The sequence below is a fragment of the Polypterus senegalus genome, chromosome 14 (assembly GCF_016835505.1).
Source record: "Polypterus senegalus isolate Bchr_013 chromosome 14, ASM1683550v1, whole genome shotgun sequence".
NCBI classification, from domain to species: domain Eukaryota; kingdom Metazoa; phylum Chordata; class Cladistia; order Polypteriformes; family Polypteridae; genus Polypterus; species Polypterus senegalus.
In genome coordinates, this window is record NC_053167.1 from 52,824,557 (window position 1) to 52,896,645 (window position 72,089).

The 72,089-nt window shown below is 38.8% G+C and overlaps 1 protein-coding gene and 1 long non-coding RNA gene across 4 annotated transcripts in view; one reads left to right on the plus strand and one right to left on the minus strand.

Moving 5' to 3' along the window:
* Positions 1–13,658: 13,658 nt before the first annotated feature.
* Positions 13,659–50,355, plus strand: LOC120515018 (tripartite motif-containing protein 54-like). 3 transcript variants are annotated; one of them, XM_039735710.1, is made up of 11 exons: positions 13,659–13,933; positions 17,867–18,030; positions 20,171–20,342; positions 21,364–21,459; positions 23,989–24,222; positions 30,269–30,291; positions 30,633–30,757; positions 34,123–34,313; positions 35,770–36,150; positions 41,714–41,845; positions 48,973–49,059. In XM_039735710.1, the coding sequence occupies exons 1-10, from the start codon at positions 13,769–13,771 to the stop codon at positions 41,816–41,818; spliced, it is 1,656 nt and encodes a 551-aa protein (XP_039591644.1). In that variant the 5' UTR covers positions 13,659–13,768; the 3' UTR covers positions 41,819–41,845; positions 48,973–49,059. The 3 variants fall into 3 exon arrangements, with proteins under 3 accessions (XP_039591644.1, XP_039591642.1, XP_039591643.1); XM_039735708.1 differs by lacking the exon at positions 41,714–41,845 and having other exon boundaries at positions 48,973–50,355; XM_039735709.1 differs by lacking the exon at positions 41,714–41,845 and having other exon boundaries at positions 17,882–18,030; positions 48,973–50,355.
* A 21,394-nt stretch (positions 50,356–71,749) lies between these two features.
* LOC120515201 overlaps positions 71,750–72,089 on the minus strand; it is a 3,465-nt gene continuing 3,125 nt past the window's right edge. The window contains exon 2 of the long non-coding RNA XR_005630615.1: positions 71,750–72,089. This exon is cut by the window's right edge and continues 36 nt beyond it. This is a non-coding gene — a long non-coding RNA (uncharacterized LOC120515201).

The following is a 72,089-nucleotide window of genomic DNA, read 5'->3' on the forward strand; positions in this document are numbered from 1 at the left end:
CTATTGAGAAAGAGTAGCTGAATCACTTGATTAATTTTTGGTGACTAGAACTTAATTAGATTGTAAAAACAAAGGGCAGTTAAACACAGAAAGAGACCATTTTGGAGCAGCAAATGCAAAGTTGGAACATAGACAAAGGCAGGGTAAATGAAAGGCTGCTCTTTGTTTAGAAAAGGTGACAAAGGTTCTGCCATCTGTCTTAACTGTACAGTTTTTTAGAGCCATTGTTAGTTGTAAAGCCCTTTTCCATTTTATTTTATACTGTATATATTTTTTTTTTGAAGGGTTGACCCAAAGTAAAAAAAAAGCACAGCAGTGAAATGTGCCAATGTTAAGTGTCCACTATACTTTAATTTCAGTTGCACTATAACATTTTATGTAAATTCCATATAATTGGATTCTTTTGTTTTTTGTTATTAGTAACTATTCCATCTTAGTAAATTGTAATGATAGATGAGGATGAAGATTTTTTTAATTTTTTTTATTTTAAATTTCTGTAAGAACTATTATAGCATGCTTACAGTAAGTAAATCTAATTATAAAAGCTTTGAATTGGACGAGAAGGCAGTATGCACAGTTTATATTTTGTAATGTTAGAAGAGCCCTTTTTTATGATGTAAACACATTTTGATTGATTTCATCTTTTTATTTTTTCTTAATATGATGACACAGTTATTTTAGTATTTTCTATGGGACCGAGACCTGTTTCGTGTCATGCATGGGTTATCCCTTTTTCATTTTATAGTAGCTTAAAATTGCGAGCACTCCCTCTACTATGTAATGTAAGATGTACACCTTACGTCCTTTGGACCTTTGTCTTCAACTAGGAACAATTAATACTTGAAAGTTATTACAAGTGCACAACTCCCTGAAAATATGGTTTCATTACTTTGATATAATTTTAGGTGTAAAAAATAATAAAACCACATTTCCAAAGTTTACTTAAAAATAAATTTTGCTTTTTTTAAGTGGAACATAGTGTGATGATTCTCATATAAACACTACTGTTTAAATTTAGATTCACTTTTCTCCACTGAAACACCGTATGTCTTTTTCACCATTGTTCTCTAACAACAAAATTCCTACTACCATAGGAAATACCTACTACAGAGAATGTCAGCTTACAGTTTTATAAAGTAATAGGTGAATTTGACTCTTATGTAGGTCAAAACAATTTTTTTTTGTTTGAAGTGGGAGCACAGTTCATATGTTGTTTATATTTATTTTTTAAATAAAATTTTGAGTTTACAGCATTGAGCAAAATAATGTGCTAATTAATATTGTTGTGCCAGTATGCTGATATATCGTATTATTTTTTTTTAATGCAGAAGCCATTCTGTAAAGATATCTGGAGCAGATCTTATGCATCAACATAATGAAATTAAAGTATAAATTCCAAAGCCTGCTAAATCTAATTATTTGGTTAAATAAACACCTAGTACAAGCAGCTTAGATATCATACTTTGCACAATTTACATTTTTTTGGTTAAAGTGTGTTCTGTCACATTTCTGTAATTTATAATTTGGGAATTCTAAACAACTGGGAGGGTGTTTTTTGGCTAGGTACATCACAGTGGAACTACAAGGATTTGTAACTAAGTTCTCTAGTTTTACTTGCAAGCCTGATAGTTTAAACGTTTGTGACTTTATTAAAAACTTAGGGTGCTTTGCCCCATGCTCGTTTTGCTCGTCAATCCCCTGACCTTCGCTATGCTCCAGCCACTTCGCGTCTCTGCTGCTCACGTATCTGGATTTCACTTTCACCAAACAACAAATCTTTTAATTCTCGCGGATACCCCTCTTCATTGGGAAGAAAGACTACTTTTCCCTGAATGCAACACGAATTAGACGATCTACAAGTCTCCGACTTAAAGTTTAAATCCAAACAATATCTACATACTTCTGTCATATCACCTATGTCCATATATTCAATCTGTTTTCGCTGTTCCGTTCTTTCACTGAGTAATAATTTCCGTTTGTTTGTGCTAATGTGATCTTTACTATCATTTTTTGAGACTTTCAAATTTTAGTACTTTAATTATTTTTATCCTGCTCTGCATGTGTGTCGCGCCAAAGTTTTTGAACCTCTTTATAACGTTCTACTTTGTCTTCTACTGTTTGTCTTTTATTTCTGGCCAGAGATAAGGCCTTCTTCTTTATCTCTTTTTTAACTTGTTTTGAAAACATAGATGAACATGAAAACTTTATGAGGCATTTTTAAAAAGTATTTTTTCCCAGATATAGTTCATATACTTGTTTATTAAACTCAAAAAAAGAATTAACTTTCTGTAAAAGTATTTGGGTAGAACGACAAGACCACATAGGCCACTCAACACTGGACGAATACAGCAACATAATTTCATTATACATTTCAGGTGCATTCCTTTATAGTTTATTTGTATTTCATATTTTACATAACAATCTACAGTAGTCTTACAGTTGGATTAGTCAGGGTGATTTGTTTCTCTGTTTTCCAGTGTTCCATCAAGGAGCTGAGCTATTAAGTAGTATAGGCCGAATCTTTTAAAATGGGACACAAAATTTTGTCAGAATTGGATTACTCTAATGTCCTGATTCAAATATAAAGAAACATGGGAGAAGAAAATAACATTTTTCACCACATTTATTCTTACCCAGTCATATTTTTCTGTACAGTTTATATCTACTAATTAGTAATTATGTCAAATGACATAAAAAAAATTTAAACTCAAAACTGATGATCTGTCCTAGGTGCTGAATAGTTGTGTTTTTGTATATTTTTTCTGTTAACGTCTTCCTTAACTATAATGGTTTTTTCTTATGTTTTAAAGAACAGAATAGTATTTAAAGTTTTCCTATTATTTGGACCTCGCTAATTTCTAATGATTATCTACATAAGAAAAGCAGTTACAAGTTCTGTGATTAGCAGATTTCTTCTTTTTTCTAATGCATAGATCTGCTTCAGATATGTCTTTTGCGAATAGTTTTGTGAACAACTACATACTGAAAGAAGGACTCAAGCTTTAAAAAGAAATCAGCCCTTCATGATAGATACTGTAGTTCAACATGTATATTTTATTTGTGAGTGTGCTTAATGTGAACATGATGCATTTAATGTACATTTCTTTGTTGCTTTAATTTATTTTTTCAGTACATTTTAATGTGCTGAATGTGTAGACAAGGAAGAATTCTGATTTTGATTTTGAAAAAAGCAGAATTATTTTTATAGCCATGTGTCATAATTCTGTAGATATATTTTTAAAAGTATTGACATATGTTAATTTGTTTTGGGTTTAATTTCTAGTTTACAATTGCAAACAGTTTACAGGTTAATTTAGTATTAGTGCTAAAAGTGAAGTAAGAGAATACAAGATCTTACACAAAGTCTCTCTCTGCGCAAAATGTTCTGCCTGCATTAAGCAAGTTGTAACCTATTGTTATTTACTAAGGCACAATTCTTTACAAGGCCTACCTGACACCAAATTTGAAAAATGAAAATAAACTCTTTTAAAATCCATTTTTAGCAAATAAATACTATAGTATAAGAAAGTGTGTGGTTTTATTAATTCGTAAAAGTAATTAGAATATTGCTGACAAACATTAACTAAACAACAAAAGGAGGAATTTCAAAATTAACTATATTTTAGCAAACATATTTTAAATTTTGTCATAGCAAGGAATCCAGAATTTGAATTTCGTCTGTATCTTCTTTTATCACTTTCCTTTTTCTAACTAACCTAACTAAACTTCACCCTGTTTATACTCAGAGGTCAGTGTAGGTTGATCTCAGTGACATGTGCCACATATTCTTGCTAAAATTTTTTGTTGCTGTGGATGATGATGGCGTGTGTATGCTGTCTACGTTAAAATTATTTATTAAATGTTTTTATTTTAAGTAAATGTTGGATTTTTAAGCTATCCAAATAATTAATAACAGTGATATTTATAAATCTCACTTTACAGAGGTAGAAAGAGATCCACAACAACATTGCTACAAAATTTTAATTACTTTTAGGTTTATGCAGATTTTTGCCACAAATGAACATTTGAATGTTGTATTTTATTATAGCACCTGCCACAGAGTTTAGCATTAACTTTTTGGAAATCCAAAATGTTATTATCTACAACCATTTTACCAGATGTGCTGTATATGTTTTAAAATTTCTCTTTAAAATGTTGGTACAGCATATCCATCCAAATCCAAATATTTGTCCTTTCCAAGATTTCCGAAAAATAGGAGAAATAGGATTTTGTCAAAGTAAAGAAGACCATAATGTTTTAATCCTTTGTTTTTCATACTTTAAAAGTACTAATGTGTTAAAGATGATAATTATCATTTTAATAAAAATGGATCAAATAAATAATGTGGGGACCACAATATCTGACTTACAGATAACCAAAAGAAGTGTCTGCTAATTTAGCAGGTAGAACTTCTGTCTATTTATAATATATGCAAGGTCCTTGCATGTTTATTTCTTTTGTGTTTATTTAAACCAATATATAGTATGTATAGTACACCATATGTGTATAACACGGTACAATGGTATATATGTATTTCACTTGTGTAAATAAGTGTACCTGTAGATCAATATACACTATTGTACAGTTACAAACAAGCCAGAAACACTACTGTAAAAAATTGCTGCAGAATATGCAGTCAAAAATGACACTTTTGCTCTATTTCAGTTAGCAAAAATGTTCATAAAATTTTGGTAACACTGTCCATATATCAGGTGTATTGACTGGAAAATATCCTTCATTATTAAAACTTTAGCTTATGCCGAAATTATTTATTTACAGCATAATAAAACAGTTCAGATTAGCTACAGATGCAACAGAGATTAATAGATTATTGAATAGGTTAGTTATCAATATCTGATACCTAATCATATTTCCAAATTTTCTTAAAACAGATCTTCTCTTTAAAGAGATTGCTGATAAGGCCGCATATTTCCAAAGTTCACGTCTAGCACTGCTTTCATTTTTTTTCATAATTTTTTACATTTTTTGCCAAGGAGACATTCATTATTTGCTGCCAAACATCACTTATTTCACTTAATTGTTTTAAATTGCTTAGTCTTTGTTTATTTACACATGTGATAATAGTGATACCGTGACCAGCATAATAAAAATAGTTGTAATATTATGTATCCATTTTAATTTGATATTAAATGTTTTGCAGTGTGGTAATGAAAAATGTTCTTCTTTATTTGGTGTGCATTTTACTCTAAAAAATTAAAATGTTTCACATTTTCTTTGTAAGGACATTGATACATGATAAAACACATACCCCTTTACCAGTTTTAGTTGCAAAATCAACACACCCATTGTATAATAAAATAAACATTGCATTGTAAATGCATTTTACTGTTTTGTTGAGTGTCCATTTTTCTCCAGCTATGACTAGCTAACATTTTAAATATTTCTAAATTCATTTATGAATACATTTCAATTCTGTATCAATTCATCATGAGGTGTATTTTGTCTTGACTCATTCTTTCCTCTGCTTCATTGAATTTTCCATATTATGTAAAATATATACCTTGTGTTATTCATAACTTGGTGTACAATTTACCTTTCAGTGTACTTTTCTTAGTGTAAAGCAGTATGTGGCTGTTTATTTTAAGAGCACTATGCAAAGTAAAATTGAATATTACCAAAACTTATCTTTATTGAAAAAATAAACATAGTTTCCATACCACCACTATTATTTTGAGATAACACATAAATACTAATCCAGATGTAAAAGTCATTGACCACAACTAGGAGTCTTTGTATTAAGTACTTGATTTACTTTATTGTGGAAATTATAGGAAAAAGATTTCACAAGTAAATTAAAAGGCCTTGTGTAGGACAAAATGTTATCCATCAAAGTGTCATATGGTGCTTATAGTTTAAATCTGTGGTGTGCATTTTGGAAAAACAATTTATTCGACAGAATGGATATTTTGCTTTTTATAAGAATATTACTACATGCACCTAAGACTTTAGAGTTTCAGATTAGGACAAATCAGTAAATATAGGAAACTCCAGTTAGGTTTTACCACATTAAGCACAGTTTTTACATATAAGAATTCATTTATTAAAGATATGTTCTTAAGTCCCCATCTTAAACATTCATATTTAAGACATTGCCTTTAGTTTTGTTTTTGGCTCTTAATCAGTATAAAAAACTGCTTTGTGCAAGTCAGTTAAGTAAACCAGTATGCTGTTTTGGTGACATAAGCATTGACTGTACAGTACGTTCCCCTGTTTTACTCATTTCTGTGTAAATTGTGGACATATACTTTCAAAGCATCCTGATCCTAACAAAATGCAATTACTTAATTTATGAGCTGTTGGAAAATGCAAATTGTATGGGTGAATGCACTGTGTATTGGAACTGTATTGGACTAATAAGAAATGTTCTTTTAACCTATACAATTGTTAGTGGATTCAATAGTGATATAATGTTATGAAGCATTAGATTTTATTTCTTCTTATTGTTTTTTCTTTCTTTTTTTTTTCATTATGTTTTGGATGGACCATAATTTAAATTGTATGTAAGTAAATGTGGCCACTACAGGATTAAATGATAATGGTTTCCTGTAAATCCACTGAGAATTAATTATATTATTACAGTTTTAGCATGGATATTTATGTACTGTATGTCAGAAAGAAATCATTGGTAATTTATCTGATTTGCCATTGTAAAATAAACGTGTTTCAGATGCTTAAATACTTTTTGGATTGTTTTTAACACAAGTGTTGTCTCATTGTTTCTGCTTTTTTAACTTATTCTGTTAATGTGGAAGCATTGTGGAATTGCTGTTAGCTATATTCTATTGTTGCACTCAGTTTTATTCCCTTTTGAAAAAAAACAGAAAACAAAACAAGTAGAAATTTGCAAACAGGTGTTGCTGGGTGATGTGATGTTAAATACAGATTAATCATTAACTTATAAATGTAAATGTAAAATGTACTTGAATCAGGGTGTGTAAATGTCTTTTCCATGTGCAGATAATACACCGGTTACATAACTGACTTTTTAAGTTGTGAAAAGATTTGATATCAGACATTGTTATATACAGAATAGTCACAGTAATATATTACCCTCAAAAAGGCAAACACACGAAATAATAGATAGAGTGCAGCAGATATACAATTGTTTATTTTGTATTTATATAATAAAATGTATTTATCCCTACATATAGTGTGTTTAGCAACCTTATGACCCCTGGATAGAAACTGTTCTTGAACCTATTTGTGTGACTGCCAATGGTCCTGTATCATTTGCCAGAAGAAAAGCAGCTGTGCAGGGTGGCTGAAGTCTTTAATAATACTAGTTGCATTTCTAAGATGATGAATGTTATATAACGTGTGTTCTGAACAAAAGGCAGCTCTATGCTAGTAATAATCTGTGTCACTTTCACCACCCTTTGCAGGGCTTTACTCGTGCAGATGCTACTACTAGAATGTGATGCAGCGAGTGAGGATGTACTCCACTCTGGACCTGTAGAAGTTAATGAGAAGGGATAGAAAGATAAGAGGTGTCCTCAGACATCTGAGGAACTAAAGGTGTTGGTGAGCCTTCTGGACAATAATATATTGTTCCCATCTTAGTTCATCATTAATAGTCACTTCAAAAAATTTAAAGCTGCTCACCCTCTCAAATTCATCTTCTTTGATGCAAATGGGAGTGTGGTCTACTTTCAGTCTGTGACCAGCTCTTTAGTTTTTCTGGCATTAAGAGTGACATTATTGTTCTGGTACCAGTGAGTTTGTAGACAAAATGTCTTCTCTGTAAGCTATCTGATCATTATTGGTGACCAGACACCGGGTGATGGTGTCATTAGCAAACTTGATGGTGAAGTTTAACTTGTGTCTGGCTGCATAAGCGAACAAAGAGTACAAAAAGGAGCTAACCACACTACTCTGTGCAGTGCCTGTGTTAAGGGTCAGAGACAAAGATGTGATGCTGCCAGTCTATACATGCTGAGATTGGCTGAGTAGGAAGTTGAAAATTCTGCTACAAATTGTGGCATTAAGTTCCAAGCTGAATAGTTTGGTGGTCAACTTTACTGGTGCAACAGTGTTAAATGCTAATTCTATGTACTTTTTATTAACCAGGTGTTCTGGGATGTCATGAAGGTCAAATGATGTGGTCCAGACTATCTGGAATATTGTGTTTAAAGTGTCCTTTCTAATCAAGCAGGTACCGGCAACACTAGTTTAAAAATCCTTTCATCATTCACGAAATGGATAAAAATTAAACCTGTGAAGCTTCATGTAATTTAATATTGAGCTGCTTGTTATCACAATCAAGTGGGCATTGACAAGAGACTGAGTATCCAAGAATTATTGTGAGCTGAAAGAAAGATAAGATGGGGATATGAGTGTGAGAGAGGAATTGTAGTCAGGAACAGGCAGAGCCAAAACTGGAGCAATCGACAGGAATCAAGCAAACGAAAATCAAGGGCAAAACCAAAAATCAAAGTTGAAATTGTTACAGAGCCTAGCAATTGGCCTAATTCAAAAGAGGGACTAACTATGGCAGGTTGTTTTATTTATCTGCCAATGGATAATGTGACCCAGAAGTGTTGCTGTATTTATATGTCACCACTGGTGACGATGTTAATATGCTGATTGTGGACACATAACATGTCTCCTGAGTTGTGTAAACAAAATACTAAAATTAAAATTAACTATATCAAAATAATAAAAAATCAATATTACAATAAAAAAATTCTTAAGAGTAAACGACCCATAAATCTGTCTAAAAACATTTATTGTGACACGCATTAAGGCATTAAATTAATCATGGAGAGGAAATGCAGACCCAAGTGGATTAGGCTTTACTTTTGTAACTGACAAGCATCTCTGAAACCTTTCAAAGTTTACAGGAGTTATTACTACTGCTACTCATCTCCGGCTCCAAACTAAATGGTAAGGGAGGCACCTGAAATACTGAGGTGGGGTGGGGCGAGGTTTGTTGGGATACATTCCAAAAATGCAACAAGTAATAGAATACACAACAGTATGGGTGGGGAGCTTAGCCCAGCTTTTCAAGTTTATCCTACCTCTAATATACAGCCACAGAATGCCAGAAAATGAGGCCAAGCCTCTAAAATCTAGTTTTTCCTCCTTACTCTTCAGAATAACTAGAGATTAATTTAGAGAGTGACATAGTGTAAAAACTTACAGTATGCCCTTTGAAAAATAATGAAGATTTAATATGGAGAAAAATGCAACACAAATATCAAAAAAGGGAAATAAAGGTATGACTAAAATGGCAACCCAGAAACACATTTGACAATCAAAAAATTAAAAGTGGAACATGAAAACATAAAAAATAGAAAAATCCACAAAATGCGTTACTTATAATTATTTTGCTACAAAACTTGAAGCTGATCTAAAGGACCTGACTCTATGCCTGAACTTATAAAGGGTGTCCTACCAGCTGAATATCATGGTGGCCCCGATACTCTCTTCACATGAATAAACATTAATACTACAAAAAATAAACAATAATATTAACAACATAATATACAAAATAATATTTAACAAAACATGAAATGTACATGAGTATGGAATAAAACTGGCTAAACCATCAATCTGGGTTTATATTTCACGCAATGTGATGTGTTCAGATGCTTCTGCTATGCAAGTGTGTACTGTTTATACTTGCATTTGTACTGGAAGATTCCACCAAGTGGCAGTGCAAATATCACAGTGAGAAAACATTCAGCTTTGCTGGGTTTTGATTTGAAGAAATTCTGAGGACACCTTGCCACAATATCTCTGAAAAGGATGGACGTTTAGTGATTGCATCCATCAATCCAGGGACGTGCCCAATCCAGAATGTATCGGGCGTGAGGCAGAAACAATCCCTGAACGGGGCATCAGCTAATCACAAGGTGAACACAAACACACACATATGTGGGTGTAATTTTAGCATCACCAAATCCCCAAACCAAAAGGTTTTTTGAAGGAAACTAGAAGACACTGTGGAAACTCACCAGGAAAACATGCAAACTCCAGGTAGTGAACACCAGGGACATGACTCCCTGTGAGGCAGCAGCTCTACCATTCTGTTATCATGCCGGCCTCACATGTGTAATTATTAACAGCATTCATTATTTAAATTAAGTTAACGATTTAACTGTAAAATGTAATATACTGTACATACTTTAATGTATTTCATCATGAAAGTGATATCAAGTATAAATCTAAGGATTCTAAATGTGCAGAGAGCTGGAATATCATAAATTTAATGTGTTCTGTGTGGCGATTGCTGCTTGCCATTGCTGTCAATGCAGGAGGAAGCCTCAGAAGCACATAGCAATTAACAGCTGGATTGGATTTAAGATGATGTTTACAATGTTCTACTTTAATGACAAAATAAACTACAAGATTAACGGGGAAAATTTGAGATTAGAGCTAAAACTTTCACTTTAATCACAAAATTGAACTTTTCGTTGTGTCCCTAATTTTTTTTCTCTGTGGCTCAAATACGCTGCCATACATTCTGATGCTGTTGTGAAGGTGCAAAAATAAAAAAAGGCACAGAAGATGGTAAGTTAAACCTTTAAAATGTATCGCATCATTATGTTGGGGAATATGCGATGCATGAAGACAAAAGCATCAAAAATACATTTGTATGTCAGCATTTTGCTTCACCACATTGAACCATTCATCAAATATCAAAGCACACATAGGATCTGCAAAACAGTTTTCTGTCACATGTAGATAGGAAAAAGAGACTCTGATGTCATTTTCCAACTTGAACACATTGCTCACCCTGATTTTTTGAAGGTACTGTAACTTGCGCACTGTTTCAGTTAATTTCTGAGGACATGCTCAGAGGATTCGTCAAAAGAATACTGGGAATGTGTGGCAGCCATGATGATGTGTGTGTATGCGTTCTAAGTGTGAAGTATAAACCAGCCTTAGAAGTACTGATGTTTAGCTACTCTAATTGTTCTTTTCTAAACTTGTACCTGAATTTCTTGTATGTTTTCATATTGCCATTTTGAAGCTTATTATGCTGTGGGCATTCGTTAAATTCCTGATGTCACCAGCGATCTATGGCTTCTTATTAGGAAATAAGTGGATTGTTTCCATAGGCACACCGTCATCTACATGTCATTTGATTAATCCCATTATGACATCTGTATACTCATACAGATCTAATGAGAAGTTTCTAAACATGTGACAGCTGACACAATCAAAGCAGTCCTGCACATTTTCCTTTGCCTCTTTAGCCTAGTGCTGATTTTTTTTTTGCAGACTTCTCATGCTTCGGGTTTGGCATATGATCTGACAGCAGAAGTATTGACAGGTGGATTATCTGATCTGGGAGTTTAGTAGTGAGCAGTAAGGGTCTTTTGTCAGTGATTCAGAGTATTAGCTGCCCTCCTGGGCCAAGAGACATGCTGTCAATATTTAGGGTTAACATTTTTTAAAATTTGCTTCAAATCAATGACACCAATAAATAAACCTTCAGTATGTAAATGTTTCTATTCTATAATAATATAGAGATATTTCAGTGCATTGTTTGTATTGGTTTGCAAAGCAATATAAACAGCAATGTGAAAACCACAGGAGAACTCACATTGGAAGATGAAGCAAACAACATTTGATCATTAAACTCCAGATAAGATGAGCAGTTTTTTTAATGATGATATTAACATGTGTTTGCCACACCTTATCCACCTTAATAAAGGGACAATTATCTGTGTGCGTGTCTGTGTCCATTTAGTTGCTAGGGTTAGGAAGAAAATTTTTTAAATAAGCAAGTCATGCAAAAGAATGGCTAAGGAAATCAAAAATGATAATGAAATTACCAAAAATTGTGGGCAATAAAATTGGTCTTACTGGCCTATTCTGTTGTCCGACATTATACTTTGGTAACAGTAGCGTGGTAGCAACTTTCTTGCAAATGAGGATTGTAGCTGTAATGCTGACTGATATCGTTATGTTAGCAGAAGAGGAGGAAAATTAAAAAGGGTTATTAGTTAAAGTCAAAGGTTGCAACCAAGCCCCAGCCTCACTGGGTCACATGTTCTGGGCCTGCACCAAATTAACATTATTCTGGACAAAAATTTTTAATTACCTCTCAGACAGCCTTGGACTCACAATCCCTCCTAACCCATTAACAGCTGTGTTTGGGGTTCTTCCAGAGGGCTTAAAGTGGAGAAGGACAAACAAATTGTGATTGCATTCACTACACTGTTGGCACGCAGACTTATTCTGATAAACTGGAAGAACCCAAACTCTCCTCTTTTAAGTTAGTGGGAAACTGATGTCTTATATTATTTAAAATTTAAAAAAAATCAAATACTCAGTTAGAGGATCTGTGCAGACTTTTTCAAAACATGGCAGGATCTAATCAGTAATATTTTAAAATAAGTTTATAAAGCACAGAGAATTTATTAATTTAGGTATGTTTACAAGCCTTAAATTTTACACCGTTTGGCTTGCTCTCTCTCTCAGGGGTGGGGATCGATCTGTTCTTAACATAATTCTTTTTTTTTGTAAAAACTTGATTGCTATGTATGGATTGTAATAAAATTAATAAAAAAAAAGTCAAAGGGGATAGTGAGAATTTAGGATGCCAACTTCCAAATGAATGGTGAAGATAATGGAGATGATGGATGACTTGCTTCTTGGTTCAAATATTAATCACAAGAACTGTAGCATTCAAAAGCTACACCAAAAGAAAGCATTGGAAGGGACAAAAATAAAAGAACTTTAGAAGATTTTGAAAGGTTACCATATTTCAATGAATACAAAATAAGAATTTTTAATGTCGATTCATTTTAGCATTGTACTTAATGGATGAGAAAGTTGGACAATGAAAAAGCAAAATAGCACGTTGAATAGACTCTTCTGAAATTTAGTGTTGGAGAACAATTCTCAGGATGCTGTGGGAAACTTTAAAATTCAACTTATGGTTCTTGGACTTAGTAAGTCCTCAATATTTTGTAAAAAGAAGAAATTATACGGCTTAAATTGTCATACTTTAATTGGGTACTTAATTTGATGGCAGAATTTATTAGTAAAGATGGTTATGCTTGGAGAAACTAGAACTAAAAAACAGACTCAATTAAAACAACCATGGAAATCTCTTTGGTTGACCTAAAAAATGAGTGTTGATGACTGGACAATCTGGAAATACAGTAGTCAGTCTATAATGGTTGCCAAAGCCTGTGTTTATTATAAAGATTTCGGCAAAGATTTAATTATAAATGGATTTATGAAGAAGAATTGAAGCTATATTTTGGTCTGTCTAGGAAAAGAATTAAAATAAAAGAGTCTGGTGTAACATCTTTAAAAAATATATTCAGTTTGTGGGCTGCACTCAAACGTTTCCTTGCTGAAAGAATTTCTAACATTTTGTTCAGCAGCCCAGAGTGAAATGCATCTTATGACTGTTTTATTTTCAACCTAAGGAAGAAACAGATGGTAATAGCTTTTTAAATTTCATCCCAAAGGGAACACTAATGTTGAATTTATAATAGTTGAATTCCCTGATGGCGTGACTGATGGTAACTTAAGAAAGAGCAATCCCTCCTTCATTAATCCCTCCTCATGTCATATATGGACAAAGCCCCAACCCTTTTGACTAAGTTGCACCTGTGCTTTGCATGTAAATCCAGCCCTGACAGCTGGGCCAGAGCTTTTTGGGAACCTTGTAGTTGAAGAGCTGTTCTGATCTTAGCCTGACAGCCTCAGCATAAAGAACTCCAAATAAATTAATCACTAAGAAGTAAGAGCAGCTTTCATTCCCCCAAAGTGAGGTCTTGCTATGTCCCTCTGGATGGAATACGGCTCCTTCCACAGAGACCAGACTATGGACAGCCTTGAGAGGCAGCTCATTTGCCCAATCTGTCTTGAAGTCTTCACCAAGCCAGTAGTAATACTTCCTTGCCAACATAATCTTTGTCGCAAGTGTGCAAATGACATTTTTCAGGTAAGCACAGTTCCTTTTTCTCCCATCTGGGGACAAATAAAGTTCTATCTATCTATCTATCTATCTATCTATCTATCTATCTATCTATCTATCTATCTATCTATCTATCTATCATATTATGACTTTTCTATCTATCTATCTATCTATCTATCTATCTATCTATCTATCTATCTATCTATCTATCTATCTATCTATGTTATTTTTAGCCTTATATGTGTTATGTTCTAGCAGTGTGAGTAGTATGTTTTTCTTTTACAGCTACCATTATTGTTTTTGTGCTATTTTAAAAGAAAGATGATAGATTGATTTCCATGTTACTTATCTAAGCATAGTAAGCTATTTTTTTATATCTTATTGCAACATTTTGCAAAATCTTACAATTATACAAGCAATTGTATTTCTAAAGATTCTCAAGCACATATAGAATCCTCAATAATGAGAGAAACAGCAATCACTTTCTATTATGTTTTTTGTCTTAAAATTGAAAGGCTATGCTTTTATCTCACATATTATCTATAAGGAGATAGAACTGGAGCAATGCAGATATACTATATAATAAATTTGCTTGCTTTATGTTTCTGATGGCTCATGATGGATAATCAATTGCAACATTTAAGTAGTAAAAAGTATGGTAATGTATTCAAATGAGGAGACACCAATTTCAATGAGGATTGGAACCACTGTGATGAAAAGTTAAGTTTTCAGACTATGATAGCTATACTTAAATGTAAAAACAAGTCAATGGGCAAATCAGCATGTGTCTGCCTGTTTAGAATCTAATGGGGTAGAAGTTGTGTTGGTGCAGTTACTCTGCTTTCAAATGTATTTCCATTATTGAACCCACTTAATCCGATTCAGAGCTATGGAGTTCTGGAGCCTATCCCTATACTTTTAGGAACAAGAAGAAATCAACCTCAGATGAGATAACAGTTCATCACAGGCCACACTACCACTCCACCATTTACTCCAAATCATTATGGGAGTCTTAAAACATGTTAGGGATATCAGAGAAAAGCCTGAGTTTGTGAAGAAACAGCCACATAGGAACAGGGAAAGTAGTAGGATTCCACGCAAGCCATAATCAGGCCTGGCCCGAAAACTCTAAATTGGGCACTGTAAGCTAACGCCAATGCTAACTGGTGCTCCACCAGCTACTAACACCTGAAGCTATTTCATCTCAGTCATAATTCTAGCTTTCATCTTCTTACCTTGCTTCCCTAAATTTGCACATCTCTATCAAGAACCTCTTTCAGGCCTGACTTACGCTTCAAATTGGGTATTTCACATGATCACCGGGTGACACTGCCGTCCAGCGATCTGTTGGAACATTGTCCCCAGTGCGCAAAGAGCCATGCCTCTGTGTATTCACAGTCTCGATTTTAGTTACTATGTATATAATGGTAAAAAATTACCCCTTCGAAGCACCCCCTCAAATCAAAGGCCAGATGCTTCTCCTCCACATTGTGTTATGGCAGCCTATCTTAAGAGGTACTTTGTATTCCAGGAAAAAAAAAAATATTTGTTGATGTGCTGGAATATAAACTTAATCATAATCTGAGTAGGCTAAATATTATTTGCCTTGGAGACAGAGGCTCAGCTACTGGATACTGCACACAGTCTTACTAATTTCCTTTGGGGTTTGAGAAAAACATCTGTGGCTGAACTGTGCAGTCAAACGCTATGTGTCATTCATTTGATCTTCTTGTTTACAGAATGAATTATAAATATAGCTTAGTTATATAGGGTAGCAAGGTGGTGCAGAGTTTAACACATCTTCCTCCGTGTTCTAGAAGACTGGCGCAAATTCCTTGCCTGGTTATTGTCTGGGGAGGGTTTGTCCATTCTCCTCATTTCTGTTTGCTTCTTGCTCCAGCTACTCTAGTTTTGTTTCCATATGTAGGTTAAGTTATTTGATCCAATATACAGTGGTGCTTGAAAGTTTGCGAATTTTCTGTATTTCTGCATTAATATGACCTAAAACATCATCAGATTTTCACACAAGTCCTAAAAGTAGATAAAGAGAAACCAGTTAAACAAATGAGATAAAAATATTATACTTGGTCATTTATTTATTGAGGAAAATGATCGAATATTACATATTTGTGAGTGGCAAAAGTATGTGAACCTTTGCTTTCAGTATCTGGTGTGACCCCCCTTTGCAGTAATAACTGCAACTAAACGTTTCCAGTAACTTTTGATTCCTGCAAACCGGCTTGGAGGAATTTTAGCCCGTTCCTCCGTACAGAACAGTTTCAACTCTGAGATGTTGGTGAGTTTCCTCACATTAACTGCTCACTTCAGGTCCTTCCACAACATTTTGATTGGATTAAGGTCAGGACTTTGACTTGGCCATTCCAAAACATTAACTTTATTCTTCTTTAACCATTCTTTGTGACTTGTGTACTTAGGGTCATTGTCTTGCTGCATGACCCACCTTCTCTTGAGATTCAGTTCATGGACAGATGTCCTGGCGTTTTCCTTTAGAATTCTCTGATATAATTCAGAATTCATTGTTCCATCAATGAAGGCAATCCGTCCTGGCCCTGATGCAGCAAAACAGGCCCAAACCATGATACTACCACCACCATGTTTCACAGATGGGATAAAGTTCTTATGCTGGAATGTAGTGTTTTCCTTTCTCCAAACATAACGCTTTTCATTTAAACCAAAAAGTTCTATTTTGGTCTCATCCTTCTACAAAACATTCATCCAATAGCCTTCTGGTTTGTCCACGTGATCTTCAGCAAACTGCAGACGAGCAGCAATGTTTTTTTAGAGAGCAGTGGCTTTCTCCTTGCAACCCTGCCATGCACACCATTGTTTAGTGTTCTCCTGATGGTGGACTCATGAACATGAACATTAGCCAATGTGAGAGAGGCCTTCAGTTGCTTAGAAGTTACCCTGGGGTCCTTTGTGACCTCGCCGACTATTACACACCTTGCTCTTGGAGTGATCTTTGTTGGTCGACCACTCCTGGGGAGGGTAACAAAGGTCTTAAATTTCCTCCATTTGTATACAGTCTGTCTGACTGTGGATTGGTGGAGTCCAACTCTTTAGAGATGGTTTTGTAACCTTTTCCAGCCTGATGAGCATCAACAACTCTTTTTTTGAGGTCCTCAGAAATCTCCTTTGTCTGTGCCATCATACACTTCCACAAACATGTGTTGTGAAGAGCAGACTTTGATCGATCCCTGTTCTTTAAATAACACAGGGTGCCCACTCACACCTGATTGTCATCCCATTGATTGAAAACACCTGACTCTAATTTAACTTTCAAACTAACTGCTAATCCTAGAGGTTCACATACTTTTGCCACTCACAAATATGTAATATTCGATCATTTTCCTCAATAAATAAATAACCAAGTATAATATTTGTGTCTTATTTATTTAACTGGTTTCTCTTTATCTACTTTTAGGACTTGAGTGAAAATCTGATGGTGTTTTAGGTCATATTTATGCAGAAATATAGAAAATTCAAAATGGTTCACAAACTTTCAAGCACCACTGTAAGTGGGTGTCCAGTCCATCCATCTTTGGTTCGTGGGTTATGTCCAGTGCTGCCACACACCTCACATTTGAAAGTGACTGCTGAATGTTAATGAATTTCTTCAGCAACAGCTAAATGAATCATATAGTGTTTCTTCAATTATCACCTCCTAAAATGAAAGGATGGATTACAAAATGTATGTATGCTATCAAAATTAAATAGCTGGCACATTTTTAAGATATCTGTCCTTGACTGGTTTTAGTTAGTGATTATTAAAGTTACAGTATAATGACCATGTTAAGTACTGTGTACATTGTATTACATTCTGTGTGCTCCAAATGAACCTGTACAAATAGTTTGTGTCTCAACCAGTGACTGCTGCTTATCTAAATAATACAGATCTATTATTGTCACAAATGAACAGCATAATAATTGAAAGAGTAGCCTTCTTTGTTTCAGGCCCGAGGGACTACGGTGGGAGCAGGAGGTCGATTCCGGTGTCCATCCTGCCGCCATGAGGTAGTTCTAGACAGACACGGGGTGTATGGCCTTCAGAGAAATTTACTGGTGGAGAATATCATCGATATTTACAAGCAGGAGTCATCAAGGTAATTTAATAAATATTCTGATCAGCTGGAAAATATCAGTTGGCGAATTCAGGAGAGGAAAAAAAAATCTCTTTGAGGGACATGCAAAGACGGATTCCATAATAACAGGCTGTTAAAGATAAAGGATTGATTATCAAATCTAAAAAGTTCAAAATTCAAACCTAAAGATCCTGAACATATCCAACAGTTTCTTTCCCTAACTACAGAACTTCTTCAGAGAGCAGGTCAGCAAAGGCGATTCAACAACAACAACAACAACATTTATTTATATAGCACATTTTCATACAAACAGTAGCTCAAAGTGCTTTACATATTAAAGAATAGAAAAATGAAAGACATAATTATAAAAAATAAATCAACATTAACATCGAATAAGAGTAAGGTTCAATGGCCAAGGGGGACAGAAAAAAAAAACTCCAGACGGCTGGAGAAAAAATAAAATCTGTAGGGATTCCAGACCATGATACCGCCCAGTCCCCAAACCACTGTGTTCACTGTGTTGCATGAACCTCAAATCATGTAAACAGCAACATTCATAGCGAAGGAAAATTATATGGTAGTGGGGATATAAAACTTCACAAAATGGTAACATCCAAAAAAAATCTGAATTCCAAAATGAATTATAAAAAATACAAAAATCAAAAACACATAACTAAATAATTTTAAAAGTGTTGAAATACATTCTAGAAATAATAAAGCTTTGATTCTCAACAATAAAGAAAAGTAACACCTACTGGAGAGTAATCCATGCTAAAGTGAGGCAGAATGAAGCAATAAAACATACAGTATCCTTACAGTTTTCTTTGAGTTTGGTGGTAAGTTAATTTTCAAAAAAAAAAACAGTAAAATTACAACATTATGCACAACTGGTCACAAAGTGAAGATGACTTTATATTAGCTGATGGTTTCTGATAAAATATGCCAGTGTCTAGATCTTTCCTAACATATAAGAGCCATACTAATACTAATGAGTGTATTCATTTTATAATTTAACCAAGCATACAAATAGATCAGGATAAGATAATAGGAAAGGACCAAAACTAAATCAAATCTACATACCAGACTGGCACAATGGGGAGCAAAAAGGAGGTCTAGACGCTTCAAATTATTCAATAATTAATGGCACTCTAAAAATATTTGTACTTTATCAGCGGTCAGAGAAATGCTACTGATCACCCACCAACAGTAACATGTCAACACAGCAGAAGTGGTTATTCCCACAGTTTATAAAAACTCTGTTCTGCATTGAGACACTTCAAGGAAGAAGAGAAACAGCAGCCTTTCTAGTTTTTGAGCAATATTTTGCATTAATTCTTTAAAGTTTGTGTGAGAATTGTTGGGTAGAGTGCATTACAGGAGATTTTATTTTCAGTTTGGGTATGTATTGTTTGTTTAGCAAGTGAACAGAGCTTTACGATTACTGTAGTTTTGGATATTTCTTGGATTGCATGTCCGTCATGCAATAACCTTTGTAAGTACGTTGTCTTGAGGATCTATAAATCTATTTATGATGAGACAGTCTCTGGGACTTCTTTACCTGTCTTGCACTTGTCTTGTGTTTGTGTGTATGTTGCACCACAGACCTGGCAAGTATTATTTTGTGCCACTGTATGCTGCAATACAGTGTGTGGATGATATGACATTAAAGCCTCTTGGCTTAACTATGATGCTACCACACAGACATATTGAAGAAAATTATACCTTTGAGGGAACCACAAAATATGTGGCCATGGAAATACACCAATTGATCTTGATCAGCACATGAAGTCTGACCTTAAAGCTGCTTTTAGATCCAGAACAGTTCATGACAAACATAGATTAATATAAAATTGTTAACAGTATTTTTCCTGTTGATATATGACTTGTAATTAATGACAGGTAGTTATGAGGCCTACAATTTAAACTTTTGTGACTTAAGTATATTCGAGTTAGTTTGAGTTGAGAGAATCACATTTGTTAATTGTCTCCAGCATGGCTGAAGCCGGCCCTCTTTTAAATCCATTTGCGATCTGTTAATATTGCAAGAAAAAAGAGAATTGCAGTTAACCAACCAAGAGATATCGAAGGCCAAACATCATGACAAAAATTGATGTTGTGTTTTTTTCCCTCTAATTTTCTTTAATAATGATGTGCGGTTCAGCACACGGCCACTACCAAAACCAGGCCAGCCCACTTGTGAAGAGCATGAGGACGAGAAGGTGAACATCTACTGCATTTCATGCGAAGTGCCAACTTGCTCACTCTGCAAAGTGTTTGGCTCCCACAAAGAATGTGAGGTTGCCCCTCTGCCAGATGTCTACAAAGAACAGAAGGTAAGACTTGTTTAGATGTCGGTATATGTCTGAAGAAATAGAGAAGTTTAAAAAAGTTATTTAGCCTGTATCTGCTCTTCTACTTGCTTCTACTTTGCCAGTATAAAGTTTCCAGATTAAGCTAATGTATACATCACTGGAGTGTGGGAGGAATCTCAAGTGCCCAGAGAAAGCACAAGGAGAACAAACACATGTGACAGACCGTGAAAATGCTTGTTTTGAACTCGGTGCTCTGGAGCTGTGATGCAGTGGCACTAACTTCTGTGCCACCATGCAGGCTTACATAATACAAGACATCCATGTGAAAATATAAAAGATTGTTGCCACAATAGACTTTATTTCAATATAACCCTAAATTGAATAAATAAGTAAAGAGAAAAGATGGAAAGCATAAAGAAACAAATCTCCTATACCATTAATATTATATCCATCAATCTGTTTTCTCAACCTGCTCTCTCCTTTTTCCATTTCAGTTGTTCAGTGAAATAGTCGCCATTACAACGTTTAGATTAAATTAGATTAGATAAACTTTATTAATCCCATGTGGAAATTCATATTCATGAGGCATGCAGCTGAAACACAAAAACAAGAATACAGACTCACAGGTCAGATAATACAGCCAACCAGTCAATCAATCAATTAGTTGATCGATCAGCCAATTGATAAGCAAATAAATTTTATTGTGAAGATTATAATTACCATTGCAGGAAGCAATGCTTCATACAGAAATGTGATTACTATACCGTTGTCTCAACACAAGACCCATCTAAAGCGGTATTTTGTCTCTTTTGCTCTTTCTTGGAAATGGTCTCCACACCTAATGGTGTCACCAAGCCCTTTTCTAACTTGAAGTTTCATAGCGGTAGTAATGATAGATCTCACAAGGAGATGACACATTGAAACATCATTGTTCTGATACTCCACACACCTCAAGCTGCTTTCCAGAAAAAAATATCTCTTAGTTTGAAGAGTTTCATGTTTTATATCTAAAAAGGCTAATTTGTCGGTTTTCTTTTCACAGTCGGAACTCAGCGATGGGATTGCTGCTCTCGTAGGTGCAAACGACAGAGTTCAAGCTTTTATACATCGCCTTGAGGGAACCAATAAAAATATAGAGGTATGACCACATTAAAATGGTCAGTACAGCTTTTTATCTTTTTGCACATCTAAATAGTCCATTGCATTATACTGTACTACGTACAGTATATGAGGTTTTATAACAAAAAGTTATACTGATAATGAAGTAATAAGGATTCAGCATATTTTGCTTAAGCGTTCTTAGATGGAGAAGTCAGACAGTATGCTAAGTCATTTATTGATGCTGTATGCTTTATGCCATATTTTTATCATGTGTTATGGAGAGAGTAGAGAAGCAGCATGTAACACTTGGGTGAAAAGTCTCCATTAGCTTAAGTTCTGTTAACAGATATGTATACTTTCAGTGAATGCACTCTAACACCACGTTTTTGACCGTTTCTTGGTTAGACCATGAGTTTGAAGTTTTAGAATTGAAATTGTTGTTAAACACCAGCAATGTGCCCAACCCAAATGGCAGTGATACTGGACTGAGTACTAGAGCAACATGGCACTCTGCACAGGTTGGGTTGGCTGAGCCTATCTTGTAATTTAAAACATACACACATATATAAATTTACTGGGCAGCTAAGTTCACAGCAAGGCCAAGGGTACTGGAGCCTATCCTGGTAGCAGCAATTCAGTTCATTTTGGCACTGTGCAGAGGCTCAGAGCGCTTGCACCAGTTTTCACCTATAATATGATGACAGAATAATTAAAGCATACATCAGTCGTATACATGACGCACAAATGAGATTGAACAGACAGATAAAACGGGGAAAATTTCAATCTGATTAATCTAAAATCATGACCAAGTAGTCCGGGGCTGATCACCCGCCTATGAAAGTAATGAAGCTTAAGATTCAGGGCTCCTAATCCCGGAAGGGCCCTATAAGTGACATTGCTTTAAAATTTTGAGTGTTTACTGTAAGAGAAGAGTTTTTAAAAAAATAATATTAATGATATAATGTAATTCAGTGTAAAGTAATAGTTAAAAGGTTAATTAAAGTACCTTGTAGGCTAGCTGCAAATGAAAAAAAAGTTTAAATTAAGGATGTTACATTCTAAATATATTTAATATAAAATAATTCTAAATAATTTAAAACACTATGACAGAAATGTAATTTTTTATTAAAATTATTGATTTTTGGCTAGCCATAATTGAAAAAATGAAAATATATTTCGTTGATTTCAACCCTTTTTATGGTGAATAAGTTGCTAGACAAATACAGAAAGAAGAGTTTTTTTGTAAAATGTGTCTCATGCAGCATACATTTTCATATGTGTCTAACATAAAAGTTTATATCGATTTGAAGGCAGTACTGCCTATGTTTTATTTTATCTTTCTATGATGCATCATCCATGTATGTAACATTCCCCTAATTTTCCTCCTCCCATAACTTCAAAACTATAAGGTATCAGAATTGTTTTATTCACACCAGTGATAATCCAGTACTGCAGTTTTAATCAAAATCTGTGATTAAATTTATTAAAAATATGTGGTGGTCTGTTGTGGATCAACCCCACTGAAGAAGATCACATTTGTTACTCAGCTCTTGTTGCTCGTTCAAGTCCAGCACTGCATGTAGTTAGAATGGTCTTATAACTGAGATATGGCTAGCTGATAACGGGGGAGAAGAATTCTAAAACCGCAGGCAGCAGCATTCCTGGAGAAATGAAACCTCTGAGGTTCCACTATTAATTATAACAGACAAAGTTACACACGTCACCAGACACAAGTCAATAACCAATCTGGAGTGGAGCACCACTCCGTTATAGTGAAATGTTCAAATTGCAGCACACTTCAAATTGTGTGTATACATATGAAGGATACACATCTGGACCTTGTCTTACAGGACGCTGGTCACCCGTTAAACCCAATGCACAGCTACAAAAAGGCTCTCTCAGATCACATGTACCCTGAGACACCTGGGCTTGCCTGGGGTCAAATTCCTTCCTGAGGAAGGGTCAGGCAGAAGAGAAGCTGGGAGAGTGGTGTGAAAATAAGTACCAATGTAAAATTAAAATAAAACATTGTTGTGCTCACAGGTTTGAAGTTTACGAAATAATAAACTGTGCATTTTGGCATCAAAACTACACTTTGTGTGGATGCTTGTTGACAGTAATGTAACTTACAAAGTTTGTAACTTTTCTCTACATATGTGAAGGATTAAATAAGTGTAGGAATCCCACTTACCATATTACTTTTTGATTTTCCCTCATAATATAATAAAATCGCATTCCCCTATATTTACTCAGGAAAGGCTAAAAAATGAATGTCCATGCTCAGTTTTACCAATTCTCAACTTCACACTTTGAGCTAAGTGTAGAACCAGAAAAATGAAAAAATCAAGAACTCTACATAAAACACAGAAATAGGAAAATCAGAAAGCTGAGCACTCCCAAGAAGTCTTTGGTCATTAGATAAAACATTAAAGATTTGAACAAGCTCAGCATGCTATACCCAGATCTACTGCATGACTTCAAGGTGATGTATTCTCCACCTACATTCTGCACCGGACTCAGAGTCTTTCTTGTAGATCACATCCGCTGTCATGATCTTCTACTACAGGAGAACTGCAAAAACCAAAAGCAGCTGCTGAGTGAGAAATTTGACCGAATGTATGCAATTCTGGAGGAGAGGAAGAAAATCATGATGCAGAGAATCACATATGAGCAGGAGGAGAAGACCAGCAAGACGCGTAGCTGGATGCAGTCCTATGCCACACATATTGCCGCCACTTCCAAGCTGGTGGAGACGGCCTTGCAGTCGATGGAAGAGCCGCAGATGGCTGTTTTCCTGCAGGTAGAGTTTTAGAGTATTTATCCTTGTAAGTTTAACACTGGAAAGGAATTTTAGGCAAACAACAATAGGAGCTTTTCATATGTTAAATGATGTGAGTATTTACAGAGTACAATTTTATGTCTTATATTTCTGAGGCAATTAAATTGTTGCCTGGGCACTGCTCATATTTAGTTTTAATGATCTCCACGGGCATATGCAAGATTTTTTTTGTTTGTTTCTTTTTGTTTTTCTTCCAACTCCTAAAGACAAGCGTGTTAACTTAACTGTGAGCTTTAAACTGGATTAGTGGGTGCTTTGTGTGAGTGAGACCTGTGAAAGAGAAGCAGCCCATCAATGCCTGGTTCCTGCCTTGTGCCCCTATTGTGTCAGAGAGAACACTGGCTCCTGCAATATTGGATTAAATAAGATGGTTAGGAAATGGATGGATGGAATTTTATTTAGCTGTTTCAACAATTGGTGACTTCTGTGCTATGTCCGTGAAGTCCAGCAGTATTATAAGCTAGATTATTAATAATGTTTTTATGTTTATTTTGGACACTCTTCATGTCTTACAGCGTATGGTTACATTTTATTTCAACTCAAAATAATGACTTGAGCTAAACTGACTTAAATGCAACCTACTGAACCGTTGAGATTTGCCTTTAGCCATTTTCAAGTGTTATGAAATTATGGGGTTTTCCATGTGTGGTTGTCATTTCTGGGCTCTTTTTATGGCTTTGATTATTTTTTCTTTGTTACTTTCCTTGTCCTTCTAGTCACCATTTTGGGCTCCATCATTTTGTGTGTTGCTGTGGTTAGCATTAAGCCCATTACTGACACGAATGGACTGGAGGTCAGGTCATGTGACATTAGTGGATTTCTGCTATTTAAATGAATACTCCTTCCAAAAAAAAATATATGTTAGCCCATATAGTTTTAATACTTTTAATCAAATGTTTTCATGCAGAATGGAGTGAAAAAAATGTTATAATAGAAGCCAATAATAACTAAAAAAAGTTCATGGAAAAAAGAAAAACAAAACCTCCTGTTACTCGTGTAACATAATACGCAAGTCTTCCAGCTGTATGGACAAAATGTGCAAAAAGCAGGCTTTTTTTGCTAAAAGAGTGTTAAGTATATACTTGCAGAATGATCAGCTGATATCATAAACAGGAAACTAAAGCCTCATGGGAGTCACTTTTTGAACTAAAGACAGGACTCTGCATGTGACTGGATATGTGACATGTTAGTTATTAGGTTTCATATTATTAGCAGTTGTATTGTTACATGCATAGAGTATAGGGAACTTCTTCCTTCCATGACCTACCAACAGGGGTGGATCTGCTATGAAAGTAATGAAGTTCAAGCCTCAGGGACTTTAATCCTGGAGGGGACCTGTGGTATAGCCGGTCCACAGCTCACGTCAAGAGGCCAGTTTTAAATAAATAATTGCCGCGCTTGCAGCTTAGCAAGAGGGGCATGCTGGTTGATTGGCTGAAGCAGTTCCAGGGGGATTCATGGTGCATAGGTGAGAAGCCGTCCACATCTGTAATTGTTCCCAGGAGTTGCTGATTACTACAGCTGCCATGTCCTCTTCATAAATAGAAGCACAAGGCGGTTTTGGGAAAAAGAAAAGAAAGACGGAGGTTGCTGTGTGAGGAAGAAAGCAGGAAGCAGTGTGGAGAGAGGCGGGGCGAGCGAGCGAGCGAAGGCTCGCAGGCAGGCAGCGAGAAGGGTGTTTGGCCGACACTCGGTGGGGCAGAAGGAAGCGGTCACTCCAGCTGAGCGATCAAGGAGCTGGAGTGACCAGAAATAGGGTAATAAAAAATAGGGCCGCGTAAGGCTGAGAAGGCAGCGGGAGTCGGGAGGCTTTGGCGGTGAATTCCCTGACGTGGGCGTCCTGGTCGCCAGGGAAGCCAAGTCTCGGTCTGGAGAGTGCGCGACCGAAGCCAGATATTGGGAGGCCTCCAGACCAGTGGAGCAGAAAGAAGGTCAGCTACTGGTAGGGCGACTCTCCTGTTGCAGGGCCCAGATGGGAGAAGCAGGGGAGCCGCCAGATAAAGAAGTCACCGAGCTTTGTGGATTATTTTTTAAACAGACTGCTTCCAGCATTGTTTTAACTTTGTTTTAAAGGATTTTTGTGTTTTCTATTTATTGGTTTTTACCTCCACATTTCAATTTTATGGGATTATTTATTTATTAAAAGGATTCTGAAAGCACTGCACTTTATTTATTTGGACACTTTGTTTTTGTTGATGTTTTTAATAAAAGCACTTGGCACTTTTTTACACCATCCCCTTGCTCAATTTGTTGTGCCTCACTGCCGTGCTCATCGGTAACATTACCGACGGTGTCGGGTTCTGGGCTTCTGTGAGGATGATGGGAGCATGCAGCGAACCCGCATCGTCACAGGACCCAGAAGTGACTTTAGTCCACATTGCTTAAAAAGTCTAGGTGTCTACTGTATGAGAAGGGTTTTTTTAATAAAAATATTATCAATATGTTGTGACAGGGGCTTGGAGTCCTTACCTAGCCGGGACGCCCCTGCACACTATATTCAGCGGGAACAGCCAAGGACGCTGCAATACCTCCACCTGATCGCTAGTTGGCCACCTCTCTGGGGTGAAACAGTTTATCGGGTTCCCGCAGGGCATCCTGGGAATTGGAGTTGGGTGCAGCTCTGTTGGGTCCAGCAGGTACCGCCAGGGGGTGCTGTATTTGGGACTCCTGAGTCCGTGTGGGCAGCCAATCTGTTACATCCGGAAGTGAAGCAGGAAATCAGCGATCAAGCACCTGGAGCACCTCAGGGTGAACTATAAAGGGAGCCAGTGACCACCATTCAGGGGCCAGAGTCGGGTGGAAGGAGGACGAAGCTTGGTGAGGAGTGGTGGAGTGAAAAGAAGAAAGTGTTTATTGTGTGCTTGGGACTGTGTTGGGCTAGTGAGACACGGGAAAGACGTGTCTCACAGCTGAAGAAAAATAAAAATGTATTTAATTTTATACGTGCCTCCTGTGTCTAATCTGTGTCTTGTCGGGCGCTATATAGCATCTTTCTTACAATGTTCTAATTCAATACAAAATAATAGTTAAAATAAAAATGAAAAGGCTAGCCGTATTTGAAAAAAACATTCATATTAAGGCTGTTTCATTCTAAATATATGGGGGAGAATGGACCCCACAACAGTTCAACCTTCAAGGCCCCAAAAATGTAGGTCTGTTACCGCTTACCAACATGCAACATGTCAGCTCCTTCTGGTGCCATTAATAAAACAATCTGTTAAAATACATAACATAGATGTCTACAAACTTTACTCTACTCTGTTGAGTGCTTCAGCAAAGGCCCTTAACCTAAAATTTGCTCCTTCAAAGGCTGAACCTGTGCTGCTGACCCCCAAAGGTCATGCCAAAAGACAATTACCCCTCGGGGATTAACACAGTATATTAAGTCAAAAATCAAACAGCCTGTTATAACTCATTAAAGTGTTCAGTAATGTTAAGATGGGGAGCCAAGCAAAGAAGATATCTTTGAAATGGCTTGGCACACTTGTCTTTATCTATACAAGTATTGTTACCTTAAATGTATGGTTTATTAAGTAAAGCAAAGAAAAGTTAACTTTGTAAGGTGGCATTTATTAATTAGCCAATTGGCTTAGTACATTGAGAACACTTGGGGAAAAAAGCTGGTCCAAATTAATTTATCTTTAGTTGAAGTCACTACAGAGATTGACGTCTCCTTACTGGAAACTCAGAGAATGCTAAGGGAGAAGCATTATTACAAAAAGTATTAAAATGGTAAGGGCAAACCCGCAAAAATATCCTTACAAATGAAATACTTAAAGAACACTCAGTCTCGTGTGATTGGCTTTCTGTTTGTGAACTACTGTTATTTTCTGGAATTATTTATTTGACCATATATTACTAAAAAGTATATGTGTTTCGCATGCTGTGATCATACCACTGGATGACTTAATGTGGATTATGCAACACGAGTAACATGAGATTTTTTTCAAGGGAGTTTTTCTGTGATTTGCTGTTGTCCAGCACTGGTTACCACTGAGTCTTGTTCTATCAGAAACTTTGTTATGTCGTTTCTTCTCAAAAACATGAGATTAAAATTTTTCACTACAAACTGCACGGGGTAAGTAAAGTATTGCACCAATCCCTTGACGATATTATTATAAATTAAAATAAATAATAAAGAGAACACACGGCCAACATTATTCTTCTACTGACCTCACACCCTACGGGCCTTACTATACACTCTGTAAGTGTAAAAAAAAATTTATGCTATACAGTATATTTGAGTTATAACAATGAAAATTAAATAACACCCAGTACAACAAATATGCCCTCCCCAATACTTGACATGTACGAAAGACCACATAATAAAACACACCATGAAAAAAACAAACAAGTCTGATCACTCCGATGATAAGTACAATTATTTGAAAAGCATTGACTGGAATGGCGAAAAATGTCTAGGCAGTGTGATGACATCCTTACTGATAGTAAAGAATTGAAAACAGTTTGCCCAACTGGTAGGGATTACGCGGGTGAAGCCCCATCCAAGAGATCCTAAAAATACTAGAACACTGCACCTTAGCCGTAGTAAGGTAGGCTGTCTTTTTTCATCTTCATCTGTCCTGGTGGAAGTCTATTCTATTCCAAAAAACTGCTTGGTTTTCTTTTGCTACCATTACCATTGTATTTATCACTTCTGTTTTATGCAGAGACTCCTACCCTTACTGGCAAAGTGTGTTCGATTGGTCTTTTTCCTGTTTTAATTACATAAATAATTCTTATGAATATAATAAACAAAAGCACAGAAATAAATGAACTAAAGCAAGAAAATAGTAAACATCAGAACACACAGAAGAAGTTCTAAAAGAGCAAGTAATGTAACCAAAATTTGAGACATTCAAAGCTAAAAAAAGAATTTTTACTAAAGGAAAGAACATAAAAGAAGCCAAAGAACACACAGCTAAGCTTGATAATAAGAACACAAGGCTTCTAGTGGCAGGCTGGGGTCTTTTTTAGAACTCTCAAGTAACTGCAGCCCTTATGATTGCAACAAATGTGAGTCCCGATCCTTAAGTAGGTCCATCCCTGAAGACCCTGAGCGCAATTTGAAGGTAAGGGACCAGGGTAAATAAAAAAAAAATGTGAACAAAATGGTGGTTAGGGAGGGATGAAAATGAGAAATGCAAAGAAAAACATAACAAGGGCAAGTCACAGCAGTAATGCTAACAGGCAGTGGCTTAGTACACTGAAAACAAAAAGAACCAATTCACTAAAACCAAATGATAACCTAATTCATGTTCTGAATTCCACAAGATGGTCATTATATTCTTAAGATGTCATTGCAATATGGTGGCAGACATGAAAGCAATTTACAAAATGGCTGAGCCCATTAAAAAGTAAAAACTGGTGGCTAGATAACAGCATGAACATAATAATAAAATGTAAGTTAATAATGATAAACGTAAAATGATAAACAAAACTCTGACACTTTGGCGGTGTTGACCTTCCAACTCCACATACGTCATGAAATCAGTGCCATTCTGCCACCACTCCTCCATACTTTAGGCCTCCTCAGTTCTCATGACTCAGCCAGAACACCTTATAATATAGACAAATAATATCTAACATTGTACGAGAAATAAACAGTATAAAACTACAAAATAAAACACTGAAATTGGCATATTGTGGAGTTCTACAATGAAAAATGGCAGAGCACTAGTTTTTTGTTAAAGGTGTCTGTCTGACTTTTACAACTGTGCGCTTGCTGAACCAGTAGAGAAGTATGCTGTGATCTGCATATGAGGACCCCAGTCCCCACAGACTCCATCAAGCAGCTGCAATGCATTGTATCTTTGTGAAGGACATTGTGTGGAAGAATTCTTACATCACTAACAAAACTCCCAGAGTTCTGTTTTAGAATTCTAACTTCACACTCTTGGCGGTGCCCAAGGATTTCTGCACAGCATACACCATCCGACACCTGTGGATTTTTCATGTTATCGTCTGGATGTGTATTTATTGTGATGATATTTCTGTTCTTTTTCAGAATGCAAGAAGTTTGATTCACAAGTAAGTAAGAGATGCATTTGTTGAATTTAGATTTTGTTGTGCTGCTTGGACAGCTGTTGTTTTTTCTTGCTGAGATATCAATATTGTATACACAGGAGATGTTGTTTTCTAATTTCTAGCAGATTTATGTGAAATCATGAAAAATGTCACATCCTGCAGATATTGTTTATCTTAATGACAGTCCAAGATCACTTTTCCACCTCCAGTTCATCTGCTTTGTCTGTGCTGTAAATACACACATTTGGATTATCTGCTGTTGCCGATTTTCCATCTCCCTTTAGCGCTGACTTTTAGCTGTTTACATCATATGTGAGTCATGCCGTGCTGTCTACTGTTCTCAGAATCGCTGAGGCCACACAAGACTTAACTGTGGAAGAGCTGGAGCAGGGCTTTGAAAACATGGATCACTACAAAGTGGACTTTAATGCTGAGGAGAGAATTCTGTATCAGCTTGATTTTGTAAAAAGTAAGTTAATGTGTCATGCATAATGAACATTTATTCAGAGTCTTCTCACCACTTATTACCATAAAACTGATCAGTCTGTGCTTCTTTATGAATGGAATAATATAAAATGAATAAAAACAAAATCACTCACTACACATGCTTAACAAGGGAATACTAAGGTTTGGTTCATGTCACAGTCCGGGATATAAACTAGATGTTTCCACTTCAGCCTTTAAATCTCTCAATACAAGTCTAAGATCTTATCCACTCTGCGTTTCGGTACGTACTGAGCTATCAACCTCCAACCAAGGAGGCTTAAACAGCAGTGCTGCCGTCTCAGCAAATGTGGAAGGGCCAGGGCATGGTGATTATACTTTTGGTTGGTCATGTTTCTTACTAGACATCATTGTAATCATGACAGATAAAGTACTATCTATCTATCTATCTATCTATCTATCTATCTATCTATCTATCTATCTATCTATCTATCTATCTATCTATCTACAGGGTGGGCCATTTATATGGATACACCTTAATAAAATGGGAATGGTTGGTGATATTAACTTCCTGTTTGTGGCACATTAGTATATGTGAGGGGGGGAACTTTTCAAGATGGGTGGTGACCATGGTGGCCATTTTGAAGTCGGCCATTTTGGATCCAACTTTTGTTTTTTCAATAGGAAGAGGGTCATGTGACACATCAAACTTATTGGGAATTTCACAAGAAAAACAATGGTGTGCTATCTATCTATCTATCTATCTATCTATCTATCTATCTATCTATCTATCTATCTATCCTTATTTCAGAGATAGGCCTTGACTCCTGGAATAGAACCCAATATGTAGATAGGGGAGGCCTTTGTGTGTGAATCCAAAGGAAAAGTACACAGGAGGTAGAGATTCAAGAAAGTAGGAAGCATGTTAAGGGAAATTTAGCAGAGGTGTGATTTCATTTCAATTTCATAGTATTTTTCACTTTTAGCAGTTGGCTACTTTGGGTACCTTCAGCTTTATTTGAAGAATACTGTATAAGTTAGTTAACCCTTTACGTTTACTTTACTCATACAGGGAGATTCTAATGAGCTGGGCCTTGAGTTATGATCTGTTACTCCCATAGTAATGAGGTGATAGAAATGAAATAAATACAGTGCATACCTTGACAGATGTGTAAACGATCTAATCACATTCGGCTTTGGAAATGGTCGTCTTCTTCTTGCAAACACAGATCGACACGACGCTCCATATTGGCAAAGGTATCCACAAGCATTGTAGGGGCGACGGCAGCAATTTCCTGCACAGTGTTTCACTGTAATTGTTCCAGTGATATGAGGCTTGTTCTTTTACACTTTTCCTTTCAGCGTTCCCCAAAGGAAGAAATCTAGAGGTGACAGTTCCGGGGAATGAGATGGTCACAGTCTCTTTGAAATGACCCGATTGCCAAAAAATGATTCAATTTGTGCCATGCTGTGAGCTGACGTGTGATAGGTTGCCCCATCTTGCTTGAAATAATCCTCACTGATCTCACAGTCATCCAGTTCATTCACAAATAAGTCAAAAATGTTCAGGCACACGTCAGTATTGACAGTGGTGGTGAAAAAAAATGGAGCCTATTATTAAGACAGTAATACCCCCGTCCATTAGAATCACCCGGTACTTTGGGTCAAAAAGGGGTTTAAAGTGGCATGAATGAATGCACATTTTAAACCTTCAGTTTTATTCTTTCATAGTTTCAAGGGTCAGTGTGATCAACAATTATTTAAATAAAGTGGGTATGAATTTATAGTGTTCACATCTTTCTTGGTTGTCTGGATGTTCTTGCCAAAATTATTCAAAACCCTTGAGACTAACTCTTCTTGTAATGAGGTTTTGTTTTAAATCCATTGTGTCCATTTTTAGGGTTCAACGATGAAATTATTCTCCACTTTATTTAAAAAGTTGATGTAAGTTTAATTTAATTTTTATGCATCCACTTTTACTTCAATTCTGTTGCACTCTTTTGCAAGGAATTGGGTTTTTCTTGGAGACTAAGTCTGCTTTGGGGATGCAGCTGGTTGGACTGTCTTCCATTTATGTTAGTTCTATAGCATTCTAGGGGGTTGTGGAAGGCATCAAACCACATCCTCAGTGAATACTGTTGCAATGTTGACTAGAATGCACATGTCTGCTGTCCAGATTAGGTCACAGAATACTCTCCTTATTGTTGTAACCATGCATTAATGGTGGTGTACTGTATGTTCCTGTTACTGTCTATACATAAAACTCCTCATTCACAGTCTCTGTCTGAGTTGGAAATTACAAGCAAATGTCAGGTGTTGGTTAAACAGTGGACAATAACTCCAACTCACTCTGTAGCACCTTGACCAGAATTCCATGCAGACAGAGAAAGAGACTTGAAGAGTTGGAGCCGAGCTTCCTTTAATTTTTTCCTAGATTTTCTTTGAGTGTGGTCTAAAACAAATTGTTTTATGGCTTTGCCTGTACCAGCGCTCAACCCGACACAGACAGATGCAAGAGGCACACTAATAAAACAAATAAATGTTTTATTTTCTTTTTCTTCAACTGTGGGCAATGTCTTCTCTGTTACCCACTGGTACAACACAGTCCCAAAGCACCAACACCACAATGCACAATTCCTTCTCTTTCTTTTTCTTTCTCCTCCACTCCTCTCCGGCAAGCTTTGTCTCCCTCCTCCCGGCTCTGGCTTCCGGAGTGGTGGCTGCTGGCTTCTTTTATAGCCCACCTGGAAGTGCTCTAGGTGTTTGACGGCCCACTTCCGGTTGCTCCTCTGGGTGTGGCGGAAGAGCCGCCCACACAGGCTCAGGAACCACTGCAGGGCCCCCCTAACGGCACCCCCGGAATCCAACAGGGTTGTAGAGAACTCCATCTCTCATGGAGCTCTGCGGAAATCTGAGGCACCACTGCCACCCAGGGGGGCTGCCATCTAGCGTCACAGGGCAGGTACTGTTCAGTCCCTGCTTGTTCCCCTGGACCATATAAAGAAAAGGCATCCCAGCCAGGCAAGGGCCACAGCCATCCGCCACACCTGGAAGAGGAGAACATTTAACTGCCCTAAAACATTTTCAGAACTTGTCACTTTAAGTTCATTATCTACAATTTAAGCCACAGGTCCCTTTAGCAGTCTGCACTTACTGTTTCTTCAATATGTCTGTGTCCAATTTTGCAGATTGCCCAAGTCTTTTGAATTAATGTATCCTTGCTGTTCTGAATTATTTTGCAGAGGACCTTACTCTTTGTGTCTCAAATAATTTTGTTGAACAGTACTTTGTGTGGATTACTCCTTGTGCTGTTACACGCATTCAGCATGTTGTTAGACAGTAGCTACTAAGTGCACATCAGAGCTGTTTTAGCTTCAAATTTCTTCCTAGATGATGATGACACTGAGGAAGTGACAGAAGAAGATCCGGATCATTGCATAATGGAGGAGACAGAGAGCTCAATGGTAAAGTTGTACCAGAGCGATGGCGCCAGTGAGGTCAAAGGCCAAACTGAAGAGCTGAGTGTGGTAAAGGGTCCGTATTCAGAGGCATCCAACATGTGTGGAGGTCTTGCACAGCAGGTTTGTCTTATAATGCTGTTTTTTTCTCCAGTTTTTCCACACTATGAAAGTCCTATATTCTCAATTTGTTTATAAGAATATTTTTGATGAGAAGGGGCCATCAAACTAACATACTGAAGGATGTCAATTCCCATTCACCTGTGTGTATAAAACATTCCTGTGTTCAGACTGGTATGATGCTAAGGCAAATACGTTCCTTTTGTCCTGGATAGTTGATGTCATGTATGTGTTAAAAATATTCAAACAATTGTGCTTTGTTTTGTCATCACCAAACTTTGACTGTCTCCCCAACTGTAATGAATAAAATATTAAATAACAGTTACAAGGAGATATGCTACAAGTGTTTCATATGTATAATGATATGCTGGTTCACTGACAGAAGTGCGATAGACAAATGAGCGCCGACAAATGAGCGCCGACAAATTCGCTAACTGGTTTTCGACAAATGCGCGCCAACAAAATCGCAAGAGAGGCCAAGAGAGTGGGACGCGTACATGCGCATTATGTACACATTATGTGCTAGTTTATAACTGTTATAACTGCTGATGGCATGCCGCGAACAAATAACTCAGTCGAGGGTTGGCATAACGCGTCGTATACAAAGCGGAATTACCAGCAGTCAGGCAGCCAGCAAGTCTAAATACGGTCAACTATCAAGACGTCTTGCTGCAGTTCTTCCTACATATGCAGGACGTGATCTTAAGGACTATCTGCGTGCCATGTCTCATAATATTGACTTCTAAAATAAACATTATTATATATGCTTTAAACTAGTAATTAATTTTTAATGAAACTTTCATGGTTTTGTCAGCGCGATTTTGTCTGTGCGATTGTGATGCCGCGTTTTAATGGCCGCTATTTTGTCGGCGCTCATATGTCTGTTGCGCAAATGTCGGTTCACTGATATGCCACCAAAGTACTGAGGTCAGGTTGCCACAAGGGTTTAAACTGCTGCCTCACACTTTGAGGAGACTGGATTTGAATTCTAGCCTGGTCGCTGCCTGAGTGTATTTTGCACATTCCTCCATGTTTGTATGGATTTTTTTTTACCAAGTATTCTGATTTTCCACCCACATTCCAAAAGTTAGTGGAGGTTCCTCAATGGCTCCTCATAAGTGAGTGTGGGTGTCTGTGTGGACAGCGCCCCATCAAGGATTAGTTCCTGCTTTGTGCTCCGCACAGAGGCTTCTATAGAGAAATTATGTGGTTTCGAAATGAATGGATGCTCTGAAACAAAATAAAAATTAATTTATTAACAACTCATATAATTTTTCAGAATTAATGGTGAAAATAAACATTATCCTAATGTAGTATGTCAGTTCTTTTGAAGATTACTGCCACAGGCATGAGAGATACTTTACATAGTTTTTTGCACTATCTTGCTTTATGCTGTCAATATATTTACATTATTTCTAAAATTCTTTTTCACATGTTGTCCAACTTTTACTCCTGGAAGGCTGAACTGAAGGGGGAGCAGAATGGCAATGACTTAGAAATTCAAGGACTTTTGGCAGAAGCCAGTGAAGATACCAAACTCTATCCTGACTGGTACAAGTCTAATTCCTGGCAGTTAATAACTCCAAGCCTAATGCTCACAAGTGACAACCAAGATGGTGCAAGTTCAGATGTGAATACCGCATCAGCTGCACCCCAGGACAGGAAGGAGTCCTGGGTCTCTCCTGATTTCGTGCCAGTTGCTTCTGGGGATCCTCCCAATGCCAATTTAGCAATGTCTGATTTGGAATCTGCCAATGGGTTTGTATCAGTTGCTGCCGAGTCCCAGCCTGCACATGAAACTGTGGAAGGTCATGATGTTGTACCTTCTGAAGATACACAGGTCAGTCATTCTGCAACAATATTACCTCTGTATTGATCGCCATTGAACCATGTCTCACATCTATGATTGTTTTCTCCATTATCTTGTATACTGTGTCATAATTAGAGAGAAAAGTGTTACACATTTTATTTATAGTAGGAGGTTTAGCAAAATTCTTAACAACTGACCAACTAAAAATTAGTATCTATCTATCTATCATATAATGACTTTTTTATCTATCTATCTATCTATCTATCTATCTATCTATCTATCTATCTATCTATCTATCTATCTATCTATCTATCTATCTGCTTCCATCCTGTTTCACTGTTGCAGTGCATGTAGGGTGTTTGCTCTGGCGCGAGTGGTTGTGATGGGCTTTGATTCTGGTGAATGAAGTGTTTTATGTAACTAATTTCTTGCTTTCTTTTTCTTCCTTTCCTTTTTCATTTCTGTTTGAATTGTTTGCAAGTATTCTGTTTCTTTTGTGTGAGTTGGCATCTGGCCACAGAAGCCATAACGCTACAATCTAGGAAAGGGATAGGTTTGGGCAATGCCGATCACATTTATTTCCTCGGCTCTTGTCACAATTTTATAATTTCTGATTTGCTGACTGAAAAGAATAAATAACGGTGCTGCCTTGACCCTCCAACGTCATTTTGCAAAGCATTTGTGGGTGCCTGTTATTTGAAGGAGAATATTGTTGCACTCTTAATAAAGCTTTTTATCTGTTCAATTTTCTGTTATTGTTGCTGTAGTTTGTTTTAGTGTTGGGTTGATTAAGTATATTTAATTTATGTTTTAACATTATTATTAGCTTACTACCTGACTAGGACACTATTTAACATTTAAGTTTTTAAACTGATTCCTTTACAAAAGTTGATATTAGTGCCGAGTTTAAACAAAATTGCCTGGTTAGAGTCCATGCTGGTCGTCCCTTTATTAAAGACGCTATAAACAACATGGTTCCCAAATCAAAGCTTCTTATCAGCAATTCAGGCACTGCTGCTGTTATCACTAACATGCAGGCTTCGGGAATGACGCCATCAGATCAAGTGGGCACTTCAGGGAGTAATTTTGTACCTGACCCACCTGACCTTCCCTGCCAGTTTCCCACCAACACAGTGCAGGTAATGGTGTAGTTCTTGTGGCTAAAAATAAGTGATCTGAATAATAGTGAACCATCCCAGCCAATACTAAATCAATGTTTTGTCAGACGTCTTGTGCTTTTAATCCAAGTTGGTACACATCATGACTGTGGGTGGAATACTCAGTCAAACTACAGTAGATGTGAGCTTTTGTTTCCCATTTCGGAACGTGTTTGCTTACATGACTGACAGAGATGTGGTGTTTACCAAGACAGCGGATTCCAAAAGCTTGTCAATGCCATTTAAATGAAGCAAAGGAATGTGCAGAAATAAAATACAGAGAAAAAGCGATGGGACTCGAGATACGTGTAACATGGAGAATCAATCAATAGTGAGACGGCTTGTGTGCAACTCTCTTCCAGAGGAACATTTAATTGAGTTGATGGACTTGACTCAGCTAGATGCTGAATATGTAACCACAGAAATAATCAGACACCTGACCACTGAGGGTTACAGTCCTGATAATATAATCAGACAATGTTACGATAGAGCATTCGTCATGGGTAGGAACAAGGCTGGGGTGCAGGCATTGTTGCAACAGGCGCTTGATAGACACAGTGCATATGTGCACTGCTATAACCATCAACTGCACTTAGCAGTGGTTCAGGGCGATTCATGTGCATAAACACTTCTTTGACCTCTCTGGGTCACTCCATTCTTTTTTTCATCATTATTATGTAGCCTGAAATTAGAATACCCCCTCGTTTAAAAGGTTACTGGAAATCTGGTGGATAAGTCGCTATAATGTGACACAATGCCTTGTTGAAAATCAGGAGGCTATCCTGAACATCTTGTCAGAGGTTTCTGAAGACAGTGGGGCTAAAATGGCTATTCGCACCGAGGCAGCAGGGCTTCAACTACAGTTGAAAAAGCATCTTTTTTTTTGAGGTTGGAAAATTCCTTGAAAAAATTCTTAGTGTCTTGAAGCCTATAAATTCCATGTTGCAAGCTCAGTCTCTAGATGGGTGTCATGCTGGAGAGGTCATCATTAAAAGAGATGTCATGTTGCAAAGAAAAAGAGAGCCATGACCAAACTGCTCACACACAGCATTGTCCTCTCCACTCTTGGTCAGACTGACTTGGATTCTTTAAGCACTCCCATCCAGTCTTTGAGGAAATCCCTTCTGAACATTCTGGACAGACATATTGAAGAAATGGAAAACAGATTTTCAAAGAAAAATCTTGACCTGATGAGAGCTGTAAATTGCCTTGTTCCTCAGTCAAATTCTTTTCTTGATTTGTATACCACCGCACTGATATGGATGCTTCAACCAATAGTCTGCAACATGAAATTCCACTAGTAAAAGCCAGGCTGCTCAAGAAAGTCTCTTCTGACAATTATGTACGCCTTTCAACTGTGTGCCAACATAGAAGGCATTTCCTAAACTTCATGTAATGTATGTAACTACATTAGTGATGAGTGTATCCTCAACTGCACGTGAGAGTTCATTCTTTACGCTGTCATATGTCCTGACCCCTATACGTCACACCATGCTGCATAACAGGAAAAAGAATTTGGTGAATTTGGTTCATGAAAAATTAATAAGAAAAGGGCTTAGACATGGAGGAGTTTGTTAGAGCTTTTGGCCAAAAAATAGAAAACTGATGCTTTGAAGTGACTGGTTAGAGGCTGCAGTAGGATTATTAACAGCTTTCTATTTTATCCACTTTCAGCAATAAAATAAAAAGTTTCCATATTTGTTTGCAAAGCCAGTTTGTTTATGGTTTGGTAAATTTTAATATTTACTCCACCATTTTACTGCTCATGTTACTTGTTCTGGTGTTATGTGCTTATGGGCTCATGAGTTTGAAGTCCAAATTTGCCTTTAATACTGTATACCAGTAGATAAGTCAAAGTTTAAGTTTGATTAACAGTATCTATCTATCTATCTATCTATCTATCTATCTATCTATCTATCTATCTATCTATCTAATATAGTACTTTTCATGATCTATCTATCTATCTATCTATCTATCTATCTATCTATCTATCTATCTATCTATCTATCTATCTATCTATCTATCTATCTATCTGATGAATACATGTTTTCTACTCCTTATATTTCACTTTCCCCTCCTTGCACCCAGTGCTACTGGGATAGGCTCCTACAATGGACTCCCAGAACCCTGAATTTAATTAAGCAGTTGGGTGAATGTTCATTTTACATTAACTTTACATGCTTTTGATGCCACTGTTGTGGGGTGCCTTTTCTCCTTGGCCTCTGGATCCCCATTGATTCTTTGGCATGGACTTTGTAAAGCTCAATGGGGCCTGAATGACAAAAACATTACTCAGTCCTAATACATGTCCTTCAAAACAACATAATTAGCAATTATGGCAGTCACTGCATTTCCCTGCAGTCAGGTCTTATTTGTCTGTTGTAAGAAGCCATGATCAGCTTATTCATTGTGATGGTGGAGCTCAAAAATAAATGAATGGCGCATAAGTAAGATCTTGAAAACATTCACATGTAGGTGACACTTTTTCGCTTTAGCGTCAGACATTAATTTAATCCTCTACAGCAGTGGTCTCCAGCTCCGGTCCTAGTGGACCACAGTGGCTGCAGGTTTTCATTCTTACCCTTTTCTTAATGAGTGACCTGTTTTTTGCTCCTAATTAACTTCTTTTTGAATTAATTTTAATTGACTTGCTCTTGAAGACTCAGATCCCTGAATTGTTTCTTTTCCTTTCAACTCTTTGAGGGCTGAATATTTTTCCTAAAAAACATAGTTTCTGAAAAGCAATGGTTTCACACAGAACTCAACATAAAACAGCTGTTGCTGCATGCTGTGGCTGCCAGTTTGCCAAGAATGTGCGACAGACTTGCTACCATGGCTGACAAACATTGTCAGTACAACGATTAGCTGGGGACCAGTCAATTGAAGCTGGGACCTCACATTCATTTTCAATCGCTTGTATCAAAATCTTAGTCCGACAAATCATAGTCCACGGAGTATTTTGCTTTACGCATTCGCTTTGATCTCTCGCCAGATGTCACTGCCATTTTTGCCGTTGTTTGCGCCTTGCTACTCACGCGAGTGCAAGAATTCTCGGTCAAACCAATGAATCTAACTTTCCTTCTAGCAACGAGAGTCCAACTAAAACATAACGGTTGGTTTTGTCACAGTTTACAGTCGATTACCATCGTCATCTCCTCCTTTTGACAAAAGTCGACATCAGCCCTGAAAGAGTTCATTAGCAGTCAAACAATAATGAGATATAAAATGAGCCAAAACGTGCAAACTGTGTCCATCACACAATATCTGAACATAAAGAAAGACGAAGGTCTCAGGAATGCTGGTCTGCTCAGGTCCACAAAACATTTTAACAGTGGTCTTAGAAAAGAGAAAATCAGCAATTTCAGAAATGTCTGCTATTGCACAATGAGAGCAGGAATAAGCCATGGAATTAAAGAACTGGTTTAATGAACAACAAGAATCAGAAACTAATTAAGCAATTGGTTGGAGTTTGAGGCCCTGACTTAGCTGGTCTTCTGTTGGCTCACTCACTTCACACATCATTTCTGTTTGGGTGCCATTCAGTGGAACAAATCTTAAAAAAACAAGTCAATGAAAGGAAAAGGAATTAATTAGTAGCAAAAATGGGTCACCAATTATGAAAAGGGTTAGAATGAAAACCTGCAGCCACTGCAGCCCTCCAGGACCAGAGTTGGAGACCACTACTGTAAGCTGTACAATAATGCTGTTCCATATAATCAGGCCCTGTTGGCAGTGTCTGTAAACATGAAAGACTGTATGGCTGAGCTCATGGAAAGTAGAGAGATTGACTTCTGTAACAAGGCTACATCCCACTAATCAGAAAACAAAAAATTAACGGTAGAATTTCAAAAGGTTCAGGTTGAATAAGGTCCTTTTGCCATGTGGCTTTAATAGTAGCCTGACACAGATTGCTTGGCACAGCACCTTCTCAAGTTCATCACTTCCTCATTTCAGAAACAGTATTCTGATTTCTTTATTAATTAAATGAAAATTCACTGATGTGGGTACATGATGCCAAATATACAAATACCTGAATTCCATGAGCAAACTGGAATTCACAGAATCAGAAAAATGATGGATGCATAGATGAATGGTTTTGAATGATGGAGTACATTAGTTTACTGAAATACTTCTCAACAATAAGTTAAAACATATGGAAGTTAGCTAAGTAGCCGCAGGTTCTGTTTGGAAGGGAACACCAAATATGCTCCTTCTTAAAACAAGACCTTGACCTTCCTATTTATATAATAGAGACATACAGACATACCCAAATATCCAAAAGTCGTTTGATATGTACAGTGGACATTTACTCAGTGGCAGCCCACTGACATCAGTAGCAGGTGGTTGGCATTGTGTTTTAAATGATGCATTGATTTACTTGTAAACGCGACACCTTCTGAATATGTCTTCCCTCCCCATCCCTCTGCCCTTTCCAGGACCCTGTCCTTGACATGGGACTGCAGGATGGAAGCTCGACTGAGCAGAGCTATCAGCCACCAAGTGAGCCGAGCTCCATTGCCGCTATGTGGCATGATCTTTGAGAGGGAGGCAGACAGGCAGGGTAAAAGGTGGGTGTCGCCTTCTTCCACCGTTCCACCATCATTCAGGAGCTGTCGTGCATGACATCGCTTTGAGTGCTGAAAGCTGATCAGAGTGCCAGTCTCACCTGAAACTCTGACCCAGTCATTTGGGAGCTTCAGCACTCCGTGTGCCTCTGCTGAACAATACAGGCATAATATTGTCATAATCTGCTGCCATTCATGTCTTTTATACAAGAGGCAATATTTCATAATAAATGAATTGCAAAGTCATGTTTTCAAAGGCATGCAATTCTGCCTCTCTCTAACAGAATTGGCTTTCATAAGACAGTTCATTCAAAAATACAAAATTGAAAAAACTCAAATTTTTTATCTTACATACCACCCATCATGGAAAACATCGCCTCAAAGTCCTATGGAAGTGCTGTGTGTGCTGCCATCTTGTATGATTTGCACTCTTTATGCTTTTTTCTCTTGCCTGAATGCTCTTTGCTTGGGATACTTCAAAGATCAAATCTGTAAGGTCAAGACTGATTGTTCAGTGCACCATCTAGGGATATTGTTAATTGTATGTGTGTGTGTATATATATACAGTAAAAATTATATATATATATACAGTATATATTATATATATATGCACAGTATATATACAGTGGATTCAGAAAGTGCTCAGACCCATTCACTTTCTGCACACTTTTTTGTTTTGTACATTTAATTGTAAATAGATACTATTGCAATTTTTGCCCATCAGTTTACACTCAACAACCTATAATGACAAAGCAAAGCCCTTTATAGGTTTGCAAATTTATTGAAAAATCAAAAACTGGAATTTCTCATTCATATAGCTGTTGAGACCCTTGATTCAGTACTTTGTACAAGCCCCTTTATCAGCTTTGAGTCTTCTGGGGTGTCTCTACGAGCATTACACACCTGGATTTAGGGGCTTTATCCCATTCTTCCTGGCACATCCCCTCAAACTCCATTAGATTGGACCTGAAGTGTCTGTAAACTGCCACCTTCATATCCCTTCAGAGATGTTCTATGGAGTTCAAGTCTGGGCTTTGGCTGGGTCACTCAAGGACAGTTTAGACTTGTCTCAAAGTCACTCCAGCATTGTCTTCTCTGTACCCTTTGGGTCATGGTTGTGCTGAAAGGTGAACCTTCTCCCCAGTCTGAGGTTGCATGTATTTTGCAGTAGGTTTTCATCAATGAGCTCTCTGTATTTGGCTACATTCATCCTGCCATCAATTCTGACCGGTCTCCCTGTCTCTGTTTCACTGTAGGGATGGTATTAGGTGAGCGATCTCCAGAAATACTGCTTAGAGTTCTTGTGTAGTTTTGTTTCATCAGTCCATAGAATCTTCTTCCTCATGCTCTCAGAGTCCTTTAATGGCGTCATTTGCTTTTTCCTCAAGAGTAGCGTCCTTCCTGCCTCTCTACCATAAATGCCTGCTTGGTGGAGTGCTGCTGAGATGGTTTCCCTTTTGATTATTGAGACCACTGTGCTTTTGAGAACACTCAAAGCTTAAGAAATGGTTTTACACCCTGGTCCTGATCTATGCAACACCATGGTTTTATCATGGGGGGGTCTCTATGAAGAGTTCTTGGTTTTTGTCCTGGCACATAGTGTGAATTGTGAGACCTTACAGGTGTGTGTCTTTCTAAACGATGTCCACAGATAGACACCAATCAAGTTCTAGACACATCTCAAGGATAATTTAAGCAAACAGGCCACGCAATCTGGAGTGACAATTCAAAGGGTCTGAATACTTGTATGAATGACAGATTTTGGTTTTCGATTTTTATATATATAATATGTATTGTGGAATACCAGGGTGCACCTGCTGTCCCAACCCCGACACAGACAGTCAGAGACACAAGAGCAGCACAGGACACACTTTTCTTGCTCCCTAAAGCACAGCACAGTAGAAAGCTGAAAACAGTGCAATACACAGTCCTTTTTTTCTTTCTCTCTCTCTCTCTCTCTCTTTCCACCTCCATTCCTCCTCGCAAGCTTTGTCCACCTCTTCCCAACTCAAGGTCTCCAAGTAGTGGTGGCTGACTCCTTTTATAGGACACCCAGAAACACTCCAGGTGTCCAATGAGCTTCTACTGGCAGCACTGGTGGCGGAACTGCTGCCAAACAGGGCCTGGCAAATGTTCAGGTGCCCCCTGGAGCTGTCCACCTCAGATCTGGCAGTTTGTCCAAAGAAACATATAGAGTTGACGTGTCATGTCTATAAACACTCCTGGGTACTGCTTGGTGGTGGCCTGCCCATAGACTCCTTCCTCTAAATGATAGAAGATTTCAACACACATACTTGTACTGCTTTCACCTCGGATCTGGTCATTGGTTCCTTTTTCATATTTAGAGTGGACCTGTATACTGTCTATAAACACTCCTGTATACTGTTTGGTGGTTGCCTGTCCACTGTCTATGCTCCAAACCCATGGCCCCCAGCAAGTCAGGGGGGCTGCCCTATAGCATTCTGGGGGAGATAATGTTCTGAATAAACTCTCTCCCCTGGTCCTTCCTCTATTGAGGTGTCTGCCATATCCACATATATATATACACATACTGCATACATTTGAAGAAGAGAGTATAAAAAAGACATTCTTATTTTATATGAATTATATCCAAATATTTGTTATAAAATGTAAACAAATGCATTCTGGCTATATTCCATCAGCTGACTCCAATTATTCATTTAACTGACTAGGGAGCAAATAGTTTTTTTTAAATAAAATAAAATGAGTGTTTATTCAATAAATGACCTAAATGTTAAAAAATGTCATTTGTTCACATAGGTAACCTTTATCTAAAACACAGAGTGTCAAAAATATCCAAAACCAGAGGAAATCAGGAAGGGGTAAACACTTTTACAAGTCATTGTTTCTGACGATCAGTTGACAACTGAATCTTTGGATATTATCAGCTTAATGAATGGTGTCTTTCCATATTCCACTCATCCATCACTTTTCTGTCCAGTTCCTCATGACATGGAAATGTTAGCAGTGACAGGCACAATGCATGAAGCCCAGTCAGACATGATCACATGTACTTTTAAAACTGTCATTTGACTTCATTATGTGTCACTGTAGTTTAGGTGGAAAACAAATTCACCAACCCAGCATCCTGGACTCAAAGGCCAGCCCTGGCACTGCCTGTGTGATGTTTGTTCATTCTTGCCATGTCTGCGTTCTTCCTCCAAAATCACACATAGATGTTTTCTTGGTTGACTGACCATTCTAAATGGTGTGCTGAATGTGGATGACTGTGAACTGACCCTGTGATGGACACGAATACCCCATCGAGAGTTCTACTTGATGATTCTAGGGTAGGGTTTGGATTAAGTGGGTTTGAGAATGTTATTTTAACCTCCAGGTAGAAGGGTCTTCACCCAGGGATCCAGATGTGGACAAAGCTTCTGTTAAATATGTTTCTTTAAAATAAAAATCAATATATTCATCACTGACAATTACAGGTTTCTAGGATCATCATGGTCATGTGTACAGAGAACAGTAGAATTCTTACTTGCATGTGCTAATCAACAGGCAACCTGTCACCACTTCTGTCTTACCTGAAAACTTTCAGAACACACTTGTCACTGACACACAGAAAGAATGAGGACATTTATATCACTTTATATATATACAATTTTCGACAAAACACTTGTTACAATCTTTCTCTGCTGGGTTGTGGGGTTCAATATTTACACATCTAACATTTATTTATTTATGTTGTGTATATATATATATATATATATATATATATATATATATATATATATATATATGTGTGTGTGCTTTGTTCAGACTGCCTTTAATGTCTTAGAAGTACATTCACCTCTGAATTCAATTTTTCTACAAAAAGCAGGCACTGTGAATACTTACCAGCAGAGATTTAATACCCTACGTCACTTCATTCTCACAGGACATGACCTGCACACAACCATTTCACCAGTCAGTTCTTGGGACAGCATGGGAGAGTAAAATGGACCTGAATGAGAATTACTGGCAATTACTGAAACGTGTTTTATGTGCTGAAAATATATAGTTAAAAGGAGGAATGTTACTGAAATGTATCCACTGGATTGAGTGTTCTTGATACGTCTTCAATTGTGTTACATTGACATGCATCCATATGGCGTGAGTGGCCACTTTATTTGCTATTCCTTTCACCTGAGCGACTGTAACTTAATTTTTACAATTTGCAAGACACACAATTTCTTGAACATTTGGTTTCTGAGCACAGGACCGTTGTTGGCTTGATGTTTTTAGGTGATGATCTAATCTCATTACCGTTGGGTTTTTTGTTCCTGCTACACTCCTGTCAGAAACTTTACTACCTTGCCAGGTTTAGATAGATAGATAGATAGATAGATAGATAGATAGATAGATAGATAGATAGATAGATAGATAGATAGATAGATAAATAAAACTTAATTTGTCCCAAGGGGAAATTAAACTTTTTACAGTAGCTCCCCATAAATAAATAAATACTATGTCTCCCTCCCCAAATACACAAAAATAAAGACTCTTAAATTAGTTTTGCTTATTTTATCTGCCTGCTTTAAATGTCACTGTTACTCTGATACTTAATCTGATTGAGCTGTCAATTAAGGGGGAAGGGCAGGTGAATGAAGCAAGTGACCCCCTCACTGCGGATGGGCGGAGCGCACAATAAACTGGAGTCATAGACACTTGATGTTGTGTGTCTTTAGCACCACCTGGTGGCTCAGTGCAATATTGCAGTTATTTAATTCATACTCTTGTTACAGGAGCATATATACACACACATATATATATAAACTGCTCAAAACAATTAAAGGAACACTTTGAAAACACATCAGATCTCAATGGGAAAAAGAAATCCTCCTGGATATCTATACTGATATAGACTGGGTAATGTGTTAGGAACGAAAGGATGCCACATCGTTTGATGGAAATGAAAATGATCAACCTACAGAGCCCTGAATTCAAAGACGCCCCAAAAATCAGAGTGAAAAAATTATGTGGCAGGCTAGTCCATTTTGCCAAAATTTAATTGCAGCAACTCAAAATTGTACGCAGCACTTTGTATGGCCCCTGTGTTCTTGTATACATGCCTGACAACATCGGTGCATGCTCCTAATGAGATGACAGATGGTGTTGTGGGGGATCTCCTCCCAGTTCTGGACCAGGGCATCACTGAGCTCCTGGACAGTCTGAGGTGCAACCTGGTGGCATTAGATGGACCAAAACATAATGTCCCAGAGGTGTTCTATTGGATTTAGGTCAGGAAAGTGTGGTGGCCAGTCAATGGTATCAATTCCTTCATCCTCCAGGAACTGCCTGCATACTCTCACCACATGAGGCCAGGAATTGTCGTGCACCAGGAGCCACTGTACCAGCATAGGGTCTGACAATGGGTCCAAGGATTTCATCCTGATACCTAATGGCAGCCAAGGTGCCTTTGTCAAGCCTGTAGCTGTCTGTGTGACCCTCCATGGATATGCCTCCCCAGACAATCATTAACCCACCACCAAACTGCTCATGCTGAATGATGTTACAGGCAGCATAATGTTCTCCATGGCTTCTCCAGACCCTTTCACTTCTGTCACGTGCTCAGGGTGAACCTGCTCTCATCTGTAAAAGCACAGGGCACCAGTGGTGCATCTGCCAATTCTGGTATTCTATGGCGAATGCCAATCGAGCTGCATGCTGCTGGGCAGTGAGCTCAGGGCCCATTAGAGGACATGGGGCCCTTGGGTCACCCTCATGAAGTCTTTCTGGTTGTTTGGTCAGAGACATTCACACCAGTGGCCTGCTGGAGGTCATTTTGTAGGGCTCTGGCAGTGCTCATCCTGTTCCTCCTTGCCCAAAGGAGCAGATACTGGTCCTGCTGATGGGTTATGGACCTTCTATGGCCCTCTCCAGCTCTCCTAGAGTAACTGCTTGTCTCCTAGAATCTCCTCCATGCCCTTGAGACTGTGCAGGGAGACACAGCAAACCTTCTGGCAATGACACGTATTGATGTGCCATCCTGGAGAAGTTGGACTACCTGTGCAACCTCTGTAGGGTCCAGGTATCGCCTCATGCTACCAGTAGTGACACTGACTGTAGCCAAATGCAAAACTAGTGAAGAAACAGTCAGAAAAGATGAGGAGGAAAAAATGTCAGTGGCCTCCACCTGTTAAACCATTCCTGTTCTGGGGGTCATCTCATTGTTGCCCCTCTAGTGCATCTGTTGTTAATTTCATTAACACCACAGCAGCTGAAACTGATTAACAACCCCCTCTGCTACTTAACTGACCAGATTAATAGCCCAGAAGTTTCATTGACTTTATGCTATACTCTGATTAAAAAGTGTTCCTTTAATTCTTTTGAGCAGTATATATACACACATTACATGAGGCTGTTTTTTAACTTGGTGTTAAACATTATCATCATCATCATTCTGCTTTTAGTGGGTCTGACGCTGAAGTAGTCCCAGCCTCTCAGCACTCAGTGTTTTTTTGCCTAATCTGCTCATTGTTAATTGTCATTATTAGCATTAAATTAAGGGAGCAAACCACTCAGAAAAAGGTAAATTAATAGGAAAACAACAAAAGACAGTTTATAGATATACTAAAAAATACTAATAATGTTAATGTCTTATAAGCATAAAAATCGCCTGGCCATGCTTTTCTGAATGTACAGTAAGAGAAGAGAGAAAAAGTCCAACTAAATAAGTGAGATCAGTTAAATGTAAAGCAACTCGCTGACCGACTGGAACAAAAAGGACCAACGTAGGCTTTGATACAAAGTGTCACTCATTGGCACACAATGCATTGCTTCATCAGGTGCTAGTGGTTGATTTATTTATAATGGCCATTACTGGAAATTACACATAAGTGCAAAAGCTGTTTTTAATCTTTATTTACAGTATAATAATCTATAGGTATATATACAGTATATACATAGTTGCTTATTGTGTCACTTTTTTAATGTACAGCTGCATTCAGTGTGTGAAATGTGCTATGTAACTCATTTTATTATAATTAATATGACTTATCTCTGAATATGATGTGTGCATGTTTGCATTAGTTGAATCAGTTGTAGTTGTTCTTTGTATAGTAATAGTGTCTGTTCTGTAATTGCAATATTTATATTTGGATGATTAATTTTTCTTTTAGTGTGAACATCAAACCTCATCCACAGCCTCCGTCCCTCACCAGCCGGCAGTGTCTGGAGTAGCCAACGCTGATTCGAATCGCCACGTCTTCTCCTTTTCATGGCTGAACTCTTTTTCGAAGCGACGAAAGTGAATAAGGATGCAGTTTTGGAAGTTGTGCTTCTGGACACTTTTGTTTAAATTGCACGGACTTATGGGAAGTACTGGTGGTAAAGTAACTGGGCTCAAGAGGATGGAATGACCACTGGGGGAGAACCCGGGCTGCAAGGCTGAGCTGGAGATGAATAGAGAGCTAAGCTTTATGAACTTTTCAGAGTTAACAGCCCGATGTTATAAGTCTTGTACTTAATGGCTGTTTGGATCAGGTGAAAGATACACGTGACAACTTGCTTTGGGATTTTTGTGAACACAGGGGTCACAGATGTTCAGTTTCTTTTGGTAAAGATTTACATGAAGACATTAAATGGCAAGACTGAAATGTATGCGAGCTCAAATTTGCTTAAGAGCTTATGCTTCAAAAATATAAAAAAGAATGAAATGTTGTGTGATTTTAAAAATAGTTGAATTGAGCATTAAAGGGTTCTGCCATGAGCTGTACATGAAGAATACCGCACTGTTTCCAACGGCAAATCTTGTGATCGTCATGTGCTTTGCTGTGCAAAGAGTTTTGTAATGGCTGGGAAAGGCACTACGTAAAATAAAATAGACTTTGTGTTATTTTACATGGTGATCTGAAATAAAAAGACCATCTGACTAGAGAAATAACAGCGGTTAACAATTTACAGTGTGCTCATGATTAGAGACCGGTTGACACTGCGCTCTTTTGGCAGACTCACTCATTTCAGGCAAGTGGCGATGAAATTTAAAGTAAACTCACAGTGTGAGCGCACACCATTTTTCTTTTTGGAAGAAAAACAAAAAGCAGGCAAGTCTATGAAAGGGGAAATAGACACCTCTGTTATACATATTAATAAAAAGTAGGAAAAGCAAAGGTATGTTAGATAACTGAGCTTCAAAGATGGATGAGCAAGTACACATCTTCATGTTAGCTGACAAACAGAAGAGTTATTTGTTTGTTTTATTTTATAGCACGGCCCACATAACCTAGCAATGCCTTTGACCCTGTAAATAAAAGACAAATATATTAAAAATAAGCAAACTATATACTGAACATGAGGTGGAAGAATCATTCATTTTTAATTACATGTCAGGGAACTAGCAATAACACTGTAAATCCTTTCACATTAAAACCAATTAGTGTTGTATCATCAGGTCAGCTATAACAAAATAATGAATTACATCCAAGGGAACTCCATTTGTCCAGGCAAACTCTGTGGTGGCTTTGTCCAAACTTGAACAAAACAGCAACATGCCCCATCACAAGCTCATGAATGGTGGGAAAAAGAGAAATGAAAAAGATCACCAGCCACTTACGCCCCATTACTCAGAAATAATAAAGCAATCATAGTGAGGCTTGTCTGACATATCAGGTCTGTAGGGATGTTACCTAACGATAGAGTAGATGCAAAAGTCAAGTTATAAAATGAAAAGTAGACTGTGGCTGTTTTAGAAAGACTCATAGGCTCGATTAAGATTTACGTCATCTGTGACTGCCTTCAAACACTCAGTGGTTCTCAGAATGAACACCTACAATCTACTGCTCTAGTACGCTAAAAATCTAAAAGATGGTTCATATAAGTGTCATGTAAAAATGAAAGAAAATTCACAGCATTTTGTCATTCCACAAACATGATTTCTTTGATACTCCTAAAGCGGTTAAGGTTAGGGACAGGTCAGAGTTCGTTGATGATATTTTGATCTTTTGTCGTTTGATCTGTTACCTTCTGCATTAACAGATTTATTAAATGCCTGCTTAAAACCAGCACATGTTTGAAGGCGGAGCAGATTATGACATTTACAGTTGTTATGAGGGTCGAGTGAAATCAATTATTTAGCATTTGAAATGGCCAGTTTGTGCTTCCTAAGCTGACTAAACCGGTACTGCGTCACAAACAAAAGTGTTAATAAAATGGGCTAAACCGTTCAGAGAATATTAGACTGAGATTTGTTATTTGGCTTCTGCGTATTTGTTAAAACAAAAATCCAAATTAAATCACTTGCTGTAATGACTTCATTTGGAAAGGAAAGCTTTCACAATAAAATGATCTTTTGTCCTGAAGTAAGCATTCAGTTCTTGTGGACGTCGACTTGCACTATCCAGTCAGCATCTGCTCATTGTAAAGCTGAACCCGTCAAAAATGAAACGTGAGAAAATCAGAAGGTCGCTTAGATTGCACATGAAACAGCATGAAGGCACATTGGATCAGCTGGCCCAAATAAAGCAGTAGACTTGTGTTTCTGATGATGAACATTGATTTATTATTTATATTGTACTAGTTCTGCTATTTTCAGGTCTTGCTTTACTACCTCCGATGTCAACACCCTACACATACAAAATCAGTTTGGATGGGTTTGTGTGGTTCACTTTCATTACACGTAAGGTAGTATAGTGGTGCCCAAATCTATACATACATGGCTACATAAAATATTCACCACTGGCACTGGTATTAAAGTTAGGAAGAAAAGTAGCATTGGTGGATGCTAAAGCTACAGAATAGGAGACACAAAGGAAAAAGAATTGGGACTTCGTGACTGCAACTCGCCTTATTCAACTTCTACGTGGCACATTTACAGTACGTAATGCCTTTTTCTGCTTACTGTTGTCCTCATTTGTACAGCCGCAGTCTTCATTATGTAAACCAGGTCACTATTTTTTCCCTATGGACTGCAAAAGTTTTTTATTGTTAAGCGCTTTCTGCGCCATTTTCTCTGCTTTTGCCATTTCCAGAAATTCTCGGAGTAGGTGGAAAGTCAGGTCCAGTGAATTGGGCTTGCCGTCCCGTCTTTTGGAGCGCTCCTCCTCTATTGAATTGAGCTTTTGGGGCGCCACAGCAGAGGATGGTGCCGAACAGACGTCGCCAGCTCCCTGTTGCTCCTCTTCTTCTTCTTCTTGGGGCTCGAGCTCCTGGTCCAAGAGGTCCTCATTGGCTGCCTGCTGTTGCTGCTGCTGCTGCCTGGACCACACGTCATGGTCTGAAGAGAAAGAGCGCCTGCTTTGTTTCAGGATATCTAAAGGATGGCATTCTCCAGAAGAAGGCAGTGCCGACAGAATTAAACAAGAAAGTACGAGAACAAACTTGCTCATGTTTTCCTCCCCAGATGAAATCCAACCTGGAAAGGAGACAATATGGAAACACATGAACAAATTTACAGAAAAGTTTGAGCGTGGAGATTTCACTTTCTGGTCCTTCTGCCTGTTTCATGTACACTCTCTTTTAGGCATTGCTTTAATGAGAGGGCTAGTGGAGATCAAGTTCTGATCTATTCACTTAGGTCTCCAAATTGATCAAAAGAGAGTGTCTGCCCAATGATGTGGGGGCAGCCTGTCCAGGCCTTGTTCCTGAATAGCACCCATTGCTACCAAGACAGACCCTAGCTCTGCAAAACCTCACATTGTTTGAGGAAAACTAGACCCTGGATTGGGTGAGTACTCTTTCATTAAGCTCTTAAACCTATTTTATTATTAAGTTTTAATTTGTTAAAAACACATCAGGCAAAATGTATGGAAACTTCTTGAAGATTGGCTAAGATTTTCAGTGGCCATTAACTTACTGACAAAGGAAAGTGGCCTTTCAGGGTTAGCAAGTTAATGGTCCATATTGTGTGTATGTCCTAATTAATTTTTATATGAATATATATATATATGAATAGTATAATAGTACTCTGTATACTTTACCTCTGTAGAACACATACAATGAAAAAGTAATATAAGGTACAGTGTGTTTCTGTTTTGAGTCGTATAAGTTTAATAAACAGTGGTATAAACAATGTATATAAATGAAAAAAAACATACGCGTCTTTGATTATTGCTAAGAATAAAACAACCATTCTTTTCCCAGACCTGCAGGTCACAGGGAGACAGTGAAAATCCCAGCAGCACGAGCTACAAGACAAATTAAACGGGAAGAAGACAGCAGTGTACATTAGAGCCAACTCACATACATACCGACATTTAGCCAATTCAGAGTCACCGGTCAGCCTAGCCTCGTGGGACCAGACGTGACTCTCAAACGAGAATACACATCTGGGGACAACCCATGAAAAAGTGTGTAGTGAATAGCAGCAAAATCCTGCACTGCAAAGGCTACTCCCACAGGGCATCTTCCTAAAACAGCCGCCCTCAGTTTCTCCAGTCCGTGCATTTTAAACTGCTGCCAGGGTTTCAGGAAGAGAGAGAACAAAAGGTATGACACTGAGAGAAAATCAAAAGCTAAAATGGACATTATCCTTTCAGGAGCTCAGTAGCACAAGGTACCTTAGGCTTAAAAATTAATGTGCATGTTGTTATGAGTGCTGCATCAGCAGAGACAGACAGACAGACACAGACACACGTCGACCACCACAGCTATGGGGCTCCAGATGTTTGAGAAGTGCCTGTCTGCTATGATATATTTCTGTTATTTTGACTGTTGCATCACTACATGACATAAAAACAGCAAATAGAGTTTAGATAAGCATTGTGGTCTACAGATATACGTGTTAAAGTGCTGTGGCCATTATGTCATGGCATGTTTGCATTTCCAATCAGACAGTAATGTAAATTTGTGTAGACGTGCAGTCAGAAGGCGGATGTTGTGCAGCCTCATCTGTGCACCTATTGGTGTCGCTTGGCAAATTTGTTGATTCGTGTGTTTTGAGTACTGAAATCTGCATCTCCTGTGGCTCCTCACTATCATCTCTCTTATCGGCAGTCCCTTGATGAAGTGGGACACATCGTTTACATCAAATGAATTTTTTGCAGTTGATATTTTCATGAATACAGCCCTCAATTTCTTCGAGCTTACATCTACTTCTACATTATCATAACTGAAATAACGGAGAGCACACACACGTCCACGTTTACACTTCATCCATTGATGTCGTCAAATACCAGTGCATGATCAGATGCTACAGAGAGGTTTTTCTGTTACATCAGATTATGTTTATTTTTAAAACATGCACAATTGACACACATTTATATGTATATTTTTTAGGAGACTTTTCAACTGTTCACCATAATAAGAAGCTTGCTGTCTTGTCAGACAAGGTTAACAAGATCACCTCTTTGCAGGTCAAAATCATTGGAGTGTTGCCTTCGTGAGAAATGTGACACTCAGTGAGCTGTCTAATTTTCCTCACCTATTTTTCTACTCACGGTTGTAAATACAGTATATGATATGCCTGGCTTCAGTGAGACTGCCAGTTAGTCTAAAGTACGTCTTTATCTGTGTAAGGCACAGGGAAATCGTGCAGAACGTGAGATGAAACTCAGCACTAACCACTGCACCACACTGCTGCCACAGCACGACATGCAATAGAATTTAAAGATATAAAAGATAACAAATAGCACTGGACATACAGTACTCATATGTCTCAGTACCTCAGGGGTAATAATATTCATTTTCTCCAACGCTTAACTCACATTTTTTTCAGCTTGCCTTGCTCTGTTGCTTTAGTCCTTTTATTTGTGCTTTTGTTTGCTCGCTACAGTATGTGTGGATCCTCGCATTATGTTGCTAGTCATTGTGGTTATGCATTTTGTTTTGTAAGTTTACACCATAACTACTGTGGGTTTAAACATCTTCTTTTCTTGCTGTTTAACATTTGTCAAGTTCCTCATGGTGCCTAACAGTGGTGCTCGTGCCATAACTGCTACCTGTTGGTTTATTCCAAGTACTGAACTGTTGAAATGTTACATTTTGATACTACATTGTAACCTTGTTAGTCCTTTGAAGCCCCCCGTGATGGTGTGTGCTGTCAATGATGAGATATAAGACACAACGTGAGGCAGACCATACAGAGTAGAGTAGCCTCCAAAGCACATTTCAAGCCATATTTTCAGAATAAAGTAACCCTCCCCTCACTCTAATGAAATGCCCAAAAGTAAAATGGCCAGGATTGACCTTGAAGGCTGTCTAGTCCAGGGGTCTCCAACACGTCACTTACGAGCTACTGGTAGCTCGTAACCCCTTTCCAAGTAGCTCGCCAAAGGGTTAATGAATCCTACATAAATTTGAAAACTTGATTAGTCAAGGGCGGCACGATGGCGCAGTGGTAGCGCTGCTGCCTCGCAGTTAGGAGACCCGGGTTCGCTTCCTGGGTCCTCCCTGCATGGAGTTTGCATGTTCTCCCCGTGTCTGTGTGGGTTTTCTCCGGGCGCTCCGGTTTCCTCCCAAGGTTCAAAGACATGCAGGTTAGGTGCATTGGTGATTCTAAATTGTCCCAGGTTGTGTGTGCCCTGTGATGGGCTGGCACCCTGTGCGGGGTTGTTTCCTGCCTTGCGCCCTGTGCTAGCTGGGATTGGCTCCAGCAGACCCCCCGTGACCCTGTAGTTCGGATATAGTGGGTGGGATAATGGATGGATTGATAATTAGTCAAATTAGGGGTGGGCGATTTTTCCAAAAAATCATATCACGATCCTTTTATTACCAAATCACGATCCACAATCTGAATTGCAATCTATCTTTTCAATGTGGCATACAGTTTAAGAGAATATCTGGACTCAAACTCATCAAGAACTAAGTAACACTTTATTTTAAATATTAAACAAAGTTGAATTCAATTGTTCTCTTGTTCGCTTACTAAGCGGAGTTAAGGGACACGCCCCGAAGCTGGTGAGTGAGTGAGGAAGGTCCGTCCCCTCGGCCCGCTGCGTCTCTCTTAGATACGTACTAACTATAAGGCTTGCGAACTATGACACATAGCGAAATGAGAGAAGTCGCAAATTTAACCGGAATGTTCAAGGAAATCGTAGAGAAAAAAAAAACGATCTAAATCCGTTAAGTAGTTCTCTCGTGAAAAGAGGACAGACATTGGATTTTATATATTATATATTAGTAAACCTTCAAAATAATGTGCAGTTAAAGTCTCAACAGCACTCACGGCATTTCTGGAGCTTAGTAGAGTCAGATAACTCTCTGAAAATGTCTGCTTTGTTTGGGTCTCCATGCCTCTGTGAGTCTGCCTTTTCTGATATGAATTTCATGAAATCAAAGTCCAGAACAAGACTGACAGATGAACATTTAAATGACTCCATAAGAGTGAACCTAAGTGGCTATACTCCACCATACACCTCTCTTGTTGACTCCATGCAGTGCCAGTCACCTGACTAACTAAAAAACAAATCACACATGCAACTGGACTTGTCAAGTGAAACAGTGACATGTAACAAAATGACAAATGAATAAGTCATATCTGTGTATTTGTAATTGCACTGTTTTGTTTTGACAGCATTCATGTTTTAATTCAATAGTGTGAGATACACTAGAAAATGCATACAGACATACAAAATGCACTTGCAGGTGAACTAAATTTTTTTTTGTGCTGTTTTAATGCAAAATGTGAGTTGTGGACACCCAACATTTTGTAAATGTTCAGGCAACTCAAGCTTATTCAGTTTGTTTGGGTTGAAATAAGCGATGAGAATAAAATGTTAGAAAACATGAGTAGCTCTCAGCCATTTTCATTTTGTAAAAGTAGCTCTCAGGGGAAAAAAAGGTTACAGACCCTTGGTCTAGTCCAAATGGTTAACCACCAGCCATCAGAGTACTGCATACTGAAGAAACTGTGATCGCATGCCTCTTATTACTCCTAATAAAAATCTTCTTGAATAAATAAAGAAATGCAAACATGTATGCTTATTCTGCTGCACATGAAAACTTCTTCACCAGCCTTCTCTCTTGTTCTGGTTACATCTACAGTGCACATGTCTAAGAATACTGCATTTCAAAATAAATGAAATGTATCCGTAAACTTAAATATGACAAATTGCTTTTTTCATTGAGAGACATCAACTCACCTTAGTCTAAATTGTCTGTGCCTTTTACACTTTACAGCACATTCGACCGATTATACTAATTAGCTCTGCATGTTTTACTTCTGCTATTTGTTTATTACTGATATTAAAATAATCAGTTGTGTTTTCGTACTGAACATCCCATCTCACATAAACACTTAACATTACTAAATATTTCCTGTTAATTGAAACTTGGCACACATATTAAATACAGACAAATCCACGCAAACGCCTGCTCAGTATAAGACAAGGTGTACTTACAAGATCCCAGGCTCCTGCTGAACTTGGAGAACTCCAGGACGTGATTCGAAGGCTGCAGGCGGCAGGCAGGTTTTTATAGAGCTGAGATGACATGGGGTAATCCGTGGAGTCTTCAGCAGCGGCGCCTGTGTGTTTTGATGCAGAAAGGAAGCTCCTCGCATGTGCTAAGTGACGTTCCAAATTAAACAAGCAAGTGACCTGAGACTGGAGACTGTCAGGCGAATTTTGATGTTTTACAGGAAATGAAGTATCAGTGGGCTGCAGTTGTGCTTGTTATTTGTGATACAGTCGCTATAGATAAGCACAATGAGAGGAATTGCTGGTCACCTTTCTCAGTAAGAAAGTGAGCCGTAAGGATAACAGACAGTACCCTGGTCATATCTGTACTTGGTGTGCATTGCTGGTATGAAAAGCAGTCCTTGGAGCTGAACGTGTTTAAGTGGATTTGTCTGCTTTGATCAATAGTATAGATCAATGACAAAAACACATTTTTATAACAATTTGTGATCAAGTACACTTATCACAATTGTGACCCAGTCAAAAGGCACTGGTGATTATCCCACCAACTTCAGGCACAAAGCTGGCAGCAGCTCTGGATGGGACGCCAGTCCACAGCCAGTCAGACTCACTCACACATTTACAGTACTTATACCCTCATTCCCAGCAGGCCAGTGTAAAGTCACCTGCCAGCCAAATGTGACAGGAAATCAAAGTGCTTGGGGACACGGCATGGAGCCCCCAGTGGTGGTAACTGACCAAGGCTTGCACTCTGGTCTCTGAGGTAACGTCAGTAACCTCTGGGCCACTAAACTCCACTTTACTGCTTTGTTGTGAGCACATCTTTCCTTTTAGTCCGCATCTGACGTTTTTTGGAAACTGTTGATCATGAAAGCCTTGCTGTGTGGCAGACCTGAACACTTTATGGAAAAATTTGTAAAAATAGAAGTATCATTAAGTTCACGAAAAAAAAAAAAAAAACAGAAGAGTACTCTACCCCCAGTATTTGTTCAAAAATAATTGACTTTTAAGATTAGTGTGGAATTGCACAATGCCTCAGTAGTTAGTGCTGCTGCCTTGTGCATTCAGCATCCTGGGCTGGAAGTCTTCATCATGGGGTCTGTGCAGGTGAAGTCAACTGAAGATTCAAACTGAGTGGGCCTTGTGATGGGCACTTGTACCAAGAATTTCTGGAGTAGACCCAGGCCATGTGTAGCCAGGGACAATGACAAGACATCAGGAACTCATTCCCCTCCAACCTCAGCTCGGTTCACTTGAGCATGCTACTTGCACCTGCTTCCTAATTTATCCATTTCATTTTATTAATTTATTTTTGCTTGATGTTTTTGCTATTTTAATCATTGAAGCCTGTGGGGCACACCTGGATATTCTGGGGCACACGTGGATATTCGAGAGACTTGCTATTGTTGACACCAAATCACAAATCATTTTCATTGGCCATTCCTTCACACATTTACAGTTAGTGGATGTTTAACACTGTTATTATTTGTAAAGGATGGTGTCCTGGGGGATCTCCTCCCAGATCTGGACCAGGGCATCACTGAGCTCCTGGACAGTCTGAGGTGCAACCTGGCAGCATCATATGGCCTGACACATAATGTCCCAGAGGTGTTCTATTGGATTTAGATCAGGTGAGCGTGGGGGTCAGTCAATGGTATCAATTCCTTCATCCTCCAGGGAATGCCTGCATACTCTCACCACATGAGGCCAGGAATTGTCATACACCAGGAGCCACTGTACCAGCATAGGGTCTGACAATGGGATCAAGGATTTCATCCCAATATACAGTATAATGGCAGTCAAGGTACCATTGTCATCCCCCTCTTATAATTTGTGATGCTGACAAAGAATATGTGTATCATAACGTGTTATGATTAACAAACTGTGGTCCCCATCTCAGACAGGTTAACATGTAAATAATCAACATAGACCTCAGCGTTAACGTTTGTAGTGCACTATGCAATACATATGGCTCTGTTATGTGCCATTTGCTATTGGATTCATCAGAGCAGTGTTAATATTTGTGATGCACCATTTATTGGAATGACAGAGACATTGCAACCAGATGGACACACAGACATATGTCCTTTAATTGAGGTGAATAATGAGTTCTGCTAATTCTGTGTTATTCCTTAACACACCATATGTAGGAAGAGCATTTAGGAAGTGAGGCATGCAGAAGAGAAGGTCAGACTCAAGCATGAGTCCAAGGAGGTTCTGCTCAACCTTCATAACACACTGGTGAGGCCTCATCTTGAGTACTGTGTGCAGTTTTGGACTCCAGGCTACAAAAAGGACATAGCAGCATTAGAAAAGGTCCACAGAAGAGCGACTAGGCTGATTCCAGGACTACAGGGGTTGAATTATGAGGAAAGATTAAAAGAGCTGAGCCTTCACAGTTTAAGCAAAAGAAGATTAAGAGGTGACATGATTGAAGTGTTTAAAATTATGAAGGGAATTAGTCCAGTGGATCGAGACTTGTATTTTAAAATGAGTTCATCAAGAACACGGGGACACAGTTGGAAACTTGTTAAGGGTAAATTTAGCACAAACTTAATGAAGTTTTTCTCTATACAGAGAACCATAGACACATGGAATGAACTACCAAGTAGCGGGGCAGACAGTAAGACTTTAAATTTTTTTAATTTTTGAAACTTGACTTGATGTTTTTTTTAAAGAATTAAATGCACAGGACTGGCAAGCTTTGTTGGGTTGACAGGCTTGTTCTTGTCTAGATTGTTCTAATGTTCTAAAGAGAATGGCTGAATCTAGAGGCCAGTACCATTGTAAAAAGGGAACAGTTTTGTACTGTCAAGTCAGAAAGAATGAAAGGATTGGGGGAAAAATGGGAAGAAAATACTGAAGCTAAAATCGGGAAACTGTTAGATCAAAATGGGAACCTAATATCAAAACCAAAACATGAAGCAAAACTAGTAGTTAAAAAAAATCAGAAATAGATTAAAATATTCTAAAGCTTTGAATCACAAACCAATTTGATGACTTTGAGGAATCTGCAAAATCAGATGAGAATGTGACTCCAGGTAGTGACCCCTAAAATCACTTGATTTGTGACCTCTGATGTTGCTGTTAGAAAATGTGTAGCAAACATCAAACACCATGTCTCGTGAAGAAAACAATATGGTGTCATGCAGAACACAAATAAAAAAATAACTACCTCTTCTTTATAATCTCAAAACATAAAATGATCCTCAAAATAATTCATCATCCTAAATTATATACTTCAAATTATTTGCGAGAAAAGGATTTAACTACATGTCAGATTTGTGGCGCCCAGAACTCAAAAGTGCCCTGGAAAGGCAAAATTATCCAAAAAGACGGATCTTCCCAGGGACTCTAAGCTCCATACCACCGCATGTTGGGCTCATCTTCAAGACTCAATGAAAGGTTTATAAGAAGACCCCTAAAACACCTTACCTTTGGGACTCTACAGTCCTGTCCAGGGGTCTATGTATGCCTATGACCCTGAAACTGACAAATGGCTTTGAAAATTTCATCGTCTTGCACCACAAATGAGATGTCACTTTGGCACTCATTTTCTGTGTAAGATCAACGTAGATCTGAGTTTTTCTTTGTTGTCAAAGCTGCATTTCACAAATATAATATTATAAATACTGTGACTGGTGTCATCAACCTTACAAATATGAAAAATACAACATTCAGGGTTTCGAGAAGAGAACTTTCAAAAACACTTAGTCCCTTATTTATTAAATCAATTGAAAAAACTACACTGTCATGTTTATTACTAATAAACATACTCACAGTCAAATAAGAAATGAAATGTATAAACTGATCAAAAAAATTAAAGGAACACTTTGGAAGCACGATGGGAAAAAAATCATGCTGGATATCTATACTGATAATGTGATAGGAACGAAAGGATGCCACATCGTTTGATGGAAATGAAGATTATCAACCTACAGAGGGCTGAATTCAAAGACACCCTGAAAATCAAAGTGAAAAACTGATGCGGCAGGCTAGTCCATTTTGCTGAAATTTCATTGCAGCAACTCAAAATCGTACTCAGTAGTTTGTATGGCCCCCGTGTGCGTGTATGCATGCCTGACAACGTCGAGGCATGCTTCTAATGACATGACGGATGGTGTCCTGGGGGATCTCCTCCCAGATCTGGACCACGGCATCACTGAGCTCCTGGACAGTCTGAGGTGCAACCTGACAGCACCATATGGCCCGACACATAATGTCCCAGAGGTGTCCTATTGGATTTAGATCAGGCGAGCGTGAGAACCAGTCAATGGTATCAATTCCTTCATCCTCCAGGGAATGCCTGCATACTCTCGCCACATGAGGCCGGGCATTGTCGTGCACCAGGAGGAACCCAGGAGCCACTGCACCAGCATAGTGTCTGACAATGGGTTCAAAGATTTCATCCCAATATATAATGGCAGTCAAGGTACCGTTGTCTAGCCTGTAGAGATCTGCGCACCCCTCCATGGATATGCCTCCCCAGACCATCATTGACCCACCACCAAACCAGTCATGCTGAACGATGTTACAGGCAGCATATTGTTCTCCACAGCTTCTGCAGACCCTTTCACGTTTGTCACGTGTGCTCAGGGTGAGCCTGCTCTCATCTGTGAAAAGCACAGGACGCCAGTGGTGGACCTGCCAATTCTAATATATATTTTCATTCAATAATTAACAATGAATGAAGTAAAACAACCATTATAAAGTTTACATTTTTTTCTGTATTGTAAAAAATGCCTTTTACTTCCTTGAGTATTTACTTTTTTATTATTATTTACAGTGCCTTACTAACCTGTGTGACTCTTTACATGTTTTCAGCTGGTACTCGATTACAAATGATATTAATTTAGCTTATTACAATCTCTATTTTTATTGCAAACTCACCAAATCACAAAGAACATTTTTTAAATTGGTTGCTTCTAAGTGAAAAGGTGCAATGTGAAGCTTGCATTTGAACGGCAGCGCTCTGGTATAGCTGTACGTGTTCGCCTCAAACAGGATATAATGGCCTCACCACAGGCCTAAGCTTGTCCAGACTGCTGCATGGTCAGGATTAAAACTTCAGTCTGTTTACAAGTTCCTGATCTCACAAGAAAGGTTTGAAATTGAAACGTAACTGAGATGTTGCTCTGATAACATCTAAAAAAAAAACCAAACAAGTTTCAAAACTCAGCACCCAGACACGGGAGGGAAACCACTGAGAAACCAACGGTCACTTGGAAAGACGAGCAGAGTTCACTAGTTAAAAGTGGAAGGAAGAAATGTCCATTTGTTAGCTACCGTGAATTATGAGGCCTGCAAAAGACTGGGCTCTATGGAACCCTCCTGAAAATGTCACATTTATTTGAAAAATATCATCTTGAGGCTTTCAAGAATAGTAGAATGACAAGAGACTGTGCAGTCATAACAAGCTAAGGTCGAGCTTTCTGTCAAAAATGTGAAGTGGACACCTAACACGGTCCAAACCCCAAGAAACAACATGCCGGTAGTGAAGCGGTCTGTGGAGAGCACAGGGCAGTAGAACATTGTAAGGAAGCTTACGTCACTGTCTTAAAAACACTGACATCTGGCGGGACGACGGCTACAAACACCAGGACGAGCACTGGAGTGACTTAAACGTAAAACCTTCAATGTCATGGAGGCACCAAGTCAGAGAACAGCTTGGAAACTGAGGGGCGTGAGTTCTGTCCTGAACGCACTTGAGCAAAGTGGACAATAGGATGGGAAACAATGATTTCTAACCAGTTTGCTGAGCTGCTGGACATCTGGCACCCACCTCAAGACTTAAAGCAAAAAAATGTGCGGGGCTCTGAACACTTAAGCCAGCAGCGTATTTCAGTTTTGGACTTCAACTTATTTGGTGCCAAAATTAATTTCATCTTTAAACATTTTCAGCTGGAGTATCTCAGTTGGCTGGAAGGAGACAGGTAAAGATCATTTGTCATCCAAATCCCACATTTAAAACAAGCAATGGCTGACCAAAATAATGTACAAAGTAAAAACAAATAAAAAAAAAAAATAGTAATATAAAGAATACATAAAGACCCGACTATACAGGGTGGTCCAGATCTAATCATGCAGATCCAAATCGTCTGGATGACTTTGACTTATGCGGGGACGATTCCAGTTCGGCGAGAAGACGATTCTTCATGTCGTCAGTTTGCACACTTCTCGATGGTCCGGGATTTTTTGGGTGATTTTCTGTGTAATAAAATTAATAAGTTATAGCGTAATGAAAATTGCATAATTAGATCTGGACCACCCTATAGTTTCTGACACTATAGTCACCAGTGCCGCCCTTTGGTCATGACTCACCGCTGTATTCAATGAGGGAGGGTGTCCAGGGATGGGTCACTGAGGTTGACATCAACATTGCTGCTTTAGGACTGTCGAAGGTGATTCTCCAAGGAGGGAAAAATTGGGTCACCTGCACCAGATGAATCTTCTAAAATCCTAACCAAAGGAAATTCTCACCCCCACGGCAGACATCACATTATGCTACAACCCCAAAAACCAGAGTAAGAAGGTGGGACTGTGGGTGGGATTTGAATGTCACAACAGTGAAAGCAATTCTGACATTAAGAGAAAGTGCATTTTTGGGCAGCCAATGAAAAAGCTTGTATGTGGTGAGAACGTGGCACCCACAAAAGAGATAAGGAGGAAGATCTGAGCACCATGGAAGTAGAATACTTAAAAAGAAGATCTAAGATATAGAGTGGAGCTCTAAACTCAATCCTATACCTAACAGGCAGCCAACAAAAGGAGGTCAAAGCAGGAGCGATGTGTTCCAACTTTTGAGTGGCTGTCAATAATCTGGCTTCTGCATTTTGAACCATCTGCAGCCAAGCTAAAGAGGACGGCTGGCACCAAAGTACAGAGAGTTACAGTAGTCCAGTTGATTACAAATAAAAGTATGGATAATTGTTTCCAGGATTTTGGCTGTGTAGTGTGCGGCCAGGGCCCTTGCCCAGCCAGGACGCCTCCACGCTGAAAGGTCCAAGTGGGGAAAGTGTGCCCAGAGCGTTACCTAGATGGCAGCCCCTTTGGGTTGCAGTGGTGCCTCAAGCTCCTGCAGGGCTTCATGGGAGTTGGAGTTTGGTGCAGCCCTGTTGGGATCCGTGGGGGCCACCAAAGCAGCTCTTCTGCCACACCCGGAAGTGCTACCAGAAACTAGGCCATCAAGCACCTGGAGCACTTCTGGGTGCAATATGAAAAAAAATCCAGCAGCCACTACTCAAAGAGCCAGAGTCGGGAGGAGGAAGATGAAACTCGACAGGAGGAGTGGAGGAAGAAAGAGGAAAAGAAGAAGAAGAACAGGAAGAGAATTGCATGTGCATTGTGCTTGTGAGGCTGTGCTGTACTTGTGGGAAACGGAAAAAAGGCGTTTCCCACAAGGTAAAAAGAAAATAAAAAACACTGTGTGTGCCTTGAACTTGTGTCCCACGCTCGTCTGTATCGGGTTAAGGCAGCAGTGCCAGCCTGGTGGTCCACAGCTGATACAAAAGCTTGATTTAGCTGTGTTTCTAAGAGGGAAGAAACTATCCTTGACCACTGAATGCATTTCTCTGTCGAACCAGAGGAAGGAAACAAACATCAGCCCCAAAGTCTTAGCATATGTTTTTAATGTGTGGAGAAAGAAGAACAATGTGTGAGTCTTTTTCTAAGCTCTGTGCAGTAATTCATATGTGTGTATTTCTGTATTTACACCTGTGATCTGGAGTTAGGATAAGGTCAATGTCCCTCTTGCACGTCAGAATAGGTTGACATCATCTGTAAAAATGTCGGCTCGAGATTTGAGGCAACCAGCACATATATGTGAACCTAGAAAATGGCAGAGTGAGAGATTTGCATATTTCTATTGCATTGTGTTTTGTTTTGTTTTGTTTTTGTATTTTATTGCATATTAAACTAATTATGTTGTGTATTTTTATTTTGCATTTTATGTTAACCTTTATAGTTGCAAACTATAAGCTTATGAAAGGGAGAAACCAAACAAAAATAACTTCTGTTGTTACTGTTACTGTATGGAGAACATTTCCTAACTTGATCACATTCGGGGACTCAGGTAGCCATAACTCTGTATATAATGTTGACGTATATCAGACTTGACTCAAACAAATGGCGAGACAAGCTGAGAAGAGCTGACCAGTAAAACATCTTCACGTCATGAGACTCACCAAGGCTGTCGTTTGATGCAACAAATTAATCAAAAGTCCCCTTCCAAGTTGTCTCATATTTGTACGTCTCCAGTGTGTTGGGCTCCCCATGAAACACCAAAACCACCTTCACTGGCTAAGCTTTAATCTGAGCTCCCCTCACACTGCTACACTCTCCGTGTTTTTTATGTGAATAATCCCAGCAGCTCTTGGTGAAGCCTTATTCTTGATTAGGACTGTGTGTGTGGTTAGGATGAAGACAAAGTCACTGGAAAAAGTGAGCCAAAGAGCAATGATCTGCACGCGAGTTCTGTCATTTTGAAAACTTTCCCTCGTCTACACAAAGCAAGTCTACCGGATGCATTGCATCCACCAGGTTAATTCTGAAGTGTCAGTGGGATTTCATGGTGGCATATTCATAAAATATTTAGCCATTCAGAATGTATTGCATGGCTTTAACAATGAACATTTTTAGACAAGCGATCGTGCTCAAAGACGTCAATTCGGTGTTACGAATGAAATGCTTCAGGGTCAGATAGTGACGTTATGCTAGTCCCCCAGTGATGGTGCAGCTCACCATCTTCCTCCCTTTGTTCAGCGCTCATCTCCCTGCAGACCTGCAATTAATGGTATTTCTGCCATGCTGTGGGACCAATCAGCCTTGTTTTTCTTTCTAAAGAGCCATCATTCGTCTTGAATTAAAACTCCACAGTGACAAGCGACCTGTCAAAGATGTCAAATTTGTCAATATGCCCAGCAGATTAATAAGCGCAGAACAAACGCCCAAACATTCCCAGTGCTCGGCAGTGTCACAAAGTCAGCTCATTTAGAGCTGGTCACAGTCGATGTGGCAGAGCATTTCATCTGCTTACTAACTAATCACGGCGGCTGGCTAATTATTCAACAAGTAGTCAAGACAAGTCCACGATGAGCGGAGATGGAGGGAATCTGTGTTGCTTTTTTTCCTCATTAGATTTTATTCCCACCAAAAGAATATCAAGCGATTATATTTGGAATGTGAACTGTATACACAGATTAGAATTTATGGAACAAAATTTAATTCACATCTTATACAGGAGAATAAAACTATTGGAGCTCAGCTGTGGTGCCCTGTGGGTGGACATGGCCTGTAGTGCATGACATCCACCCTGGAGTCCCAGGATTAAATATAACCATGAAAGTAAGTGCATCAAAACTCATAAAGTATGTGATGATTACTTCTAGTAGTCCTGAAAAAGCGTGGCCTGTTGAACTTTCCCCTGTATTATTCATTTTCTCTTTATTATATAACTGTTATACACATTTTTGATAAAAGCAAAACAAAAAGCTAAGTATATATTACACCTTGCTGCTTGAAGCGTTCCTTACATGCAAGGACGTCTTAAAGGCGCAATCATTTCTAAGATGCTGGTGAATAACATGAAAAGTCCAAATTATTGCATGCTAACTTTGCCCAGTTTAAGGTCCACATTATTCATAAAACATGTTTACAGCGTAACAGCATCGACGTGAGGGTCTTTTACAAGTATCACATCTGCACACTGGAAAGCCACAAACCAGAGATGGCCAACAGCTTTATTGCAGGAACACAGAAGGAGCTCTGCTGACTACATCAAACTCAAGCAGTCGGGTTTTGAGTATGAAAATTCCAGTGGGGCCATACCAGACTTTTTCCTTGACGTGTGTCGACTGGTCCAATGTTAACATTAACTTACCTAACACACCATACCTGTCCCCCTTTCTACTAATAACTAGTAAGGTGTGCCTGGTCACACACATTTCATGTCAACCAAACACAGGGAAGCTGATGCCTGGTCTGTCTTCAGATCTTTGTGATACCCTCTGACACGACAATCATCATCTGACAAAGTATAACAAGATAAATTTAAAAGTGAGAGCATGTAATGATCAGATCTAATGAATTAGCTTTACATGAGCTTGTAGGACAGAACTACCTTGACTCTAAACTTAAACAAACACACTGCAAAAAAGTGCCAGAGTGGTTGTTCAGAGAGATGCTATATGGGCACCTTAGGACCGATCCACATGAAGGATCCAGAAAGAACCATTATTTATTTATCTCCATAACAGGCTCCACACAGTAAATAATCATGGAGTAGACGGTGACAGATTTGTGAAATACTAAAGGGTCCCGATTCTGCATACCAGCACACAGGCCATGCCCAGGTTTTCTTAGTCTGTTAGTAGATAGATAGATAGATAGATAGATAGATAGATAGATAGATAGATAGATAGATAGATAGATAGATAGATAGATAGATAGATACTTTATTTATCCCAAGGGGAATTTCACATACTCCAGCAGCAGCATACCGATAAAAAACTTACTTAGCATGATGAGAGAAGTTGCAAAATCAACAGGAATGTTCAAGCAAATTATAGAAAAAACCCCAATCCAAATCCATTAAGTAGTTCTCTCGTGAAAAGCAGACAGACAGACTCTGGATTTTATTTAGATAGATAGATAGATAGATAGATAGATAGATAGATAGATAGATAGATAGATAGATAGATAGATAGATAGATGATACTTTATTAATCCCAAGGGGAAATTCACATAATCCAGCAGCAGCATACTGATACAAAAAACAATATTAAATTAAAGAGTGATAAAAATGCAGGTAAAATAGACAATAACTTTGTATAATGATAACGTTTACTCCCCCGGGTGGAACTGAAGAGTCGCATAGTGTCGGGGAGGAACGATCTCCTCAGTCTGTCAGTGGAGCAGGACAGTAACAGTAGTCTGTCGCTAAAGCTGCTCCTCTGTCTGGAGATGATCCTGTTCAGTGGATGCAGTGGATTCTCCATGATTGAAAGGAGTCTGCTCAGCGCCCGTCGCTCTGCCACAGATGTCAAACTGTCTAGCTACATGCCTACAATAGAGCCTGCCTTCTTTACCAGTTTGTCCAGGCATGAGGTGTCCCTCTTCTTTATGCTGCCTCCCCAGCACACCACCGCGTAGAAGAGGGCACTCGCCACAATCATCTGGTAGAACACCTGCAGCATCTTATTGCAGATGTTGAAGGACGCCAGCCTTCTAAGGAAGTATAGTCAGCTCTGACCTCTCTTGCACAGAGCATCAGTATTGTGCCCTGCTATTTAGCCTACCATATACTCAATATTTAGTGGTTGTTGTCTGCCTATTAGGACATTTTTCAAAGCACAAAGAACCAACTTCATATGCAAAGAATCCTTCCCAGAAGGATTTTGGTTTTGGAAAGCAATAGTTCTACGAGAAACACACACAACCCAATAAAAGAATCATAAAGTGCCATTAAAGATCGGCCATTTTGAAGACTGCACAGCAGGGTGGACTGCCCGCTCCCTTCAATCCAACTCCAACACGACACAAAGTGTCTCAAGTCGGGAAAATCATGGCGAGGCGCTGGGGCTAAGCTCTCCATGCCATTTGTGAACTGAGGACCTTTTGGTTGCAAAGGAGCTATCACATCTTGTTGAGTATTAGATGGCAAAACTCTCCTCTCCCACTTCTAAGCTGGAAATGTCACACTTCTGTGTGTTTGATGTCTCTTCTGGTCTCCCGCTCCTACTTGTGCCTGTACTATATTACACATGTGAGAGTCTCAGCCTACAGTACGTGACAGCAACAGATGTTAAGTGGTCCATCCATCCATCCATTACCCAACCTGTTATATCCTAACTACAGGATCATGGGTGTCTGCTGGAGCCAATCCCAGCCAACACACGGTGCAAGGCAGGAAACAAACCCCGGGCAGAGTGCCAGCCCACCGCAGGGCTAGCATTAAACTGTTCAGCCAAAAGCAGAAAACGAAGATAAATACAATGGCGATGACTCTAGTTCATCTGGCTGTCTGTTTAACCAAACAAATTTGACTTTAAAAAGATGGTGGAATATAACAATGACAGTTGGATGGATGGAGATCCTGCATTTCCCTAAAACAATTAATCCTACAAAGTATTTATTTACTAATTTATTCAAAAAAAAGGATAGTGAATTGCTTAATGTTCCAATATGACTGCTGCATTGATACTTGTTGTTAAGATGGGGATTTTGGAATCATTTTTGGACCAGGGCGTTGAGGGGGTCCGGTTTGGTGGACTCAGGATTGGGTCACTGCTTTTTACAGATGATGTTGTCCTGTTTGCTTCATCAGGCCGTGATCTTCAGCTCTCTCTGGAGCGGTTCGCAGCTGAGTGTGAAGCGGCTGGGATGGGAATCAGCACCTCCAAATCCGAGACCATGGTCCTCAGCCGGAAAAGGGTGGAGTGCCCTCTCAGGGTTGGGAGCGAGATCCTGCCCCAAGTGGAGGAGTTCAAGTATCTCGGGGTCTTATTCATGAGTGAGGGAAGAATGGAGCGTGAGATCGACAGGCGGATTGGTTTTGTGTCCGCAGTGATGTGGGCTCTGCATCGGTCTGTCGTGGTGAAAAAGGAGCTGAGCCGTAAGGCAAAGCTCTCTACCCTCACCCATGGTCATGAGCTATGGGTAGTGACCAAAAGAACGAGGTCGCGAATACAAACGGCTGAAATGAGTCCTTTCTTTCCCTAAAAGATAGGGTGAGAAGCTCAGTCATCCGGGAGGGACTCAGAGTAGAGCCGCTGCTCCTCCGCATCGAGAGGAGTCAGATGAGGTGGCTCGGGCATCTGATCAGGATGCCTCTTGGACGCGTACCTGGTGAGGTGTTCCGGGCACGTCCAACCGGGAGGAGGCCCCGGGGAAGACCCAGGACACGCTGGAGGGACTATGTCTCCCAGCTGGCCTGGGAATGCCTCGGGATTCCCCTGGAAGAGCTAGAAGAAGTGGCCGGGGAGAGGGAAGTCTGGGCATCTCTGCTCAAGTTGCTGCCCCCGCGACCCGACTTTGAATAAGCGGAAGAGGATTGGATTTTAGGACCATTTGTGCATAGTTATGCTTGCTCTTGGACAAGGCCGTCTTAACACATGGGCACACTGGGCAGTTGCACAGGGGCCCCATGCCAATATATGTATGCTGTCACTTTCTGAGTGGTTGTGTAGGTAGGGGTCCCAATGCACTGCTTTGCCGGGGGTCCTATAATGCTGTTAATACGCCTCTGCTCCTGGGCTCATTTTGGGGGGGGTTTCCCGAGTCAGAGCATCTTATGGTGGCGTTTTGATTTTTTTTTTGTTTGACTCTGCTAGGTCTGAGTTGTCAGAGGCGTGGCCTCAGAGGTCGTGACCTGCTGGGCATGACGGCTTTAATGGTCGACTGCAGGTGCATGTCCTTATCTGATCTGCGGACCTCTAAACACTTTCTAGTTTATTGCTCTTTTGGGTGAGACCTCTTGCCTCCTTTTTGTTTTGTTGCTGTTCCTTGATCTCCCAGTTCTTTTTCTTTTTTGCCTGACTGCACCTCTCCTTCTTTTGAAAATTACCTTTGTCATTATGCTGATATAAAAATACTGGAGTAAAATGGAATTAGAGTGATTACACACAGCAATGCACTCGTGCAGTTTGCCTCATGCTGAGCTAGGCCTGAATACTCACTTGTGCACACGTGTAAAAAAACAAAAAACAAAAATCAATCGATTACACTCTTAGTCAACTCAAGGTGGTCTCCACATGTGAGCTCTCCAAATCTACAAACAAATGAACCGTCAAGATGAGACCACCACCTCTCAGATGTTCACTGTTGAAGTGGCTGATGGGTAGGCAGGGACACATTCAGTTTGTATTGGTGGCCTATTGTCCCCTCAGCACCGATTACCCCCAATGAATTTGTCTCATAATGTGCCAGGTCACCCCATAATACACAGGTTAGCTCGTCTGAACCATGTCTGCGTTCGTTTGAAAGGTAAATGTAATCGATTCAAATAATTAATATGATACATGCCCTTAACACTTTTAAATAACTTTACCTTCATAAAATGCCAGCAGCTGTTTATCTTCGGACGTCCAAAACAACGGTTAGGTTCATCAAGCTGTGTGAACGGAAAAAACACGTAAAGCAGATAATCATCAATTACAAACCGGTTGAAACCAGTTCTAGAAAATAAGAAGGAGAGAACGAAAGGGGGAGCTCCTGAGGGGCTCTGATCAGATCGTGCTGATCAGCTTAGCGTTACTCAGATGAGACGAGTGGAGGCATCTGTAATGTCCAGCGGGCACCGACGGCCCACAAGTCCTGTGCCTCCTATGTATATGTTGTGTGTGTGCAGCTAACCAATGGGAGAACAAGACAGAAACTCACCGTCCAGTCACAGAGGAGGCTCTAGTGGTGACCGCTTCTGTTTTCACACAGCAGCTGCCGTCCCTTCTTCTGCACGCTGATGCCACAACTGTACACTTTTTTAGGACAGTAAAACAGTTTCATTTCCATGAACCATTCTTTTTAAAAACCTGCTGAAATATTTCTCTATGATGGTTTACTCAAATGGCAACGTTTAAAACAAAAGAATGTTAGTTCTGGTAGCCAGCAGTTTAGAAAAAAACCCCAAACTTTATTGATGAGTAAGTGTTTGGATTCTTTTTTAAGAGCGTAAAGACTTGTTTCAAACCATTTTTGAGGCTCCTTTAATTCAAGAACTGCTCCGACAGGAGATCATTGGAGACATCAAGCCATTCATAAAGAATGAAGGGAGATAAGATGAATGGACACAGCAGGCTTCCTTTCGATTAGCTCTCCTTATTTATGAGGAAAGCATTTCATGGGCTGACGAACCTGAGATTGACCGCTAATTATACCATTCTCAGGTTAGACAGTCCTTAAAATACTCCCCACTGGTAGACTGGGTCGGTGTGTGGACTCCTGCACGTCTT

Bases quoted from the DNA above. Each gene is read 5' to 3' on its own strand.
- LOC120515018 (XM_039735708.1), top strand. From the start codon at position 13,769: ATGTCCCTCTGGATGGAATACGGCTCCTTCCACAGAGACCAGACTATG. The intron at 18,031-20,170 runs GTAATTTAATAA...TGTGCGGTTCAG, and splicing joins TACAAGCAGGAGTCATCAAG to CACACGGCCACTACCAAAAC. The intron at 24,223-30,268 runs GTAGAGTTTTAG...GTTCTTTTTCAG, and splicing joins AGATGGCTGTTTTCCTGCAG to AATGCAAGAAGTTTGATTCA.